This window comes from Salmo salar, chromosome 02 (assembly GCF_965601325.2).
Source record: "Salmo salar chromosome 02, fSalSal1, whole genome shotgun sequence".
Taxonomy (NCBI): Eukaryota; Metazoa; Chordata; class Actinopteri; order Salmoniformes; family Salmonidae; genus Salmo; species Salmo salar.
Genome location: NC_138292.1, coordinates 55,991,192 through 56,063,280, shown reverse-complemented (window position 1 = coordinate 56,063,280; position 72,089 = coordinate 55,991,192). Strand labels below are relative to the sequence as shown.

General features: G+C 42.3%; 3 protein-coding genes, 1 long non-coding RNA gene and 1 pseudogene across 6 annotated transcripts; 3 read left to right on the top strand and 2 right to left on the bottom strand.

Moving 5' to 3' along the window:
• The first annotated feature begins 1,378 nt into the window (after positions 1–1,378).
• On the top strand, positions 1,379–11,642 carry LOC106588557 (E3 ubiquitin-protein ligase TRIM39-like). Its single transcript, XM_014177700.3, has 2 exons — positions 1,379–1,575; positions 7,899–11,642. Exon 2 carries the CDS (start codon positions 7,901–7,903, stop codon positions 9,575–9,577), a length of 1,677 nt encoding a protein of 558 aa, XP_014033175.1. The 5' UTR covers positions 1,379–1,575; positions 7,899–7,900; the 3' UTR covers positions 9,578–11,642.
• A 21,560-nt stretch (positions 11,643–33,202) lies between these two features.
• On the top strand, positions 33,203–34,965 carry LOC106588235 (GTP-binding protein Rhes pseudogene; annotated as a pseudogene). The gene has a single exon (XR_014381386.1). The product of XR_014381386.1 is annotated as a GTP-binding protein Rhes pseudogene (transcript).
• A 1,312-nt stretch (positions 34,966–36,277) lies between these two features.
• On the top strand, positions 36,278–38,861 carry LOC123729843 (uncharacterized). The gene is made up of 2 exons (XR_006761507.1): positions 36,278–36,400; positions 38,409–38,861. It is a non-coding gene; the product is annotated as an uncharacterized LOC123729843 (long non-coding RNA).
• LOC106588225 (phosphoribosyl pyrophosphate synthase-associated protein 1) lies at positions 38,047–66,970 on the bottom strand. 2 transcript variants are annotated; one of them, XM_014177023.3, is made up of 11 exons: positions 66,398–66,970; positions 58,338–58,390; positions 51,557–51,623; positions 47,196–47,368; positions 42,584–42,699; positions 42,376–42,431; positions 42,093–42,247; positions 40,984–41,028; positions 39,273–39,343; positions 38,884–39,030; positions 38,047–38,537 (listed from the first exon to the last, which is right to left on the bottom strand). In XM_014177023.3, exons 1-11 carry the CDS (start codon positions 66,478–66,480, stop codon positions 38,379–38,381), a joined length of 1,125 nt encoding a protein of 374 aa, XP_014032498.1. In that variant the 5' UTR covers positions 66,481–66,970; the 3' UTR covers positions 38,047–38,378. The 2 variants fall into 2 exon arrangements, with proteins under 2 accessions (XP_014032498.1, XP_014032513.1); XM_014177038.3 differs by lacking the exon at positions 40,984–41,028.
• Positions 66,971–67,218: 248 nt separating this feature from the next.
• On the bottom strand, positions 67,219–70,079 carry LOC106588570 (uncharacterized). Its single transcript, XM_014177713.3, has 4 exons — positions 69,953–70,079; positions 68,821–69,085; positions 68,523–68,725; positions 67,219–68,161 (listed from the first exon to the last, which is right to left on the bottom strand). The coding sequence occupies exons 1-4, from the start codon at positions 69,984–69,986 to the stop codon at positions 67,824–67,826; spliced, it is 840 nt and encodes a 279-aa protein (XP_014033188.2). The 5' UTR covers positions 69,987–70,079; the 3' UTR covers positions 67,219–67,823.
• Between the last annotated feature and the right edge of the window lie 2,010 nt (positions 70,080–72,089).

Sequence of the window (72,089 nt, the reverse complement as noted above, 5' to 3'; positions counted from 1 at the left end):
TCCACTCCAGTTTGCATACCGCCCCAACAGATCCACAGATGATGCAATCTCTATTGCACTCCACACTGCCCTTTCCCACCTGGACAGAAGAAAAACCTATATGAGAATGCTATTCATTGACTACAGCTCAGCGTTCAACACCATAGTGCCCTCAAAGCTCATCAATAAGCTAAGGATCCTGGGACTAAACACCTCCCTCTGCAGCTGGATCCTGGACTTCCTGACGGGCCGCCCCAGGTGTTAAGGGTAGGTAACAACACATCCGCCACGCTGATCCTCAACACAGGGGCCCCTCAGGGGTGCGTGCTCAGTCCCCTCCTGTACTCCCTGTTCACTCATGACTGCATAGCCAGGCACGACTCCAACACCATCATTAAATTTGTCGATGACACAACAGTGGTAGGCCTGATCACCAACAGTGACGAGACAGCCTATAGGGGAGGAGGTCAGAGACCTGGCCGTGTGGTGCCAAGACAACAGCCTCTCCCTCAATGTGATCAAGACAAAGGAGATGATTGTGTAGGACTGGAAAAAGAGGACCGATCACGCCCCATTCTCATTGACAGGGTTGCAGAGGAGCAGGTTGAGAGCTTCAAGTTCCTTGGTGTCCACATCACCAACAAACTAACATGGTCCAAGCACACCAAGACAGTCGTGAAGAGGGCACAACAAAACCTATTCCCCCTCGGGAGACTGAAAAGATTTGGCATGGGTCCTCAGATCCTCAGAAGGTTCTACAGCTGCACCATCGAGAGCATCCTGACTGGTTGCATCACTGCCTGGTATGGCAACTTCTCGGCCTCTGACCGCAAGGCACTACAGAGGGTAGTGCGAACCTCTATACCAGGCGGTGTCAAAGGAAGGCCCTAAAATTGTCAGACTCCAGCGAACCCTAGTCATAGACTGTTCTCTCTACCGCACGGCAGCAGTACCGGATCGCCAAGTCTAGGTCCAAGAGACTTCTAAACAGCTTCTACTCCCAAGCCATAAGACTCCTTAACGCCCCCCCCCCCCCCCCCCCCATTTTTACACCGCTGCTAATCTCTGTTGTCATCTATGTATAGTCACTTCAATAACTCTACCTACATGTACATACTACCTCCACTAACCGGTGCCCCCGCACATTGACTCTGTATCGGTACCCCCCTGTGTATACTGTAGTCTCGCTATTGTTGTTTTACTGCTGCTCTTTAAATACTTGTTACGTTTATCTCTTATTCTTGTCCATATTTTTTTAAATGGCATTGTTGGTTGGGGGCTCGTAAGTAAGCATTTCACTGTAAGGTCTACCTGTTGTATTCGGTGCATGTGACTAATAAAGTTTGATTTGATTGAAATTACATAAGGGCGTGATCTATGAATCACGCTAGCAGGAAATACAGACTTACAGTAAAGCATTGCAATGCAGGTATTCTGTCACTCGACTGATGGTAAGGAGCATCAGAGACTTGATAGAAGTGGAATGTAACACATCTTGTCTTATCTTCAGAGGCTTTTTTACACAGCTGCACTACTAGGACCAGAGTTGCGGAGAGAGCAGTGTCCACACAGACACATTCACACACACAAGCGAACGTGAGTAAAGAGATAATCACAGCCCTTTCTGTTTCCAAACCTGTTTTTACTTGTTTGTCTTTAGCAAAAAAAAGAATTTCTATATAAAATCCTAAAACATACCGTACCGTTTCAATATGTTCCATATCAGGTCAATGTGACTAACTACTCTAAATCGGAATAAATGTACAGTTATTACTACTCTATATACAGTGCCTTCAGAAAGTATTCACATCCCTTGACTTTTAAGTTGTGTTACAGACAGTAGTGCATGTTTTTAGAATTTTTACAAATCAATTACATATGAAAAGCTGAAATGTCTTGTATTCAAAAGTTATGGAAAGCCTACATAATTTCTGGAGTAAACATGTGCTTAACAAGTCACATAATAAATTACATGGACTCACTCTGCAATAATAAATGTCTCACACAATTACTGTATCTGTAAGGTCACTCACTCGTGCAGTGAATTTCAAGCATAGATTCAACCACAAAGACCAGCGAGGTTTTCCAATGCCTCGCAAAGAAGGGTACCTATTGGTAGATGGGTAAAAAAAAAAACATTGAATATCCCTTTGAGCATGGTGAAGTTATTAATTACACTTTGGATGGTGTACCAATACACCCAGTCAATAGAAATATACAGGCATTCTTCCTAACAAACTCAGTTGCCGGAGAGGAATGAAACTGCTCAGGGATTTCAACATGAGGCCAATGATGACTTTTAAACACAGAGTTTAACCTGTTAGGGCTAGGGGGCAGTATTGACACGGCCGGATAAAAAACGTACCCAATTTAATCTGGTTACTACTCCTGCCCAGTAACTAGAATATGCATATAATTATTGACTTTGGATAGAAAACACCCTAAAGTTTCTAAAACTGTTTGAATGGTGTCTGTGAGTATAACAGAACTCCTATGGCAGGCCAAAACCTGAGAAGATTCCATGCAGGAAGTGGCCTGTCTGACATATTGTGTTTCATCTTGGCTCTTTTAATTGAAGACTGAGGATCTTTGCTCTAACGTGACACTTCCTGCGGCTCCCATAGGCTCTCAGAGCCCGGGAAAAAGCTGAACGATATCGAGGCAGCCTCTGGCTGAAACACATTATCGCTTTTGGCAAGTGGCCGATCAGAGTACTATGGGCTTAGGCGCGTGCCCGAGTCGACCGAATGCTTTATTTTCTTTCGTCTGTTTACCTAAACGCAGATTCCCGGTCGGAATATTATTGCTTTTTTAATGAGAAAAATGGCATAAAAATTGATTTTAAACAGCGGTTGACATGCTTCGAAGTACGGTAATGGAATATTTAGAAATTTTTTGTCACAAATTGCGCCATGCTCGTCAGCCTTATTTACTCTTTCGGATAGTGTCTTGAACGCACGAACAAAACGCCGCTGTTTGGATATAACTATGGATTATTTTGAACCAAACCAACATTTGTTATTGAAGTAGAAGTCCTGGGAGTGCATTCTGACGAAGCACGCAAAGGTAATAACATTTTTCTTATAGTAAATCTGACTTTGGTGAGTGCTAAACTTGCTGGGTGTCTAAATAGCTAGCCCTGTGATGCCGGGCTATCTACTGAGAATATTGCAAAATGTGCTTTCACAGAAAAGCTATTTTAAAATCGGACATATCGAGTGCATAGAGAAGTTCTGTATCTATAATTCTTAAAATAATTGTTATGCTTTTTGTGAACGTTTATCGTGAGTAATTTAGTAAATTCACTGGCAGTGTTCGGTGGGAATGCTAGTCACATGCTAGTCACATGCTAATGTAAAAAGCTGGTTTTTGATATAAATATGAACTTGATTGAACAAAACATGCATGTATTGTATAACATAATGTCCTAGGGTTGTCATCTGATGAAGGTCATTTGATGAAGATCATCAAAGGTTAGTGCTGCATTTAGCTGTGGTTTGGGTTTATGTGACATTATATGCTAGCTTGAAAAATGGGTGTCTGATTATTTCTGGCTGGGTACTCTGCTGACATAATCTAATGTTTTGCTTTCGTTGTAAAGCCTTTTTGAAATCGGACAGTGTGGTTAGATTAACGAGAGTCTTGTCTTTAAAATGGTGTAAAATAGTCATATGTTTGAAAAATTGAAGTTTTTGCAAGCGTCCCACCTAGCCCATAGAGGTTAAGCCCTTTTGCCACAACTTTGGAAGTATGCTTTGGGTCATTGTCCATTTGGAAGACCCATTTTCGACCAAGCTTTAACTTCCTGACTGATGTCTTGAGATGTTGCTTCAATATATCTACATAATTTTCTTCCCTCATGATGCCATCTATTTTGTGAAGTGCACCAGTCCCTCCTGCAGCAAAGCACCCCCACAACATGATGCTGCAACCCCCGTGCTTCACGGTTGAGATGCTGTTCTTCGGCTTGCAAGCCTCCCCCTTTTTCCTCCAAACGTAACGATGTTCATTATGGCCAAACAGTTCTATTTTTGTTTCATCAGACCAGAAGACATTTCTCCAGAAAGTAAGATCTTTGTCCCAATGTGCAGTTGCAAACCGTAGTGTGGCATTTTTATGGCGGTTTTAGAACAGAGGCTTCTTCCTTGCTGAGCAGCCTTTCAGGTTATATCGATATAAGACTCGTTTTACTGTGGATATAGATACTTTTGTACCCATTTCCTCCAGCATCTTCACAAGGTCCTTTGCTGTTGTTCTGGAATTGATTTGCACTTTTCGCACCAAGTACATTAATCTCTAGGAGACAGAACACGTCTCCTTCCTGAGCGGTATGACGGCTGCGTGGTCCCATGGTGTTAAACAATTTAAAGGCAATGCTACCAAATACTAATTGACTGTATGTAAACTTCTGACCCACTGGGAATGTGATGAAAGAAATAAAAGCTGAAATAAATCATTCTCTCTATTCTGATATTTCACATTCTTAATAAAGTGGTGATCCTAACTGACCTAAGACAGAATTTTTGCAAGGATTAAATGTCAAGGAATTGTGAAACTGCGTTCAAATGTATTTGGCTAAGGTGTATGTAAACTTCCAACTTCAACTGTATGTACAAGTGTGTATTATGCACGTATGAATTGGAAATGTGTTTTGCATATTCAAACTCAACGCTAGACACTCAGTGGGGCCACATGGCGCATGGCGTGACAAAAAATGTCTAAATATTCCATTACCGTACTTCGAAGCATGTCAACCGCTGTTTAAAACCAATTTTTATGCCATTTATCTCGTAGAAAAGCGATAATATTCCGACCGGGAATCTGCAATAAGCTAAACAGCCGAATGAAATTTCTCCACGGGGGCGAATCGTGCACGCACCTCATTCAATGGTCCTCTGATCGGCCACTTGGATAAGGCGATAATCTGTTTCAGCCAGAGGCTGCCTCGTCATCGTTCAGGTTTTTCCCGGGTTCTGAGAGCCTATTGGAGCCCTGGGAATTGTCACGTTACAGCTAAGATCCTTACTCTTCAATAAACAGATGCAAGACGCACGACTCCTTGTCAGACAGGCCACTTCCTGTATGAAACCTTGTCGGGTTTTTGCCTGCCATAGGAGTTCTGTTATTCTCACAGACACCATTCAAACAGTTTTAGAAACTTTAGGGTGTTTTCTATCCAAACCTGAACAATAATATGCATATTCTAGCTTCTGAGTTGGTGTAGGAGGCAGTTAAAAATGGGCACATATTTTTTCCAAAATTCTCAATACTGCCCCCTAGCCCAAACAGGTTAAAATGGTGTAAAATAGTCATATGTTTGAAAAATTGAAGTTTTTACATTTTTGAGGTTTTTGAATAACGCGCCACGGGATTACACTGGCTGTTACGTAGGTGGGACGATTTGGTGCCACCTACCCTAGAGAGGTTAATGGCTGTGATAGGAGAAAACTGAGGATGGATCAACAGCATTGTAGATATTCCACAATACTAACCTAAATGACATATTGAAAAGAAGGAATTCATTTATTTTTAGCTTTATTTAACTTGGAAAGTCTGTTAAGAACAAATTCTTATTTACAATGACGGCCTACCGCGGCTAAACCTGGACGACGTTGGGCCAATTGTGTGCCGCCCTATGGGACTCCAATCGATGTGATGCAGCCTGGATTTAAACCAGGTACTGCAGTGAAGCCACTTGTACTGAGATGCAGTGTCTTAGACCACTGCGCCACCTGTACAGAATACAAATATTCCAAAACATGCATCCTGTTTGCAATAATGCACTAAAGTAAAACCGCAAATAAATTGGCATAGAAATTAACTTTATGTCCTGAATACAAAGTGTTATGTTTGGGGCAAATCCAACACAACACATCACTGAGTACCACTCTTCAAATTTTCAAGCATGGTGATGGCTGCATCATGTTATGTGTATGCTTGTCATCGGCAAGGGACTGGGGAGGTTTTTGGGGATAAAAATAAACATAATAGAGCTAAGCATATGCAAAAGCCTAGACAAAAACCTGGTTCGGTCTGCTTTCCAACAAACACTGGGAGACAAATTCACCTTTCAGCAGGACAATAACCTAAAACACACTGGAGTTCGTTACCAAGATGACATTGAATGTTTCTGAGTGGCCTAGTTACAGTTTTGACTTAAATTGGCTTGAAAATAATATGCCATAACACAGGGCAACTGTGGCATGGCATCCGTGACAGGGAGACGCGTCCATCATGCATGAAGATGTATACAGGTAAGATAGCTAGCTACATTTTCAGATATAACACATTTCTAATTTTTACAGAAAGTGGTTTCAATTCAAGCTAAATTGTACTGTTAGCTAGCTAGCTAAAGTTAGATGGCTGGCTCCCTAGCTGACGTTATTATTCGTATCCCACAGATGTTTGCTTCGCTAGTTAGAGCCTAATGTTAGCTAGTTAACATTGAACCTGGATGGTTAGCTCCCAGCATATTCATGCAGGGTAGTAACGACAGGATGTTCATTGTTGTTTAACTAGCAAACATTATCTGGCTGGCTACATTCACTTGTGTGATCTTACACGTTTTTACCTAGCTTGGTTCATTGTTTACCTAGCTAGCTAGCTACATGTCTTAAGCTAAAGTGTACAACACGCGTTGAATATGGCCGGTGTCGGTAAATGTCTGCAAAAAAGCATAATGAAATTGTTGCCAGCAGAGCTGGTTAGGTTGTTTTCATGTTATCCATAGGTAAACAAATCATCGGCCAGAGTGTCAAGTGTGCGCTCTCAGGGAGAAATGAGAGGGGTGAGGGTAACGATGCTAAATGGGTGTAGACAATGGGCGTAGACAAAGAGGAGCTCTTCACTAGATATTTTCTCAAAAGTGAGTTTCAAGTTTATCAACTTTCAAAGCAGAATTACTTTCCCTTCGTTCCTCAACAATGCAGTCAAGTATGATATACCATTTTGTACCTCTGAGTCTCTACTTTTATCCAATGTAAAAAACGTCATTTCAAATTTTGTTGCATTGTAACGGTTGTCGTCGGGAATGGAGGACCAAAACGCAGCAGGAATGTGGATGCTCATCTTGTATTTATTTTAAATAATGAGAACACCAAAATAACAAACGAAGAATGCACGAACAACAAAACAGTCTTGTCAGGCTCACACATGCAAAACAAGAAACAATCTCCCACAAACACTTAACCAAACACATTCCCATATATAGGACTCTCAATCAGAGGCAACTAGAAAACACCTGCCTCCAATTGAGAGTCCAACCCCAATAAACTAGACATAGAAATACAAAAGACTAGAGACCACATAGAAAATACAAACCTAGAACATAACCCGGAAATAATAAATCAAACACCCTACTACATAAAACACCACCCCGAACCACATAAACAAAATACCCTCTGCCATGTCCTGACCAAACTACAATAACAAATAACCCTTATACTGGTCAGGACGTGACATGCATAAGACCGAATCCAGGTGGTGAGTCACATATATAAGACTTTTTCTAATAATAATGTGCCAATATTGTACAATCCGGGTGTGCAAACCTCTTAGTGACTTACCTAGAAAGACTCACAGCTTTAATCGCTGCTAAAGGTGATTCTAACATGTATTGACTCAGGGATGTGATAATTGTGCATTTCATTTTCAATACATTTTCTAAAATGTCTAAAAACATGTTTTCACTTGGTCATTATGGGGCATTGTGTGTAGATGAGTGAGAAACAAATATATTTCATCATTTTTTAAGTCAGGCTGTAACATAACAAAATGTGGAATACGTCAAGAGTTATGAATACTTTCTGAAGGGCACTGTATGTTTAGTAAGCAAAGATATTGAAGTTGACTCATTCCAATAACTGATTTAGCCTATGTTTTGGGGGTTCTTTATAGTTTATATTCTTTATGTGTTCCAGATATGGCATCCCCCAGCAGTCTCCTGTCTGAAGAGCAGTTCCAGTGCTCTATCTGTCTGGATGTGTTCACTGACCCAGTCTCCATCCCATGTGGACACAACTTCTGCAAGGCCTGTATCAAAGGATACTGGGATAGCACGGGCCTGTTCCAGTGTCCCCTGTGTAAGCAGATATTCCACATAAGACCTGAACCGGATGTCAACAGAACACTCAGAGGAGTTGCAGAACTTTTTAAGGTATTGATAGTGAGAGACAGAGAGGATTTCGCTACAGAGCCTGGAGAAGTGGTCTGTGATGTCTGCACTGGCAGGAAGCGCAAGGCTCTGAAGTCCTGCATGGTTTGTCTGACCTCATACTGTGAGACTCATCTGGAGCCCCATCAGATAGCCCCAGCCCTGAAGAGACACCAACTGATCAACCCTGTAAAGAACCTTGAAGACAGGATGTGTAAGAAGCACAACAAACTCCTTGAGCTGTTCTGTAGGACTGACCAGACATGTGTGTGTCAGTTCTGCTCTGAGACCGACCACAAGGCTCACAACAGCGTACCTCTGGAAGAAGAATATGACCAAAGGAAGTCTCAGCTTGGGAAGACGGAGGCACAAGTGAAGCAGATGATTCAGGAGCGACTGCAGAAGGTTAAGGAGATCAAACACTCAGTTGATCTCAGCAAAAAACACACTGAGAGGGAGATGTCTGACAAAGTACAGATCTTCACCGCTCTAGTTCACTCCATTGATAAATGTAAGGATGAACTAATTTGTGTGATTGAGCAGAAGCAAGAAGCTACAGAGAAGTGGGCTGAAGGTATCATTAAAGAACTGGAGCAAGAAATCACTGAGCTGAAGAGGATAAGCTCTGAGCTGGGGCAGCTCACACACACCAAGGACCATCTCCAACTCCTCCAGAGCTCCCCATCCTGGTGTCTCCCTGTAAAGGCCAAGGACTGGTCGGAGATCAGTGTTCAAAGCCACCTGCACATGGGGTACATGAAGAGAGCTGTATCTCAGCTGGAAGACAAACTGACAAGTGAGGTAAAGAGATTTCATAATGAGATGGAGAATGAGCTGAAGAAGTTGTGTGAAGCTGAGATGACGATTCTGCAGTATGCAGTGAATGTGACTCTGGACCCTGATACAGCATATCCTGAACTAATCCTGTCCGTGGATGGGAAACAAGTGAGATGTGGGGACCAATCACAGGATCTCTCAAATAACCCAAAGAGGTTTACTTATATATACAGTGTCCTGGGGAAGGAGGGCTTCTCCTCAGGGAAATCTTACTATGAGGTACAGGTGAAGGGCAAGACTGAATGGGATTTAGGAGTGGCCACAGAATCCATCAATAGGCAGGGGTGGTTACCACTGAGCCATGAGGATGGAGTGTGGACTTTGGGGCTGAGTACAAATAATTACTATGAGGCTAATGACCCCAAAGTACAGCTGAGCCTGAAAAGGAAGCCCCAGAAGGTGGGGGTGTTTGTGGATTATGAGGAGGGTCGGGTCTCCATTTATGATGTTGATGCCACTGCCAGATCTCACATCTGCTCTTTCACTGGCCACAAATTCACAGAGAAACTCTATCCATACTTCCACTGTGGGTATCCTGATGGTGAAAGAAACATAGCCCCACTGGTCATCTCTCCTGTCAGTCAGATGACTGGCCCAGTGCTACATTAGGGATGTTTGTCATTAAAAACATGTGTTGCTTTGTTTTCTTCCTATTAGGATGAAGATGCATAGATTTAGTAATATTGTTCTTTGTTCCTGTGTATTTTGTGTATTCTAATATACAGTGCATTCAAAAAGTATTCAGACCCCTTGACTTTTTCCGCATTTTGTTACGTTACAGATTTATTCTGAAATTGATAAAAAATAAAATTATCCTCATCAATCTACACACAATACCCCATAATGACAAAGCAAAAAACAGGTTTGAGATTCTAAATTGAGATCAGATGCATCCTGTTTCCATTGATCATCCTTTGTGATGTTTCTACAACTTGTTTGGAGTCCACCTGTGGTAAATTCAATTGATTGGACATGATTTGAAAAGGCACACACCTGTCTATATAAGGTCTCACAGTTGACAGTGCATGTCAGAGCAAAAACCAAGCCATGAGGTTAAAATAATTGTCCGAAGAGCTCCGAGACAGAATTGTGTCGAGGCACAGATCTGGGGAAGGGTACCAAAACATTTCTACAGCATTGAAGGTCCCCAAGAAGACAGTGGCCTCCATCATTCTTAAATGGAAGAAGTTTGGAACCACCAAGACTCTTCCTAGAGCTGGCCGCCCAGCCAAACTGAGCAATTGGGGGAAAAGGGCCTTGGTCAGGGAGGTGACCAAGAACCCGATGGTCACTCTGACAGAGCTCCAGAGTTCCAGAGTTCCAGAGATTTTCTGGTCTGATGAAACCAAAATTGAACTCTTTGGCCTGAATGTCAAGAGTCACGTCTGGAGGAAACCTGGCACCATCCCTACGGTGAAGCATGGTGGTGGTTGCATCATGCTGTGGGGATGTTTTTCAGTGGCAGGAACTGGGAGACTAGTCAGGATCGAGGAAAAGATGTACGGAGCAAAGTACAAAGAGATTATGGATGAAAACCTGCTCTTGAGTGCTCAGGACCTCAGACTGGGGTGAAGGTTCACCTTCCAACAGGACACCGACTCTAAGCACACAGCCAAGACAACACAGGAGTGGCTTCAGGACACGTCTCTGAATGTCCTTGAGTGGCCCAGCCAGAGCCCGGACCTGAACCAGATCGAACATCTCTAGAAACCTGAAAATAGCTGTGCAGCAACACCCCCCATCCAACCTGACAGAGCTTGAGAGGATCTGCAGAGGAGAATGGGAGAAACTCCCCAAATACAGGTGCCAAGCTTGTAGCATCATACCCAAGAAGACTCGAGGCTGTAATCGCTGACAAAGGTGCTTCAACAAAGAACTGAGTAAAGGGTCTGAATATGTAAATTAGATATTTAAATTTTAGTTTTGTTTTTACATTTGCAAAACATTTAAAAAATAGTAATATTTTTGCTTTGTCATTATGGGTTATTGTGTGTAAATTGATGAGGGAAAAATCTATTTAATACATTTTAGAATAAGGCTGTAACGTAACAAAATGTGGAAAAAGTGAAGGGGTCTGAATACTTTCCGAATGCACTGTATACTCAGCGGTGGAAAAAGTGCCCAATTGTCGTACTTGAGTAAAAGTAAAGATACCTTAATAGAAAATGACTAAAGTAAAAGTGAAAGTCACCCAGTAAAATACTAATTGAGTAAAAGTCTAAAAGTATTTGGTTTGAAATATACTTAAGTATCAAAAGTAAAAGTATAAATCATTTCAAATATTTCAAATTTAGTGAGTCTGCCAGATCAGATGCAGTAGGGATGACCAGGGTGACGTTCTCTTGATAAATGTATAAATTGGACCATTTTCCTGTCCTGCTAAGCATTCAAAATGTAACAAGGAATTTTGGGTGTGAGAACACATCACTTTCCTCCTTTATTTATGCATGGAGTAAAAAGTTAATTATTTTCTTTAGGAATGTAGTGAAGTAAAAGTTGTCAAAAACAGAAATAGTAAAGTTAAGTACAGATACCCCCAAAAACTATTTAAGTAGTACTTTAAAGTATTTTTACTTAAGTACTGTATACCACTGTATAGTAGCTAATCGCCTGGTATAAATGTATGATTACAACTTACTCTCATTTATTATGTGAAAATAAAGAACAAGTACTTCCCTAAACTGTGTGTGTTGATCCGTCTCTGTATGTTGGATCACTGGCTGTAATAGAAAACGCCAAAGGAGTGTGGGGAACAGCAATCCTGGCATTGTTAATTGAACTAATCTGATCTGGTCTGACAGGAACAACAGGCAGGTGTGTGTTCCAGCAAACACCTTTTCACATCCAGTAATTCAGGCAGACTATTTGAACACATTTTGTGATGAAATGCATAGGCCTAAGTGATTTACTTAATGTAGATTCCGAGCTCTTTTTCGTAAACATGATAATATCAGGTCATATGCAGGTAGTACAAACCTGGGTCAAATGTACATTTGCTATTTCAAATACTTGAGGTGCATTTTAGCCTTCCCGGCACAATGGAACCAATAGGAATAGTTCCAAAAGTGCAAAACTGCCCACCTGACACACTGAATGTTAGCTAAATCAATCATGCCTCAAGTATGTGAAAGAAAATAAACATGCAGGTTATTGACTCAGGCCTAATGTGGCTTTGTGCCAGGCTCAAGTTACAGTATATATGACTGCTCTGACCACACCTCATCTAACTGACCCATAATTTGACATAACACCTCCTACTGAATCTGATGTATCAATGCACAATGTGCCCACACTATACAGTAGAATGTCCTAGATGCGGTTGTTTGCAGTAATGACAAAGCTAAATAGCAGTGCACCAATTACTAATAATTCCACACACATTATATTGATAATGGTTCAGTTCCAACATTAAGTGAACTGCGGTGAAGGTGACCCATCTGCCAAGCCCACGTAATAGGGGAAATGTAATTATAATTCTGCACCTGTTAAGGGTTGGGTGACAAAGACATTAGATGTGTGTTTCTGGGTCAGAGCCTACATGTTCTTGTTGTTAACCTGTCTGGGCTAGGGGGCAGTATTTGCACGGCCGGATAAAACATTTACCCGATTTAACCTGTTGGGGCTAGGGGGCAGTATTTGCACGGCCGGATAAAAAACGTACCCGATTTAAACTGGTTACTACTCTTGCCCAGAAACGAGAATATGCATATAATTAGTAGATTTGAATAGAAAACACTCTAAAGTTTCTAAAACTGTTTGAATGGTGTCTGTGAGTATAACAGAACTCATATGGCAGGCCAAAACCTGAAAAGATTCCATACAGGAAGTGCCCTGTCTGACAATTTGTTATCCTTCTGTTGCATCTCTATCAAAAATACAGCATCTCTACTGTAACGTGACATTTTCTAAGGCTTCCATTGGCTCTCAGAAGGCGCCAGAAAGTGGAATGAGATGTCTGCAGTCTCTGGGCGAAGTAGAGCAGCTCTGTTTGTTACTGGTCAGGCTGGGGACAGTGACACTGGAGATGCGCGTTCATGAGAATTCTCCATGTTTTTCTTTCAGCCCTTGAATGAATACAACGTCGCCCGGTTGGAATATTATCGCTATTTTACAAGAAAAATCGAATAAAAATTGATTTTAAACAGCGTTTGACATGCTTCGAAGTACGGTAATGGAATATTTTGAATTTTTTTGTCACGAAATGAGCTCGCGTGTCACCCTTCGGATAGTTACCTGAACGCATGAACAAAACGGCGGTATTTGGATATAACTATGGATTATTTGGAACCAAAACAACATTTGTTGTTGAAGTAGAAGTCCTGGGAGTGCATTCTGACGAAGAACAGCAAAGGTAATCCAATTTTTCTTATAGTAAATCTGAGTTTGGTGAGGGCCAAAGTTGGTGGGTGTCAAATTAGCTAGCCGTGATGGCCGGGCTATGTACTCAGAATATAGCAAAATGTGCTTTCGCCGAAAAGCTATTTTAAAATCTGACACCGCGATTGCATAAAGGAGTTCTGTATCTATAATTCTTAAAATAATTGTTATGTATTTTGTGAACGTTAATCGTGAGTAATTTAGTAAATTCACCGGAAGTTTGCGGTGGGTATGCTAGTTCTGAACATCACATGCTAATGTAAAAAGCTGTTTTTTGATATAAATATGAACTTGATTGAACAAAACATGCATGTATTGTATAACATAATGTCCTAGGAGTGTCATCTGATGAAGATCATCAAAGGTTAGTGCTGCATTTAGCTGTGTTTTGGTTTTTGTGACATATATGCTTGCTTTGAAAATGGCTGTGTGATTATTTTTGGCAGGGTACTCTCCTGACATAATCTAATGTTTTGCTTTCGCTGTAAAGCCTTTTTGAAATCGGACAATGTGGTTAGATTAACAAGAGTCTTGTCTTTAAAATGGTGTAAAATAGTCATATGTTTGAGAAATTGAAGTTATAGCATTTTTGAGGTATTTGTATTTCACGCCATGCGATTCCACTGGCTGTTGACTAGGGTGGGACGCAAACGTCCCACCTAGCCCAGGGAGGTTAATTGGGATCTTATGTAGGTCACTGAAACACTGGAGATTGGACCAAGTTCTGTTACCTGAATCAGGGGGCACTGCAGAAGAAGAGAAGGACTTCTGCTGAGGAATAGATTTTTGGGGTCTTGTGTCTGAGTTTGACTCTGAAAAATTATATTCATATAAGCTAGGTTACTGTAACAGAGGTTGAGATCTGCCCAAGCTCTGCTACCTGAGTCAGAGGGCACGGACTGCAGAAATGGAGCAGCATTTTCAAGGAATTCAGTTGTTGTGGTTGTGTGTCTGGGTTTGAGTATGAACATGTTTTTTAAAGGTAAGGCTGAACAGCAATGGTGTTCTTTTTTCTATTGGACTCAGTGGAATATAATAAAATGTGGGTCAGCAATGTAGGGTGAATTGCACAATATCACCTACACAGAGATGACTTACTACAATCACACCTACAAGAGGGCTCTTACAGCCATGCTGTAAGTGGGCTCTCCTACTGCTTGCATATAGATGATTTCACTGCATAATGGCCCTTACAAGGATGTCCTGTTGAATGTTAAACAAATCCTTTCCTGGTGTACAATAGCACACACCACCACGTACTGTGGTACTTAGCAAGCGTGGGATTGTGTAATTATGGGTCAAACACAGACAAACAAATAATCCCGTTTGTTTCAGCTTCAGGAAACATTTTATCTGTTGACCAATGAATGGTTATTCCTATAACACGTCTGTCCTTCTCTTTCCCATGTCGTCAGTGCACTAGAGGACGTTAGCACTGGCTGAATGTCTGCTGTCATAGCCGGTTAACATTAAAGAGTGTGTCTATGGCAAATGCTTGCCTGGAGAGGAGAGCTCAACAACTTTTTCATTAGACTCTCAAGGATTTCATCAGAAACAACAGATTGAGGTGGCTCATCCTCTCTCGGTGATGAAGCTGCTATGACTAAACGCAGCACCTGTTCATGAGGAGAATTTGGGCGAGGCTGAGCGGTAGTGAGGAGGATAAGCCTCTTCTTTCCGGAATGTTCTGGCTGTTTTCCGAGCCAGTCTCGCATGGCAGCTCGTCATGCGTGCCCGTGGCAGAGATGTGACGGCCCAATAAGACGTGGCATAACGGATCTGTCCCTGTCACACACCATTAGGGCCAACGCAGACTGGCAGCCAGGCCATCTGACTGCTGCTGTAGAGTCACACTCACTCACTCACGCACACACACACACACACACACACACACACACACACACACACACACACACACACACACACACACACACACACACACACACACACACACACACACACACACACACACACACACACACACACAGGAAGAAAACCAGGAGTTGCATGCATAGCACGCATCGCCACCAACAAAGATAATTCAGACACACACACAAACACTTTTGTCCTGTCAGTGTTGTAGTAGTGTGTGTGCCCAATGCCCACGCCCCACAGGCTCACAGTGCCTTGGCCTTTGAGAGTCTTATGTCTGTAAATATCTGAGACTGGCTCCGTTACAGAGCTAAATCGATTGTAAACAGCATACATTAATCGATCAGATCTTCATTTGAATTCCCTCCACACCAACATGAGTCATGAAGGTTATCTGTCAGGGTGTTGAGAGTGTTGTTTTGCTTGCTGCTTATTCCCTGTTAGCACAGCGAGTCATACAATCAAATGTATTTATAAAGCCCTTTTTACATCAGCAGATGTCACAAAGTGCTTACACAGAACCCAGCCTAAAACCCCAAACAGCAAGCAATGCAGATGTAGAAGCACAGTGGATAGGAAAAACTCCCTAGGAAAGCAGGAACCTATGAAGAAACCTAGAGAGGAACAAGGGTGGCCAATCCTCTTTTGGCTGTGCCAGGTGTAGATTATAAGAGTACATGGCCATTAAGGCCAGATCGGTCTTAAAGATGTTCAAACGTTCATAGATGACCAGCAGGATCAAATAATAATCACAGGGGTTGTAGAGGGTGCAACAGGTCAGCACCTCGTGAGTAAATGTCAGTTAGCTTTCCACATGCGAGCATTCAGAGGTCGAGACAGCAGGTGCTGTAGAGAGAGAGAGAGAGAGAAAAGGAGGGAGAGAGAGAGGGAGGGAGAGGGAGAGAGAGGGTCAAAAACAGCAGGTCCAGGACAAGGTACCACATCCGGTGAACAGGTCAGGGTTCCGTAGCCACATGCAAAACAGCAGAAACTGGATCAGCATCAAGACCAGGTGGACTGGGGACAGGGACAGCCAGGAGTCATCAGGCCAAGTAGTCCTGAGGCATGGTCCTTGGACTCAGGTACTCCAGGAGGGGAGCAAGAGAGAGCGAAAGAGAGAGATATGAGAGAATTAGAGGGAGCATACTTAATTTCACACAGGATACCAAATAAGAGGAGAATTTCACCAGACAGGACAGACTGACCCTAGCCCCCACGCACATAGACTATTGCAGCATAGATACTGGAGGCTGAGACGGGGGGAGGTTGAGGGATACTGTGGCCCTGTCCGACAATAACCCCGGACAGGGCCAACCAGGCAGGATATAACCCCACCCACTTTGCCAAAGCACAGCCCCCACACCACTAAAAGGATATCAACAGACCACCAACTTACTGCCCTGAGACTGGCAGAGTATAGCCCACGAAGATCTCCTCCATTGCACGAGCCCGAGGGGGCGTAAGACCGGACAGGAAGATCACGTCAGTGACTCAACCCACTGAAGTCAAGTATAGCGAAAAAAGGCACGACGTGAGTCATCCCTCCTAAGGACAGCATGGAAGAGCACTAGTAAGCACTAGTAAGCCAGTGACTCAGCCCCCATAATAAGGTCAGCCCCCGTAACAGGAGCATGTGTAAATGGTGATGATACCGCTGTAGCCCTATACCAAGAACAGGGACTATAGTCTGATAGTTATGCCACTGCCTTTTGGCATCTCCATCTTGCAATTTCATTTTCTCTTCAAATAAAAGTTGTCTGAACCAATTTGCACATCACTGAGTAGGTTAGTGGAGGGGCATCCAAGATAAACATTCAATATTCAAACTCCATAGCAGCACAGGTGTGGCGGGGGGGGAAACAAATCTGGGGCCCGTAGTTTTTCCTGATCTGGAAACCTAACCAGGTAAAACTCCAGACCTTATACAGTATGACGTGATTCATCTGTTGTAAAAAGGTTTAATTTGGGCGAAGATGGGACCAGAGTTTTTCTAATCAGGTCACATGGTTTTAAAAAACTTCCTGGAAAAACTCCTGGCCTTGGGGAGGATGAAAACCCTGTGAAACTGCAGCAACCTTGTATATCTTCATTTGAATTATATTTTAAAGAAGAAGGACTAGGGGGTTTTCTATACACAGACACAGAAAAAACAACACGATTGGACAATAAAACCTAATCTGAAAACAAGGCTCCCTAAATTTTATCAGCATATCGAATGCGTGACCCGGGCTGGCAAAACCCTGGATCATTGTTATTCTAACTTCCGCGACGCATATAAAGCCCTCCCCTGTCCTCCTTTTGGAAAATCTGACCATGACTCCATTTTGTTGCTCCCAGCCTATAGACAGAAACTAAAACAGGAAGTGCCTGCGCGCAGGTCTGTTCAACGCTGGCCCGAACAATCGGATTCCATGCTTCAAGATTGCTTTGATCACAAGGACTGGGATATAGCGTCGGACAATAACATCGATGAATACGCTGATTTGGTGAGCGAGTTTATTAGCAAGTGCATCAGTGATGTTGTACCCACAGCATCTGTTAAAACATTCCCCAACCAGAAACTGTAGATTGATGGCAGCATTCGCGCAAAACTGAAAGTGTGAACCACTGCTTTTAATCATGGCAAGGTGACCGGAAACATAACCGAATACAAACAGTGTAGCTATTCCCTCCGCAAGGCAATCAAACAAGCAAAGTGTCAATATAGAGACAAAGTAGAGTCACAATTCAACGGCTCAGACACGAGAGGTATGTGGCAGGGTCTACAGTCAATCACGGACTACAAAAGGAAAACCAGCCCCATCGTGGACCACGATGTCTGGCTCCCAGACAAACTAAATAACTTCTTTGCTCGCTTTGAGGACAATACAGTGCCACTGACATGACCCGCTACCAAAACCTGCGGGCAATCCTTCACTGCAGCCAACGTGAGTAAAACATTTAAACGTGTTAACCCTCGCAAGGCTGCCAGCCCAGACGGCATCCACAGCCACGTCCTCAGAGCATGCGCAGACCAGATGGCTGGTGTGTTTACGGACATATTCAATCAATCCTTATCCCAGTCTGCTGTTCCCACATGCTTCAAGAGGGCCACCATTGTTCCTGTTCCCAAGAAAGCAAAGGTAACTGAACTAAATGACTATTGCCCCATAGCACTCACTTCCGTCATCATGAAGTGCTTTGAGTCAAGGACCACATCACCTCCACCCTACCTGACACCCTAGACCCACTCCAATTTGCTTACAGCCCCAATAGGTCCACAGACGATGCAATCGCAATCACACTGCCCAAACCCATCTGGACGAGAGGAATACCTATGTAAGAATGCTGTTCATCGACTACAGCTCAGCATTTAACACCATAGTACCCTCCAAACTCGTCATTAAGCTCGAGACCCTGGGTCTCGACCCCGCCCTGTGCAACTGGGTCCTGGACTTCCTGACGAGCCACCCCCAGGTGGTGAGGGTAGGTAACAACATCTCCACCCCACTGATCCTCAACACTGGGGCCCCACAAGGGTGCGTTCTCAGCCCTCTCCTGTACTCCCTGTTCACCCATGACTGCGTGGCCATGCCCGCCTCAAACTCAATCATCAAGTTTGCAGACGACACTACAGTGGTAGGCTTGATTACCAACAACGACGAGACAGCCTACAGGGAGGAGGTGAGGGCCCTCGGAGTGTGGTGTCAGGAAAATAACCTCACACTCAATGTTAACAAAACAAAGGAGGAAACAGGAAACAGCAGGGGGAGCAGCCCCCTATCCACATCGACGGGACAGTAGTGGAGAAGGTGGAAAGTTTTAAGTTCCTTGGTGTACACATCACGGACAAACTGAAATGGTCCACCCACACAGACAGCGTGGTGAACCTCAGGAGGCTGAAGAAATTCGGGCTTGTCACCAAAAACACTCAAACTTTTACAGATGCACAATCGAGAGCATCCTGTCGGGCTGTATCACCGCCTGGTACGGCAACTGCTCCGCCCACAACCGTAAGGCACTCCAGAGGGTAGTGAGGTCTGCACAACGCATCACCGGGGGCAAACTACCTGCCCTCCAGGACACCTACACCACCCGATGTCACAGGAAGGCCAAAAAGATCATCGAGGACAACAACCACCCGAGCCACTGCCTGTTCACCCCGCTATCATCCAGAAGGCGAGGTCAGTACAGGTGCATCAAAGCGGGGACCGAGAGACTGAAAAACAGCTTCTATCTCAAGGCCATCAGACTGTTAAACATCCATCACTAACATTGAGTTGCTGCTGCCAACATACTGACTCATCTCAAGCCACTTTAATAATGAAAAAATGTATGTAATAAATGTATCACCAGCCACTTTAAACAACGCCACTTCATATAATGTTTACATACCCTACATTACTCATCTCATTCGTATATACTGTACTCTATACCATCTACTGCAAGCCATCGCTCATTCATGTATTTTTATGTACACATTCTAATTTGTTCCTTTACACTTGTGTGTATAAGGTAGTTGTTGTGAAATTGTTAGGTTAGATTACTTGTTAGATATTACTGCATGGTCAGAACTAGAAGCACAAGCATTTCGCTACACTCGTATTAACATCTGCTAACCATGTGTATGTGACAAATAAAATGTGATTTGATTTGATTTGATAAAGGAGGAAAGTGATGTGTTCTCACACATAAATAAAGGAGGAAAGTGATGTGTTCTCACACATAAATAAAGGAGGAAAGTGATGTGTTCTCACACATAAATAAAGGAGGAAAGTGGAGAGCGTGTCTTGAGCTTAATGCACTGTACTTTGTGCCCTGCCTGTGAGACCTGCGATTTCCGTGAATCTCATTGGTCAAGACATGTAAGTGCCTGCAGCAGAAGTCCGATGTGTAGGACAGAGAAATCGTGCACGTGTTGACACATCATGATTCAAATTGTTCTAAAAACAGCACTTTGACCCTTTTCTGAACGCTTTCGTTGATCGATTTTATTAAATGAAATCAAGTGTTTGAAAAATGCTGTGTCATATGCTGCCTCTGTCACAGGATCCAACGAAAGTGGCGCCCCTCCTCGGTCGGGCGGTGCTCGGCGGTCGTCGTCGCTGGCCTATTAGCTGCCACCGATCGTTGTTTCTGTGTCTTTTGGTTTTGTCTGTCTGTTCCGCACCTGTTTTGTGTCTGTCATTAGTGGGGCCTTATTTAGCGTGTGTTTTCAGTTGGGGTGTTGTGCGGGATTGGTTATTGTCCACTCAGGACGGTGGGCCGTGATTGTTACATTTTTACTGACAGGTTTAGTCAGAAGATTTACCGGGCTGCGCCCCTTGCTTTTTGTGCCGTGGGAATATATTTATTTCGCTGTTTGTATTTTGGATGTGCTGGCTGACGTGTTATTTTTCTCTCCGGACCGTTTTGCCCTGTGTTTTGGGTTGGTCATTATTATTACGTGCCCTTCTGTTTTGGCGTGACCGTTTTGTGCCGGAGAAAATAAAGACGATATACTTGACCTCTGCTCTCTGCGCCTGACTCCAACCACCACTCCTAGAATCCTTGACAGCCTCGCCACAAGTTTTCCATCAGCCCTGATACAGACATCTCATGCAGTGGCAACCCGTCATTCAGGGCAGGTGGCGCAGCTAAAAACAAAGTACAAATATATATATAATATTTTTGTTCATGTTTTGCATGTCCTTTTGGCATAAAAACGTTTCACGTAGCAGTTTGCAAACAATGTAAAAAAAAATCATACAAACATGGTCTCTTTTTTGCTTTCTTGAATAAGGCACCTCCAAAATGCAGGTGGTTCAGTCTAGCTCAGTGCTGTCTGTGGTGGTGGGGCAGCCAGTGGAAAATATGGAGCGTTAAAGTTGGTAATGTCAAATCAAATCAAGTTTTAATGGTCATATACACATGGTTAACAGATGTTATCGCGAGTGTAGGGAAATGCTTGTGCTTCTAGTTCCGACAGTGTTCTCTAGTGCCGTGATTGGCTCAGTGTTCTGTCACTCATGGGGACACTACGTCACCGCAAAATATACGGGGAGAGCTCAAAAATTCAAGCCCCTTGGGTGCTACCATAGAGTTACATTAGGAGTGCCCCTCCAAGAAGGCTCAACGTCATTGGTAACAGATAAAATTACATCAAATCACGTTATATCTACCATAGCTTTGATTGGACTGATCATGTCAACATCCTACTTTCAAAATCTTAGCTAGCAGGCTAGCAGTCATCATCAAGAATGGGGCAGCAGGTAGCCTAGTGGTTAGAGCGTTGAACTAGTAACCGAAAGGTTGCAAGATCAAATCCCTGAGCTGACAAGGTAAAGAAAAAAATCTGTTGTTCTACCCCTGAACAAGGCAGTTAAATCCACTGTTCCTTGGCTGTCATTAAAAATAAGAATTTGTCCTTAACTGACTTGCCTAGTTAAATAAAGGTAAAAATAAGAAAATCTACTTGCCAATCTTTTTCAACCCTTGTCATATGAAGAGAAATTATACAGTGCCTTGCAAAAGTATTCATCCCCCTTGGCATTTTTCCTTTTTTGTGTATGTCCATTACATGAAATCCAAATAAAAATCCATTTAAATTACAGGCTGTAATTTAAATGGATTATTATTTGGATTTCATGTAATGGACATACACAAAATAGTCCAAATTGGTGAAGTGAAATTTAAAAAAAACGTGTTTTTTAAACGGAAAAGTGGCATATGTATTCACCCCCTTTGCTATGAAGCCCCTAAATAAGACCTCGTACAACCAATTACCTTCATTAGTTAAATAAAGTCCACCTGTGTGAAGTCTAAGAGTCACATGATCTGTCACATGATCTCAGTAGATATACACACCTGTTCTGAAAGGCCCCAGAGTCTGCAACACCACTAAGCAAGGGGCACCACCAAGCAAGCAGCACCATGAAGACCAAGGAGCTCTCCAAACAGGTCAGGGACAAAGTTGTGGAGAAGTACAGATCAGGGTTGGGTTATAAAACAATATCTGAAATGTTGAACATCTTACAGAGCACCATTAAATCCATTATTAAAAAATGGAAAGAATATGGCACCACAACAAACCTGCCAAGAGAGGGCCGCCCACCAAACCTCACGGACCAGGCAAGGAGGGAATTAATCAGAGAGGCAACAAAGAGACCAAAGATAACCCTGAAGAATCTGCAAAGCTCCACAGCGGAGATTGGAGTATCTGTCCATAAGACCACTTTAAGCCGTACACAGAGCTGGGCTTTATGGAAGAGTGGCCAGAGAAAATCCATTGCTTGAAGAAAAAAGTAAGCAAACTTGTTTGGTGTACGCCAAAAGGCATGTGAGAGACTCCCCAAACATATGAAAGAAGGTTAAAAAATGTAGCTTTTTGGCCATCAAGGAAAACGCTGTCTGGCTCAAACCCAACACCCTTCATCACCCAGAGAACACCATCCCCACAGTGAAGCATGGTGGTGGCAGCATCAACTGGTCAGAATTGAAGGCATGATGGATGGCGCTAAATACAGGGACATTCTTGGGGAAAACCTGTTTCAGTCTTCCAGAGATTTGAGACTGGGACGGAGGTTCACCTTCCAGCAGGACAATTACCCTAAGCATACTGCTAAAGCAACCCTTGAGTGCTTTAAGGGGAAACATTTAAATGTCTTGGAATGGCCTAGTCAAAGCTGAGACCTCAATCCAATTGAGAATCTGTGGTATGACTTAAAGATTGCTGTACACCAGCGGAACCCATCCAACTTGAAGGAGCTGGAGTAGTTTTGCCTTGAAGAATGGGCAAAAATCCCAGTGGCTAGATGTGCCAAGCTTATAGAGACACGCCCCAAGAGACTTGCAGCTGTAATTGCTGCAAAAGGTGGCTCTACAAAGTATTGACTTTGTGGGGGGGTTCTGTTTTGATGACTTATTTCTTGTATGTTTCACAATAAAAAATATTTTGCATCTTCAAAGTGGCAGGCGTGTTGTGTAAATCAAATGATACAAACCCCCAACAAAATAGGAAAAATGCCAAGGGGAGTGAGTACTTTCGCAAGCCACTGTAGATAAAATGTATCGGTGCTCATCGGCCATTGGACATAAACGTTACACAACAAGGTGAAAATCGCAAATTCAACAACGAGTGGTTTGGAAGGAATCAGTGGCTAACTGCAAGCATTGCAAAGCAATCACTAGCCTGCTATTCAGTGATGGCTGTGTGGTCCAAGTCTGGGTTTAGGGTCTCTTTTCCAAGCTTAAAAGGATAAACATTCAACATTGGCCATGCTGTCAATCCAGCATGAATTCTGCCACATTCAAAACAACTGGAAACTCAGAACTGGGAAATATCAGACTTCAGTCAGTTCAAGACAACTGGGAACTCTGAAAAAAAGATAGCTCTGACTGGGAAAATACGTTTCGAACGGTCATCCAACTCAGAATTCGGGCCTCTTTCTAGAGCTTCGACCTGAAGATCACTGACATCATGATTCAAACTAGTTTTTTTTTAAGTTCCCAGTTGTCTTGAAAGCACCATAAATCCAGAGAATGCCAGGATTTGATGACAACATCTGCCAACGAAGGACCGCCACGCCACCTTCCTGTTCAAGTGAAAACAGCACAACAAGGTGAGTCCAAAAATGTCTTGCATGCTGCTGCATAAGTGATGTAATATGCCAGGGAGATATGTAAACTGTTGCTAAGAAAGTAATACTAAGTGTATGTTATGTAGAAAGCTGTTAGTAGCCCATGCCCCACCCTAATAATAGTAGTTAGTAGCCCTTGCCTCACCCTAATAATTTGGACCCTTTTCCCTTATAACTTAACCTACTGTTCTGACTTGGTGGTGCATATGTACAGTGAGGGGAAAAAGTATTTGGTGCCCTGCTGATTTTGTACGTTTGCCCACAGACAAAGAAATGATCAGTCTATAATTTTAATGGTAGGTTTATTTGAACAGTGAGAGACAGAATAACAACAACAAAAATCCAGAAAAATGCATGTCAAAAATGTTATAAATTGATTTGCATTTTAATGAGGGAAATAAGTATTTGACCCCTCTGCAAAACATGACTTAGTACTTGGTGGCAAAACCCTTGTTGGCAATCACAGAGGTCAGACGTTTCTTGTAGTTGGCCACCAGGTTTGCACACATCTCAGGAGGGATTTTGTCCCACTCCTCTTTGCAGATCTTCTCCAAGTCATTAAGGTTTTGAGGCTGACGTTTGGCAACTCGAATCTTCAGCTCCCTCCACAGATTTTCTATGGGATTAAGGTCTGGAGACTGGCTAGGCCACTCCAGGACCTTAATGTGCTTCTTCTTGAGCCACTCCTTTGTTGCCTTGGCCGTTTTGGGTCATTGTCATGCTGGAATACCCATCCACGACCCATTTTCAATGCCCTGGCTGAGGGAAGGAGGTTCTCACCCAAGATTTGACGGTACATGGCCCCGTCCATCGTCCCTTTGATGTGGTGAAGTTGTCCTGTCCCCTCAGCAGAAAAACACCCCCAAAGCATAATGTTTCCACCTCCATGTTTGACGGTGGGGATGGTGTTCTTGGGGTCATAGGCAGCATTCCTCCTCCTCCAAACACGACGAGTTGAGTTGATGCCAAAGAGCTCCATTTTGGTCTCATCTGACCACAACACTTTCACCCAGTTGTCCTCTGAATCATTCAGATGTTCATTGGCAAACTTCAGACGGGCATGTATATGTGCTTTCTAGAGCAGGGGGACCTTGCGGGCGCTGCAGGATTTCAGTCCTTCTCGGCGTAATGTGTTACCAATTGTTTCCCAGCTGCCTTGAGATCATTGACAAGATCCTCCCGTGTAGTTCTGGGCTGATTCCTCACCGTTCTCATGATCATTGCAACTCCACGAGGTGAGATCTTGCATGGAGCCCCAGGCCGAGGGAGATTGACAGTTCTTTTGTGTTTCTTCCATTTGCGAATAATCGCACCAACTGTTGTCACCTTCTCACCAAGCTGCTTGGCGATGGTCTTGTAGCCCTTGGGTAGGTCTACAATCTTGTCCCTGACATCCTTGGAGAGCTCTTTGGTCTTGGCCATGGTGGAGAGTTTGGAATCTGATTGATTGATTGCTTCTGTGGACAGGTGTCTTTTATACAAGTAACAAACTGAGATTAGGAGCACTCCCTTTAAGAGTGTGCTCCTAATCTCAGCTCGTTACCTGTATAAAAGACACCTGGGAGCCAGAAATCTTTCTGATTGAGAGGGGGTCAAATACTTATTTCCCTCATTAAAATGCAAATCAGTTTATAACATTTTTGACATGCGTCTTTCTGGATTTTTTGTTGTTATTCTGTCTCTCACTGTTCAAATAAACCTACCATTAAAATTATAGACTGATCAATTCTTTGTCAGTGGGCAAACGTACAAAATCAGCAGGGGATCAAATACTTTTTTCCCTCACTGTAGCCTATAGCCTGTTTTAGAGAAATATCATCATTGAATATTGTAACAGCTTAAATTGTCTGTTTATATGCTCCCTTTATTTTGCCTATGGTTCTGACTTGGTGCAGAGGGAGAATACTGTAAGAACAACCCATGATCTGAAATATGTCGCTGTACATTTCAAAAGTACTGAACAAATAGTTATATTGACTACGTCCGTCCTAGCTCGCTCATTAATGACTTAATCAAAATTACAGATTGCCACTTATCCGCTCGTCGTCCCCTTATGCCATAGTTTGTACATCTCAATTGTCAGTAGAAACAACATTTGTTTAAGCAAGTCAGCCATATCAGCATTTTTTTAAAAGGCAGTAAATGAGGCTGAAAGAACTGTTTCGCTGCCAAACAAGGCTCTACCATGTGTAGCGGTGGTAAGGTGTTGGGACTGCTGTTGGGAAGCCAGCTTGGATTTGGTGTCACTCCTATAAAATCCCATTGAGAGCATACGTCATTGACAGAAAAACACACAGAATCATTGACAGCCACATCATATTTAGCTTACGTTGATTGGACTAAATTGTTTTTGGTATCTTTTAGTTTTCACTGTATTAGACTAAGCACAGGTGATTTGATGATGTTGAAGTTGAAATGGTGCCGGAATAGTGGAGGCAGCTCCTGTTATCTTTGTGACTTGCGGTAACTCTCCGTGGTTCTAAATCAATGGTTGTTTAGTGGTCCGAAAAAGTGGGAAACATTAACTTGCTTGGCCATGCTGTAGGTCATGTAACTGTCTGTTACTGTTGGCTTCCCCAGTGATTTTACTCACGCACCGCTACTGGTTGCTTGTTGAGTATGCACAACAGTGTCTCCCTCGCTGCTTTCTATTACAACTGCCTTGGCCTGCACTGCTCTCCATGTGTTTCTCTCTGTCACCTCGCAGGGGGTATTGTCCAATTAAGCCTGTGCATTGAACAGCACTTCAGCACAGCTTCTCACCTGCCCTGGTTGTGTTAGGAGAGAGAAAATGTTGTGCTGACATAACCTTCGGTTAACTAGTCTATTTACAACATGGGCCCATGACAGAACCAGGAGTCTGTCATTGTTTTACACCAATAAGACCTATTTGCCACATGCTGATAAAGGCTCTTCAGCCGATACATTGGTCAAATAAATCCAGGGCAAGGAGAGGAGCGTGGGACTTTGTTTTACCCTAAGACATCATCCATTGCACAGAGCGCATACGAAAGGATAGAGGCTCAGGAGCAACTATTTTAGCACAATGCTATTTTGACAGGCCTAAATATGGAACCCTCGAAAGTAGAGGGGACCTAGGTCCGGCAGTCTTCTGGACAAAACCTAATCCGTTTTACAGAGCATCTTGGAAGAGGACAGGGACAGTCAACCCATATCACAAATCAAACACGAGTGACACACGTGTTGAAGCCCAAAGAAAGGAGAAGTGGATCAACCCAAACCAACCCAGCAGGACATGGATAAGATTTAGAAAATGGCCTTGTTTCTCTGTCTTGAGTCAGCCAAGGTCAAAAAGCAGCGGAGGATAACAAAGGGAAAAAATGACATCAATACTGGCGTGTTGGTGTGGAACGAGCCAAAAGATATATACAGTGTTTATGGCGGAAGGCAACATTAGGTACAGTAGGATAGGTAGGGGATACCCAATGACTTACTGTACTACCCATCCTTGCAAACATCCGATGAGCCATGATAAGAATGCCATAATGTTGAGAAGATATGGGCCTGGCTAGAGTTGGATTACCGGATCAAATGATAGTGTTTGTTTTCTCAGGTAATTGTGCATATGATGCTGCTTTCTGGAATTCTAACATACGAGGAAGGGGAAAAAGTAAGAGATGATTGGACTGTACTTAGGGAAGTCATATGGTGTAAATGACAGGACTTTGGTCAACAACACACGTGACACAAATTACCAAAACATTGGTTTAATGACATTTCCATATCAACAGTTACTACTATACTACGATGAGGGAAGAGTGGAAACCATGGTAAGCACAAGTAAATACAGTACAATAACCATTTGGAATCAGTCCAAGCACTAAACCTACAGTAAGCCCATAGAGAATGGATTTTCCACCCATCTAGGTAGATTTGTCAAACCCATCATAGCAGATGTGTGACCAATGAGATGAAAAACTGGAAACATTTTCAATGGGAGATGATACTGTCTAGCTGATCATGTTCCACTCCATGCATGCCGGGATCTTTGATTATAAAATAATTTTTTCATAGAGGGAATTAGAGTTATTTCCTGATCAGAAACATGGGAAAGATTGCGCAGTCAAGAGTATTTACTCTTTGTGGTGGAACCACCACATCCGTTTGATATATTACAATGACAAATAAGAACACTTTCTCCCCCTACGAACATCATTATACGTGTGAAAGAACAGCAGAAGATGTAAACCTTTTTTTTTCTTACAAAGCTCATCCTACTCCTCTCCTCCATGTTCCTCCATTTCATCAACAAAAAACAATAACAAAGGCGCTGCCGTGAACATGGCGCTGTTTCCCTAAATGCGGATTCAATCTTTAACTGGTGCAGGCTAATTCAGTGCCTCACATACACAATATAATATAGGTCTATATATTTCTGGCCAAATATCACTGTTGTCATCTCCACCGTCTTTTCACAGGGTTATGTTGTGTTCAGTGGAGGCTGCTGAGGAGAGGACGGCTCATAATAATGGCTGGAATGGAGCGAATGGAATGTTCTTGTAATGATTGGAAAATTAAGGGTTTTTGTAATACATGTTCCTGTAATGATTGAAGTGATTTAAAATGTTATTTTTTGCGATGTTTCTAATTAAGCAATAAGGCCCGAAGAGGTGTGGTATATGGCCAATATACCACGGCTTAGGGCAAGGCGGAGTGCCTGGATACAGCACTTGGCCATATACCACAAACCCCCGAGGTGCTTTAGTGCTATTATAAACTGTTTACCAATGAAATTAGAACAGTAAACAAGTAATTTTGCATCATACCTGTGGTATATTGTGTGATTTACCACAGCTTTCAGCCAATCAGCATCCAGGAGTCAAACTACCCAGTTTATAATGATTGTTAATTAATGTCCAAGTAATGACTCTGGTGATTAAAAATGATTAGAAAGTCTGTTGAAGGTTTTAGGTGATTGCAAATGAATGTTCCTGTGATCTTGATAATGATTGTAAATTAATGCTTGTGTAATTACCGTAGTAAATGGATGTCCGTCCGGCACTTGCACACATAATGTTCGAGCTGAAGGAGCGATAGAGCTTGGCACACCTGGGTGCGCGTGCAGCCTAATTGGTCTCTCCTACGCGGGGGGAGACCCACAATGTTGGAGGAGCTTTGTCTTGGGAACATTAAACAGTCAAGGAGAAGAAGGACACGGGCAATTAGAGAAGAAGTGGACTGCATGAGTGCACATGATCGCCCCCCTTCGCCCAAACATCTCCATCACTGCCGCCATGACAACACAAAGACACCTGTTGTCACGCCTGCTCCCGCTTGTCACGCCTGCTCCCGCTCTTCCCCCCTGGCGCTCCCCAGTCACGTGCATCAGCGATTATTGGACTCACCTGGACTCAATCACCTCTGTCATTACCTCCCCTATATCTGTCTGTTCCCCCGCTCTGTTCCCCGCTTCAGCATTGATTGTCTTATGTCCTTGTATATCCGTGTGCTGACGCTGTTCCTGTCTCGTTTCATGTCTGCTCCTGATTAAATGTTTGACTCCCCGTACCTACTTCTCTACTCCAGCGTCGGTCCTTACACCTTACACCTGTGGGTCCGGTCACAAAAGTCAAGAAGGGTATGGGGTGGATGAGGGCTGAGGCACAGAGGACTAATTTGTGATGTAGAGGAGCACAGGGATAGAACATTTTCCTGAGATCAACAGCAGGACAGGGAGAACCAGTGTCTTGCCTGGTGATGGGACATTGGCAGCTTTTGGACAGACTGTACTATAATGTACAATCTACAGCACTACGAGGATTCCCCCCCCCCCCATTATGCCCACGTCACAAGGGAAGAAGGAGGTACACTAATAAACGCAATGGAAAATAGGCCTATTTACTGGAAATTGGTTGTTCTGGACACTTGACATGCTCCCAAATGAGCCCACTAATGTCTCAGGTCATGTCAGAGTGGACAGAACATCGTGAATGAATAAGAACGGTAGACCACTGATTAAAATTCCAGAGTTGTGAGTGCATACAGCCTTGCAGTATACCAGTGCATGGCAGTCTTAGAACATAGATTGTATAGATTATAGCTGCCTATCACACGGCCAGTGGTCCAGAGAAGATAACTGAGATAGGGTACACACCATGGTGGGGAGGGAGTCCCTCCCTAGAGCTCAAGATGGTTCCACGCTGTCACTAGCCTGACGAGGCAGGGACAGGGAAAGTCACAGTCCGTCAAACGCTGCAGATCCCAGGGGAAATTTAAGAAGGAAATGGGCTCCCTTCTGTAAAGCATCTGGCTCTCACACAGGAGCGCGTGATTCAGTACCTATCACTCAAAGGCTATGAAATGCTTTAGCCTACACCTAATTGGATGCTGAGGAAAGAGAATGTATTAAAGATTTAGGCAATAAGGACAAATGTGCCTCAAGACATAAAAAAAAATTAAAAAAATATTCAATTTGTGGAAGCATTACTGGAGTCAAAAACCAGATGTTCAGCAAACAACACCTTTCTTTTTCACAGTGAAATAAGATTGTGAGGACTATTATTGGATTTTGCAGGATTTCCAAAAGATGTGCCACTAATACATCATTTCATTGAGTCAGCGTGTTACAGCTGAATAACAATAACCACCTACTCCAATATCTACCTGGCTGAACTACTCGCGGAATACAAAACACCACCTTTGTTGCCAACCGTGGACCCTCTCATCAGGTACAGTTTCCTCCTGGTAATAACGCAGTAGTGGCATCTCCCTCAGAATGCATTGAGGGCTTTTGAAATGTTGTCAAATGTCATCAGAGCGGACTTTATGGCCGTAAAGTTGTTTCACTCATCAGCAACACAGACCCCTGGTGTGGAAAGGTCAACTGGAATTACTTCCTGTGAACACATATCTGTACATGTCATTTACACTGACTGTCCATAAAAAATACATGAATAGGTTTTGTGATTAAGTTAATCTGATAAAATATTCAGTGTGTGATTAAGTTAATCTGATATAATATTCAGAGTGTTGTGATTAATTTAATCTGATATAATATTCAGTGTGTTGTGATTAAATTAATCTGATAAAATATTCAGTGTGTGATTAATTTCATCTGATATAATATTCAGAGTGTTGTGATTAATTTCATCTGATATAATATTCAGTGTGTTGTGATTAAATTCATCTGATATAATATTCAGAGTGTTGTTATTAAGTTCATCTGATATAATATTCAGAGTGTTGTTATTAAGTTCATCTGATATAATATTCAGTGTTGTGATTAAGTTCATCTGATATAATATTCAGTGTTGCGATTAAATTCATCTGATAAAATATTCAGTGTGTGATTAAATTCATCTGATATAATATTCAGTGTTGTGATTAAATTAATCTGATATAATATTCAGTGTGTGATTAAGTTCATCTGATATAATATTCAGTGTTGTGATTAAATTCACCTGATAAAATATTCAGTGTGTGATTAAATTCATCTGATATAATATTCAGCGTATTGTGATTAAGTTAATCTGATATAACATTCAGAGTGTTGTGATTAAGTTCATCTGATATAATATTCAGAGTGTTGTGATTAAATTCATCTGATAAAATATTCAGTGTGTTGTGATTAAGTTCATCTGATATAATATTCAGATTGTTGTGATTAAATTCATCTGATATAATATTCAGTGTGTTGTGATTAAATTCATCTGATAAAATATTCAGTGTGTTGTGATTAAGTTCATCTGATATAACATTCAGAGTGTTGTGATTAAATTAATCTGATATAATATTCAGCGTGTTGTGATTAAGTTCATCTGCTATAACATTCAGAGTGTTGTGATTAAATTCATCTGATATAATATTCAGCGTGTTGTGATTAAATTCATCTGATAAAATATTCAGTGTGTGATTAAATTCATCTGATATAATATTCAGTGTGTTGTGATTAAATTCATCTGATATAATATTCAGTGTGTTGTGATTAAATTCATCTGATATAATATTCAGAGTGTTGTGATTAAGTTCATCTGATATAATATTCAGTGTTGTGATTAAGTTAATCTGATATAATATTCAGCGTGTTGTGATTAAGTTCATCTGATATAACATTCAGAGTGTTGTGATTAAATTAATCTGATATAATATTCAGTATTGTGATTAAATTAATCTGATATAATAGTCAGCGTGCTGTGATTAAATTCATCTGATATAATATTCAGCGTATTGTGAATAAATTCATCTGATATAATATTCAGTGTTGTGATTAAGTTCATCTGATATAATATTCAGCGTATTGTGATTAAATTCATCTGATATAATATTCAGAGTGTTGTGATTAAATTCATCTGATATAATATTCAGCGTATTGTGATTAAATTCATCTGATATAATATTCAGTGTTGTGATTAAATTCATCTGATATAATATTCAGGGTGTTGTGATTAAATTCATCTGATATAATATTCAGAGTGTTGTGATTAACTTCATCTGATATAATATTCAGTGTGTTGTGATTAAATTCATCTGATATAATATTCAGTGTTGTGATTAAATTCATCTGATATAATATTCAGAGTGTTGTGATTAAGTTCATCTGATATAATATTCAGCTCACTAATTGGCTTCTTAAATAATCAGGCCAACACTGCCAAAGGGTTTATTTATGTCACGCTAATCATCTATGTCATACATTATTTGCGTGACCTATAGACATTACCATGATGGTCATGTGAGGTGAACGGTTTACTTAACCAGGAGGACCATAGCAAACCAGACAAGCTGTCCTTGCACTGGCAAAGAGTTGTTTATGTAGAAGAAAATGACAAGCATGAGTCATAAAGTGGGATGTCATCATTTGATTCAAAATGTATTATCAACACATTTAGATGTGGACTGAGAGACTTCAACCATGAGGAAATACATAGCAAGCAGCAATCTATAGTCTCCTTGATGGAATCTTTTGCTGTTGTAATCACTGTCAAACACATTCTATTGAATTGAAGTCCATACTATAAATGTACAACTAAAGACACGTTGTAATCACTACTCAAGGCGGATTTACTATATTTCTAAAATATATGTATTTTTCATTGTGCACATAAACACAAAATAGAACATCAAGAGATCAGGCAGCTCTTTCATCTGTGAGCTAACGTTACGTGAGTCTGCTTTGAATGATAATCAGACTGCTGCTCCTACCAAATTTTCTCTGCTCCACTTTTCCAGCAGCTCTTGTTTATACACTTTCAGATATCACCTCGTTTTCCCCTCCCAAATCTGTCTAGTACTCACATCTGCATGCAGACCAGTGATTGGCCGCTCGTATCTTACGCCGCAAAAGACAGCCATGTGCTGATTGGCTCCTGCCGGGAAGAGGGCATGGAATCCCTGCGACCAAAAACACACATAAAAGGGACCGTGGAAAACGACAGAGGCAGACAAGCACCTACCTATTACAAGAGAACTTTGAGCACTATCAGAGACCTTCTGCTAGAATCTGTACAGAAATCTCAGACAATCTACACTCGGTGTGCAATTGCGCAGCTGTTTCTACCGACAGCAACTTCACCAGAAGACAGAAGAGTTTGACTGGACTTGTGTTCTGCTATTCTACCTGTCTACTGACAGAGACTGTCAGTGACTGAACGGTCCGTTTAAAGACACTTTTAGAAGCACATCGTCATCCAGACAAAAAGCAGTATCATGTCTCTAGAGGTGAAGGAGAAGACCCAGGTGAGGTTGGTGTTTCTGGGGGCGGCCGGCGTGGGCAAGACGGCCCTGATCCGCCGCTTCCTCCAGGACACCTTCGAGCCCAAGCACCGGCGCACCGTGGAGGAGATGCACAGCAAGGAGTACGACATCGGCGGCTCTAAGGTCACCGTGGAGATCCTGGACACCAGCGGCAGCTACTCCTTCCCTGCCATGCGCAAGCTCTCCATCCAGAACAGCGACGCCTTTGCCCTGGTCTACGCGGTCGATGACGCAGAGTCGCTGGAGGCCGTCAAGAGTCTCCGAAACGAGATCCTGGAGGTCAAGGAGGACAAGTACACCCCGATCGTGGTGGTGGGCAACAAGTCAGATCGAGCAGGAAGCGACCGGCAGGTGGCAGCTGACGACGTACTGTCAACAGTGGAGCTGGACTGGAACAACAGCTACGTGGAGACGTCGGCTAAGGAGAACAACAACGTGATGGAGGTGTTCAGGGAGCTGCTGCAGCAGACCAACCTGCCCAGCCGGCTGAGCCCTGCTCTGAGGCGCCGCAGGGAGACCTTCCCCAAAGGAGACCCCAAGGGCATCCGGCCGCCCATGAACAAGACCAACTCCTGCATCATCTCCTAATAGGGCAGGTTGAAGGAGAAAGAGAGGGAAAGGGTGTGGGCTAGTACACCTGTTAAAGTGCTGCTGGACAAGAGGGAGAGGGACACTTGACTATGGATGGACTGAAAAGGTTGAGTTGAGGGACTGCCAGTGTGCTGAAACGTGACTCCCAAACACTCTTGATTCCAGGTCTGCTTCCCTTGTCCAAGCGATGTGGTTGATATGGGAAGAGAATGGGTGACAACGAATGGTTATGAAAGAGGACTTGGTCCAACTAATGTAAACATTGTACGGTGGGGAGATAAGGGTTTAAAGGTGACAAAGATGTTCAACTGCTCAGTTGTTACTCAGTAATTACTTAATGTAATGTGTTGCTGCTTATTTGGTTAACAGGCTTCTGCTGTTTCAGTTTAGATCAATGTATAGCTTTAGTATTCAAATGATGCTACTTTTGCAATGTGTGTTTGACATTCACTTGCAATGAGACATTTGACTGTTGCAAACATACAATAACATTATTTATTGACTCAAAAGAAAGATTTATATGCTGGGGTTTGTGCAAAGTCAATGGTTTGATGTAAAACACCATCTATTCAGTTGGAAATTCACATGTAGCACAGCATTATTGTTTACGAAAGACTTGCTTGTATTCAACTTTTTTTTTATTGATTTGCTATTAAGCATGACTTGATTAATGCGTGTAAAAAGTGGTGACATGCAAATGTCTATTACATGCAATTTTTAATTTTAAACATGTTTTTACATTCTTACCTTTTTTTTATTCACGATTTATACATTAAACTGCTTTACCAGTGTTCATTTTAAGATGGAATGTTTACCCCATAAAGCTAAATAAATAGTACACAAATAAAAAAAGCTATGGTCTCCTGTAATAACTAACTGCCTTATGAATATGAGACACATATTTGCACTCTCAATAGAGAATGAACAACGCAGACACAAACTGGAGGAGTGAAATGGATATCACACACATCAGACATCGCACACGTCAATCAAATAGCAACGGTCTGTCTGTCATCAGGACCCCAATAGATGTGCAGGTGCACCATGATGTGGATCAAATTTCCACAAACAAACTACAAAAACATACTACCAAAGCCCACTTACTAGTGAACGTTTCCACTGTAGGATACGGCCTCGGCCAGAGATGGACAACTTTGATGGGGGTGGGGACTCATCATGAGGGGCCGCTGTGGCGCACGGGTCTGCATACCCACATCCATACCCACACATGCAGTCAGAGCAGGCCCTAGCCTTTTGGGGACCCTAAGCTACATTTTCTGGGAGGGTGGGGGGAAATTGATCCGCGGGCCTACAAAAGAGCTGCCAGTTGCCCATCCCTGACCTAGGGTATAGCCTACAATTACACAAGGCTCAAGGGATTTTCTGCCAAAATGTTTAAAGACAACTATGCTGGGGTTATCAGGCTACCTGGAATACAATTGAATAACATTAAGCCTGAACCTTAATTTGTAAAAAATAAGATAGGCTTATAAAAATTGCAGATATAGCTTACTGTGATTCAGTTCACACAGCCCCACTTCTTGGTCCAGAAAAGGCAACAAACTGAATTGTGCAGGCTGTATTAAAGTCCAACGTCGCCCTCTAACGACAATTGTCTTTCACTGCGCCCCCCTTCATAAAATATTTATCAACTTTATAAACATAAATCATTGTATTTCTTTAAATTACTGTATTTAATCAGTCTTCCTTTGAGACATTGACCGTTGCTTTTACAAACAACATTTTGGCTTAATTAGTTACACCTGCTGTGAGCAGTCTAGGTATGCGCCACAAGCCTCAGTACTATATGCAAAGTAGCATCATCACGAGACAATAGGCTACCTTTCTCAAATGATATTTAGCACAATATACTGCACTTGAGTGAGCCCATCTTGGGACATTTTTACTTTACAAAGCATATCCCTTACAAAGTATTGTATTTCTGTCTTGTTTCGATAGCCTTGCGCAATACATCAGATATTAGGAATGTTGCGGATTTTCCCTGTATGTCATGAACACAGACAACAGTCACAGCTTCCAACATACAAGTAAAGCACAGTACAACACACTGTCTCCACCAATAGCTGTGGTTGGTCCATGTGCTTCCCCCTGTCCCCCCATCAGATGCATTGTTTCCTGTCTAATATGAGGAAGTGGCCTGATGAACGTTAGTCCTCTAGTTCCTCTTTCTGGCCAGTTAAAACATTCTTCCGTACTCTCCCCCTATTCATTCATAGAATGGACGACTGGAGAAGAGAGGTCTAGATACACAGTCAAACAGGTACGTAGGCCTTTGAGTCACAATAGTGTTATTCAATGACACAACTGAGGTGTTTTAATTGCAATACCTAAAATTGGTTCTCATATGCAATAATTCTGTCTGTGATGAGTGATCACTGAATGCAGTACTATAACCTAATGTTTTGAAATGACTTGGTTTATTTTGTAGAGAATAAAAATAAGTTAAAAGTACATATCGTGTCCTCGGTTCAGATGGATGTCCAGTGTCTATAGTTGTCTCTGCCCCTAGACTTGGTCAAAGCTCCTCAGCAGATGTTTCAGAGAATCCTGAGGCGTTTAGAACAAGTTCAGGGTCCTGGACTCTTTTAGACGACTACAATACATCTTAAGTTAAAACTTGCTATGAAATGTGATGTGTTCCGTGAAGACAAACAAGCTGGTTGAGACAACACACCAATTCTCTTAATATACTGCTTGCACGGGATAGTTAGCAGGTGCCGTTTGACTCCACATTCTAGCCCATATTGAACTGTTCTTCTTTCAGCAATATACACCGTAGTTGCTATTAATACTGTATCCTCAGACAAGCATAAGTGAAATTAGGTGATACCACTAGCATAAGTGGCAAAAAAAAATAAAACTACACAAAATATACATGTCCTCACTTCTTTAACAGACTAGTTGTTTAATAGATCCATGCACTTGCCTCATTGCCATACATTTGAGCTAGTACCGCTTGCTTTCATGACATGGTTCAGATGGAAAATACAGACAAGCTTCATTTGAATTTAGAGGAACCCAGAACCAAGATGTTAACCACACGCAACCAAAACCACCATCAACATTGAGACAATGTTTCCATTGAGTCATTGAGTGTGTGGCAGATCATAAAAGATGAGAAGCAGGCCTATTGAATAAGCTGGCAGAAAGAGGCAACTGACAGACCTATTCAGCTTGACCCTTCAACATCAGCTCGACAGGTTTATGAACGTTGTATTTCATTCCACTGATGGTAAACGAGAGGGAGACAAAAGAGGCGCACAAGATCTAGACACAGAGCAGGTCAATTCAATGCACCTCTGCAGAACAGAGCCAGTACTTCACCACTCAGACAGTTGTTTGCTCATGACAGACTTCAACAGAACACAAAGCTTCAAGGGAACAAGAGAGAGGAAGAGATTATCGCTACACATGAAAATATGTAAGAGCAGATTAAAGCATTTGTTCTCTTCAAAGGCTTAGCCTCGTCTACTTCTGTGTGGTTAATGGGTTCAGTAAAAGTCATCGATATGCATATTCCCTGTTTTAATCTATGAGCAAATAGAGATCAAATCCCCATGAAAACAGAGCAGTCTTCTTTGATAGCTGATAGACTGAGGTCCTCTGATTTGACTATCATAATTTGCAAAGTGCCAGATGAAAACCTATTGTCATGTTTTTTTAGGTGTGCAGAAAACAGACTGTGTGCAAGTGTTAATTCTTGTCCGATTTCAGTTAGAGCGGTGTCGGTATCTGTGACTAAAATAGGCCTTGCCACTTGTTACAATACTGTGCTATAGTTCAACGGCTGCGAAGGGCTTTAGGCTATAGGCATCTAACTACAACCTAATTCAGTAACCTTTCAAACAGACTAACCATGTACCAATCTTGCTTCAATGTTGGAGTTCACTTGATCACAAATACATGTTCATCAAAAAGGATTTATTAACCAAATGTTGTGCTGTAAGTAAACACTGAAAAGTTACATACAATACACACACTGTAGGATTAAATGAAACTAATCCAAGATATATCAGTGCAGTTTGTTCTTTATAAGAGTCTGTATGGGTGGTGTATTTACCATGCATATAGTATAACACAGTACAATATTGGACTGAACAGTAGACATTTATTGAGAATGCAAGATATATTTTTTTTACATAGGAAGTCAACTAGAATGAAAAGAAACACGTGCCTATGTAACAGAGTTGAAAATCCTTGGTCTCACGGTGTAAACACAACATATTTGTGCGAGCAGCTCAGTCATCTACTGTGATGTTACGGAACAGGTAAGCCATGGACTCTCCATTGTGGATGCGTCGGATGGCCTCGGCCAGGATCATACTGACGTCCACTGTCTTGATCTTGGGACACTGGAGCTTCTGGACCTCATGAGGGACTGTATTGGTCACCACCACCTGGGGGGCACAAGGACACAAAATGGAGAGCCAGGTTTCAGCAGGACCTATGTTTAAGAATGCCCTTTGAATAATTCAGCCCATATTGGAAAACAGTGTATTTGCAGAGTTTGAGTATGCATTGCATATTACTGTATTTGGGTATCGCTGTGTGTACTTGTCTTTTTAAGAAAGCATAGATTTGTTTGATTTATCCAGCAAATAGACACTTCTGACCTTGAGCAGCTTCAAGTATGAGAGCAGCACAGACTACTTACAATAATTGTCAGTTGTGTTGATGTTAGAAAAGAGCCATTTCAGGCTTAATAAAAGCCTGTACGAGTACGGCCCGTGTCCTTTGTCTTACCTCGTCGATGGCGGATTCCTCTATGAGCCGCGGGGCCTCTGCTGAGAGCAGGCCGTGTGTCGCCATGATGTAGATCTTATAGGCCCCTCTCTCTTTCAGAATCTCAGCCGCCGCCACAAAGTCCTCCACGTCGTCTATGATGTCATCCTGAGAGAGGGAAACGACAAGGACGGAAGGACTTAGAACAAAATGACAGTTATTAGCGTCTAGATAAATAAAAACACTAGCTCTCTATCATACAGTATGTCCTTCCTCAGAACAGTGAGTGTGAGACTTCAGTAGATGATAACACTTTCACTCTTGCTTATTAGCAATAACTTGGACAAAGCAGTTTTTTTGTCCCATAGGTGTTAAAGTTTAACAGAAATAAGAGACGATCAAATTCTTACAACAATGATAGCGATGCGACCTCCCACATCTCCCACTACAGTGATAGGCGGTTTCTCCTTGGCCATCATTACTGAAAGAGAAAAGGAGAGAGGTTTATTATCACTTTCAAAACAGTGGTGCAGAGGAAAATGAGGGGGGAAAAAATGACATTGAGTAAGGGATCAAGTTCAACACCTGCAAAGACCATGCAAGACAGCTCTACCTCAATGTCCACAGACTGCTACAACAGCTACAGAATAATCCTGAAACTCTCATTTTGACAAAGGGACAACTAGGTGAAATGATTTGGGGTAAATATAGGGCAGCTTCAGGCATATTGCAATTATAGCAACACATGGCTTATGAGTATAGAGCTGTCTTCCTTCCCACAAATAAAACATCCGGTTTGGGATTTAGGGATCCACACAGAAACCCCATGCCATGCCAAATCACAACCAACTTCAAACCAGTTTCCTCGTCAGCCCAGAGGCATCCAACCAGATGTCTGCATATTTAAAAACTCAGGTTTGAATCATGATGCTCTACTTGGAACTCCAAGATGTTGACATTAGCAACAAAATTATTTTGTTAAAATATATTTTTTTAAGGCTTCGGGGGGGGGGGGGTTGAGTTTTTAAATAAACAACAATCATACCGTTGCTGAATCAGCAAGTTAGCTCGAAAAATTCTAAACTAGAATTTGATCAAGAAAAAGGATGCAGGGGAACACAACCAAGCTTGCCATCATGCCCTACTCAACCTCTGAGGTGCTTGCAATGTTTCCTTCATCTCCATTGGAGTTATAGAGACATAGTTAAATTGCCCAAACGACATAACATTTATGGGGCAATGATTGGCCCCATAAAACATATGCCAATCACCAACCTGGCAGTGTAATACAGTAGGTGCCCTCTGGTAAGGCATTTGCAGTGGCAGCCATTTTGTTGGTTGCTTTGAAGGGGTCAAAAGTCAAATAAATGCTACATTTGAGGCATGTTGAAGGGGATGTTGACAGGCCACATTGTTTCAAACTGGTATTAATTGTAGTGCAACTCCAAAGTATACATGGGAAGAGCCATGTATTTTTCCATGATGCTTGCATGAATGCATCCAGCAGATTCGTATTGCTATCGGTAGGGTTTGAACGTGATGATTTTATTAGAATTTTGGAAGTTCACAGTTAATTGTGTATTAGACAAAAGGCATGTAATGTCAAAAATGTAGAACGTAAGCTTGGGATTATCTGAAAGACCTTGACACCAATTTGAGGTGAAGAAATGTGCTGTTTTACAGATATCTTGTTTCCATAATCATACCAAATTTGGTGACAGCCAAGAGTCGGAGGGCAGCACTTAAAATTGATTATATTCCCTTGCCTTCAATTTATTTTTTAAATAGTCCCCTATCCATCGCTTTAGGAATTTCCGTTGCTCCCACGACTGTCTGGCTTTCGTTACCATGACAGCTAGCAGGCTACATGAAAAGAGACTATAATTGTAGGATAATTATAATTTCTACACAGTTTAAAAAAAAAACAGGTATGTTTGACGGCCCCGCCCTGGGTCTAAACACAAGTGAGATCTTCACAAATGGGAATTTAGAAGGTCAGTACTGCTAGAAATGGAAACTCCCTCAGTAAACATCAACATTACATGCAGGCAGGTATAAGCGATCAAATAGTATTGCAGGATGGGAGTTAGCAGAAGAGAGAGTGGAGCATTACGGTCGTACTTGGGAGCTCTATGCCTGGGAATGAAGGCTGGTGCCTCCCTGTGTCTTCAAAAGATAAATATGTTAACACTGTCATATACAGAGAATATATAATAGACATACAGACAGACATAGACAGCATACAGACAAACAACTCCAGAACTGAAGACAGGCCTTCTGGTCCTATTTATCCAAGGAATGTAAGAATTTTGCTGCTGTTTTGATAAAGGGAGATCAACCCTGTTCCTGTATAAAGGAGGGGAGAAATGGAGAGAAGCACAAGAGAAAATAAATACAGTCGCTGTATAAAAGTAGAAAAAATTAATTTAAAAAAAGAGGGTGAGAAGAGAAATCCAGAGGCTGTATGGAGGAGAGGGGGACGAGGGGAATAGATGCCTGTTATTGCCTGCAGTATTTCACAGGCATCCGCAGTAGTGTCAGGCTGCTGAGAAGGATTGCTTTGTTGCTGAACCAACACATACTACAGCCCTGACTGGCTGAACCACTGCAGTTGTACACCGTCAGCATGAGGACAATGTGTGGAGGTCCTCTTTGCTACCAGTGCCTTTGGGCATTCAGGGCTGGATATTTTTTTTTTGTTTTGACAGCATTTCTGTGACAAATGGATTTGTAAAACTAACTTTCTCTGAGCTATGGGTTGTTATTCAGACAGATTACCACTTTTCCGGTCCATAAATGTAAAATCCAGTTTGTTCTCTTTCTGTAAATACTGTTCCATTAGATCTCTGTAAAGCCTCCCTTTAACCCAATGCCATGTTTCAGTGTCTCTACAATAGATAGGATCAGAGTCTGGGTGTACATGCGTTCACAAGTGTATGCATGCTACATGGTAGGCCAATCCCAGTGCCGTCTACTCCCCAAAAGCAGTGGGGGTTTAACCCTGCTGTTCAGACTCATTACCTTTCTATGGATTCCTCTGATAGAGAGCAGTCAGGGCTCAACTCATCCTGTCCTGACACTAGTGGTTACATAAACCAGCACTGTCTGCTGATTAGGCAGATTATATACATGAGAGCAACGCAACAGTGATTTTTGTGTGTTATGGTCAAAGGCAGGGATATTTTCTAGTGTGTGTGTGCACACGCCTGTGCGTGTCAGGCGTATCTTACATGGCAGCTCCAGACCAGGGTGGCCAGAGGTGGTGCGTCCTGAAGACATTGGAGGGGGAGAGTGTCTTCCGTCAGCCATGTCAGACTCTGAACACTGGGCCTCCCCGTGCATCACCGCCAGGCCCAGCCGCAGCCTCTCAGCATAGGATTGAGCTCTGGAAAGAACGCGTAGACAAAAATACATACAGAGCAAACAATCACAATTACCCACAAATCTGCAGCCACAAACACTTCACATCATTCACGATCCATCTTGCTGGAAAACTCCCAACATTTATGTTACCTTTTGGCCGCCGAAGGAGACTTCGCAACGATAATGGCATTTCTGTAGTCTGGAATCTAGAAACGAATAAATGGTGACAAAGAAACATTATCCAACATGATTTCACAGTTCAACACCACATTAAAAACTAAACTTTAGTCAACAAATACATTATATAACGATTGAAATGATACAAGTGACTGGAGGATTCTGGGTAATGTAGTCTTACTTCCTCCTGGATGTACTGTAGCAGGAAGGGCGAGGCACGCAGGTTATCAACAGGGAAACTGAAGAAGCCCTGGATCTCCTTCTGGTGTAGGTCCATTGTGATGATGTGAGTCAGCCCTGGGATAACACCAGTGGGTCAAGCCAGTGGTGTAAAATACTTTAAAGTACTACTTACATAGTTTTTTTGGTGGCATCTGTACTTAACCATTTGTATTTTTGACAACTTTTACTTCAATACATTCCTAAATAGAATTATATACTTTTTTCCTCCATACATTTTCCCTGACACCCAAAAGTAGTCCATACATTTTGAATGCTTAGCAGGACAGGAAAATGGTCCAATTCACACAAATATCACGAGAACATCCCTGGTCATCCCTACTGCCTCTGATCTGGCAGACTCACTAAACATAAATGCTTCGCTTGTAAATTATGCCTGCTTGTTGTAGTGTGAGCCTGGTTATCCTGACAGAAAAAAAAAAAAAAAAAAAGACAAATTGTGCCATCTGGTTTGCTTAATATAAGCAATTTGAAATGATTTACACTTTTACTTTTGAAACATAAGTACATTTTTACAATTACATTTACTTTTGATAGTTAAGTATATTTAAAACCAAATACTTTTGAGTTTTACTCAAATAGTATTTTACTGGGTGACTTGCAGTTTTACTTGAGTAAAAGTAAAGATACCTTAATAGAAAATGACTCAAGTATGGCAATTTGGTACTTTTTCCACCACTGGGTCAAGCAACAAAAAACATCCATGGACATTTATCTAGCTAGCTAGTTTGCCTTGGAGATGAACATTGGATTTAACTTGACATGCATATGGTCCTCTTTTTAACTGGTTATTTGTAGAAGTTTGACCCGGTGTTATACAAAATAGTATTTCTCTACTCTGACGATTAATCCACAGATAAAAAGGAAAACATAGTTCGTTATCTTTGATTATTCTCTCCTCGTTCGTCTATCAAGCACCCTCGTGGGTTTGTATCCTCGTGAAAACCAAACAGAGTTCTATTTTAGCGTTCGGCAACACAGACGCTCGTTGACACACGCTAGCAATGTGGATAAAATGATTAAATAACATGCATGTGTAAAGAAAAATGTGCAATGCTAGCGCATGCAATGTGCCCACTCTAGTAAGAGTGTTAGCTTTTACAGAGTGATGCAATAAGTGTTTCCCTACTAAAATACCATAAAATATGGGATTCTCTGCCTCTACCCCTATTACGGGGGCTGAGTCACTGGCTTGCTGGTGTTCTTCCATGCCGTCCCTGGGAGGGGTGCGTCACTTGAGTGGGTTGAGTCACTGACGTGGTCTTCCTGTCTGGGTTGCCCCCCCCCCCTTGGGCTGTGCCGTGGCGGAGATCTTTGTGGGCTATACTCGGCCTTGTCCCGGGATGGTATGTTGGTGGTTGGAGATATCCCTCCAGTGGTGTGGAGGCTGTGCTTTGGCAAAGTGGGTGGGGTTATATCCTACCTGTTTGGCCCTGTCCGGGGGTTTCATCGGATGGGGCCACAGTGTCTCCTGACCCCTCCTGTCTCAGCCTCCAGTATTTATGCTGCAGTAGTTTGTGTCGGGGGGCTAGGGTCAGTGTGTCACATCTGGAGTATTTCTCGTCTTTTCCGGTGTCCTGTGTGAATTTCAATATGCTTTCTCTAATTCTCTCTCTCTCTCTGTCCCTCTCTCTCTCGGAGGACTTGAGCCCTAGGACCATGCCTCAGGACTACCTGGCTTGATGACTCCTTGCTGTCCCCAGTTCACCTGGCCGTGCTGCTGCTCCAGTTCCAACTGTTCTGCCCGCAGCTATGGAACCCTGACCTGTTCACCGGACGTGCTACCTGTCCCAGACCTGCTGTTTTCAACTCTCTAGAGACAGCAGGAGCGGTAGAGATACTCTCAAAGATCGGCTATGAAAAAGCCAACTGACACTTACTCGTGTTACTGACTTGTTGCACCCTCGACAACTACTATGATTATTATCATTTGACCATGCTGGTCATTTATGAACATTTTAACATCTAGGCCATGTGCTGTTATAATCTCCACCCGGCACAGCCTGGCCACCCCTCAGCCTGGTTCCTCTAGGTTTCTTCCTAGGTTTTGGCCTTTCTAGGGAGTTTTTCCTAGCCACCGTGCTTCTACACCTGCATTGCTTGCCGTTTGGGGTTTTAGGCTGGGTTTCTGTACAGCACTTTGAGATATCAGCTGATGTAAGAAGGGCTATATAAATAGATTTGATTTGATTTAATATGACCGTTGGCTTTTCTGCTAGCTGTATGTGGTGACAGAGTTGATGGACTTGCTATGGTGTAACGTTACCCAACCCGGTCTCAGAGCATTTCGTATTATTCTGTAAGTAAATCGGAAACACAATGATATGTTACGTTTCATATGGTATTTATTAATTTGTGTATGTCCATCACCCATTTCGTATATGTTATGAATTACAATTTGTATTATATGTCAACAACATAGCTCAAGCAGTAGGAAGCACTCTCATCCATTTGTATACAGATAGTCTTATACTCAGCTGGCCCCTCCACGGATTTTGTGTTAAACACTCAACAAAGCCTTCTTAGTGTCCAACAAGCTTTCTCTATCCTTTACCTTGTTCTGAACACCTCCAAAACAAAGGTCATGTGGTTTGGTAAGAAGAATGCCCCTCTCCCCACAGGTGTGATTACTACCTCTGAGGGTTTAGAGCTTGAGGTAGTCTCCTCATACAAGTACTAAGGAGTATGGCTAGACAGTACACTGTTCTTCTCTCAGCACATATCAAAGCTGCAGGCTAAAGTTAAATCTAGACTTGGTTTCCTCCATCGTAATTACACCTCTTGCACCCCAACTGCCAAACTAACCCTGATTGAGATGACCATCCTACCCATGCTAGACTAAGGAGACATAATTTATAGATCGGCAGGTAAGGGTGCTCTCGAGCGGCTAGATGTTCTCTACCATTCTGCCATCAGATTTGCCACCAACGCTCCTTATAGGACACATCACTGCAATCTATACTCCTCTGTAAACTGGCCATCTCTGTAAACCCGTCGCAAGACGCACTGGTCGATGCTTATTTATAAAAACCCTCTCAGGCCTCACTCCACCCTATCTGAGATGCCTAGTGCACCCCTCAACCTCCACATACAAAACCTGTTCTGCTGGTCGCTCCTCTTTTCAGTTCGCTGCAGCTAGCAACTGGAACGAGGTGCAAAAAAACACTCAAACTGCACCGTTTTATCTCCATCTTCATTCAAAGATGGAATCGTAGACACTCTTACTGACAGTTGTGACTGCTTCACGTGTATTGTTGCCTCTGCCCTTTGTGCTGTTGCCTGTGCCCAACGTTTGTACCATGCTTCGTGTTGCTACAATGTTGTGTTACTGCCATGCTATGTTGTCATCTTAGGTCTCTCTTTATGTAGTGTTCTCTCTTGTCGTGATATTTTCTCCTATATTTATTTATTTTTATTATTTTTTTAATCCCAGCCCCCTTTTGGTAGGCCGTCATAGTAAATAAGAATTTGTTGATAACTGACTTGCCTAGTTAAATAAAAGGTTGAATAAAAATAAATTACAAATTTGCAAAACGTACAATATGTTCTGAATTTCCAAAACATGCTATATGTTACAAATTTGCAAAACGTATGATACGGTTAAGGTTAGCTAAAAGGGTTAAGGTTAGGGGAAGGGTTAGCTAACATGCTAAGTAGCTGAAAAGTAGTAAGTGGTTGAAAAGTAGCTAAAACGAAGTTGTCCGTGATGACATTTGAACTCACAACCTTTGGGTTGCTAGACGTTCGCCTTATAAGCCCACCCACCAGACTTCAATTTTTGCCTTAGACCATTGTGTCTTATGTAACCATACGTTACATATCATACAATTTGAGTGTCCGGGATTTACATTTCCTGTTACGTCTAGTAGATCATCAAGGACAACAACCACCTGAGCCACTGCCTGTTCACCCCGCTATCATCCAGAAAGCAAGGTCAGCACAGGTGCATCAAAGCTGGGGCCGAGAGACTGAAAAACAGCTTCCATCTCAAGGCCATCAGACTGCTAAATAGCCATCACTAGCACATTAGAGGCTGCTGCCCTATATAGACTTGAAATCATCACTGGCCACTAATAATGGAACACTAGTCACTTTATAATGTTTACATATTTTGCATTACTCATCTCATATGTATATACACTGTATCTTAGTCTGTCGCTCTGACATTGCGCGTCCATATATTTACAGATGTGTGTGTTTTGTTGTGAAATTGTTAGATATACTTGAGATATTACTGCACTGTTGGCGCTAGAAACAAGCCTTTTTCTACACCCGCAATAACATCTGCTAAACACAGATGTTTAGCAGATGTATGTATGTGACCAATACAATTTGATACCAGGCTGCGTTACCTACCAGTATGTGGTAAAAACATTTTTTTTTTGTTTTTTTTTTTAATAACTTACGTGTACAACTTATCTTAGCAGTGTTGTAACCATCTTCCTACAACATTGTAACCTACTATGCAAAAAAAAAAAAAAAAAAAGATCATTCTTGGTATCACAACAACAAGAAAGCCACATGAGGCATACAGTAGCCATATAGTATCATACCGGCTTTAGCGAGCATGGAGGCCAGCAGCTTGCAGACAATGGAGCCCCTCTTCCTCATCTTGCACTGCTTGCTGTAAGGGAAGTAGGGGATGACCCCAATGATGTTCTTGGCACAGTTAGTCTTGAGAGCGTAGGCCATGACCAGCAGCTCCATGATGGCCGTGTTCACATCTCTGGGTAGGACAAAAAAAAACATTCAAGGGACAATGGAGACAGATGGACAGAAATAAGATAATGTAATAAGCAAGAGTGAGATACAGAGTAGTTATTTCAGTAAACTGTTGAATAAAAAAAAATGGCTGTTGTGTTGTCATGGTTTTAATTTGCATGTCGTAGTAACTGACGGGGTATAAAATTCAAGATGTCGGCACGTCTCAAGACCACATTAGCCCACTGAGAGCGTTCGCTCTCTGAGTTAACACTCGTCTTTGAACAAACACATTCACTACACATTTGAGTGAGTCTATGACGCTAGTCAGTATCCTACAATGTTAACTTACTTGACTACGTACCCATTGTCCTGGCACTAATCGCCACATTGTAAGACAAGACGTTGCGCGCCACACTAATAGTCGTTCCCTAAAACCTGAAGTATAACCTTGAAAGCTATGGGGCATTTCTAAATGATTAAGCCTCAAGATCGTATCGAAGAATGACTCCCTTGTTGTATGGGATTCAGCCAGTTCATGAGAGAAGCAAAGGCAAACTTTCTTGGGGACTTGATGCACTTTTATTAACACTATAATTAGTAATCAAAGATAACGTCTTATTACTTAACTAATACAAAGAGTGCAATAAGGTAGTGCCAGAGTAGATTTGGCCTAGGCAGCCTCCTGAAACAGCAGAGCCAACCACAATCATTAAAGGGCAACTCAACCCCAATTTCACCCTTTGCATGTTCTAAAAATGCATTCAGGCTAGAAGTTGTAGGTGGAAGGAATTGGTAAACATAGTTGTACCTGATCCCAACACTTTCTCACTAAAGCATAATCTGACAATTCTGTGCATTGTGAGCAAATACATCTCTAGACAGTTAGCGCACAGTGGTTAGTCACCAAGTTCCTAGCATCTATTGCCACTTGCGGTTTAAGATCAAATCCCCCTTAGGGTGCAAAAAACATTTTAAATGTGGACTCACATTTATTGCGGTATTGTGTTGAGGGGAAAAAATGCAATCGTCACCTTGAAAATTAAGATTAGGGGCTCAATTCAATCCAACCTGTATTGCATTATTTACGCAGTAGCTCTTTTTCCAACAGTCAAATTAACTCAGATTGGTCTTGGGTACCAGGGCCGGCTCGCTCATTACATTTTAGGCATTTAGCAGACGCTCTTATCCAGAGCGACTTACAGTAGTGAATGCATACATTGCATACCTTATTTTTTTCTTCTCCGTACTGGTCCCCATGGGAATCGAACCCACAACCCTGGCGTCGCAAACACCATGCTCTACCAACTGAGCCACACGGGACCAAAGGTAGGATTAGGCATCCACCTATGGTGGCAGATTGACTAGGGCGCCATTTTCTGAGCTAAACTGACCAAGACTCACCTCCAACCTCACATAATTAATTCTGCCCAAAAACAATTTCTCTCAACCTGTGGCATATGGGCTTTTAATGTTTTTTTGATTTATTTCACCTTTATTTAACCAGGTAGCCTAGTTGAGAACAAGTTCTCATTTACAACTGCGACCTGGCCAAGATAAAGCAAAGCAGTTCGACACATACAACAGAGTTACACATGGAATAAAAAAAACATACAGTAGAAAAAGTCTATATACAGTGTGTGCAAATGAGGTAAGATAAGGGAGGTAAGGCAATAAAATAGGCCAAAGTGGCGAGGTAATTACGATATAGCAATTAAACACGAGTGATTGATGTGCTGAAAATGAATGTGCAAGTAGAGATACTTGGGTGCAAAGGAGCAAAATAAATACAGTACGGGGATGAGGTAGTTGGATGGGCTATTTACAGATGGGCTATGTACAGGTGCAATGATCTGTGAGCTGCTCTGACAGCTGGTGCTTGACGTTAGTGAGGGAGATATGAGTCTCCAGCTTAAGGTGAGTGCTGATGCTGCCCTATGATAAGCATTGCAAACTTCGTCAAAGGCAGGGCCGCAAAATATTTAACTTGTCCATTCCAAGCGCGCCTCTCCAGAGTGCAGTTGGAGAGACGCGTCGCTACGGCGTTCCAACATACCATAATTTTTTTTTACATAAATCGTGTAGCATATGGTAGAAAGAGTATGTCGCCTTTTCTGTAGCCAAAAGGCTGGAGATAAAATGTATAACAACGTAATGAGACGAACAACTTTTACATCATGTAGGTTTCTCCAATCCAATTGCCTAACCTAAATGGCCTCCAATCAAATAAAGAATGCGCTGACATATTAACAAACATCCTAAAAACAGGATAAGTCAAAGTAAAATAGACAATATGGAATGGACAATCATGCTACTCACTGTCCAGGACTTTCACCCCGTGTGCTAAATTTCATGTGTATTCCTACATGTTTTTTTACTGATATTAGCAAACAATTTAATTCTGCCCTTCCCACTGTGTAAACACATTGCAAATAGGCTCAGGATAACGCCTACTGATACAATTGGATTGCTGATAGTCAGAGCTTAAAAAGCAGGAATCAGGACTAATGAAGCCAATGCAACGGCCTGTTTTACAAAATATGGGCCTACACCCCAAGGATGGGCAGTCATAAAATTCCATTGTGGGCAGACATGGTTGACTACACTCCATTAAGCACCGACACCTTTTTTTCCCCAGTCATCTTTGTGTTTTACATAGGGTAGTCCTACCACATAGATGGCATTCCTAAAATTCTATTTTAGACAACACTGTAGGCCAGGGATGGGCTACTCCAGTCCTCTAGGGCCTGACTCGTGTCACACTTTTGCCCCAGATAACAAATCTGACACCAATAATCAACAAATGATCATCTACAGTTTAGAATGGAATTAGTGTCAGCATCTGTGTTGACCAGAGATGTGGAACAAGTTTGACACCTCTCCCGACCCCAAGGACTGGAGTTGACCATCCCTGCTGTAGGCTATACCTCAGTAAGAACGGACCGATACTGACGCATTTTGGACATATTTTTTTGTCCGGGCTGGACCAGCCTTTATTTGCAACAAACAGACTATGAATAACATCTTGTCAACTTTCATTCAGAACTAAAAATGAATCTAACTTCAATGTCTGGAAAAAAGTACTTTAGACGTCGTTCCAACATCATTTTGCTTACTGGGACTATTGTTGAAGGGGCGTCAATTTTTGTTGTCTCGCCTAGGGGTGCAGAAGGGCCAGGACCAGCCCTGTAGGTACTCTATTAAACCCTACAACTACTACCAGGAATAAATATTGTAAATTAAGGACTTGAAATAAAAAGGTGTCTGCCCCATGTGGGATTAGAAATCACAACCATTGAACTATGAGCCACCAATTAGTCATAGCAGTTGGGAAACCATTGTCACCCATTTCTCGTTATGATGGATATAGCTACGAATATAAACGTAAAATTCACATAGCCTACATGTTTTTATTCTTCATAAAAGCACATAAGTGTATGAAACGGTAAGCAAAAACATTTATCATATGCGGAAATGTGCCTTACTGCCTTTTGAATTTTGTGTAACGTCAGTAGTCTAGTCAAGGAAGTCTCATGCAAAATATACTGGCACACTCCACTTACCAAGACCATTACCAAATAAGGCGTGCGGTCACCTGCTTTTATATAGTGAGCCTCGAGGTTGTACCACCTAGCACATCTAGAAGGGAGTGTATTTCATACCAAACCCCTCCCTTGAGATGAAGAGGCACCTTCAAGGTGCCTTCTTTACATTATGATTTCAATGGTTGAGTTTAACTGTTCGGGACAAAAAGAGCTAGATTTACTACTAAAATACCTAAATATATCACCTTTGCAACAAACTGTCAAAATTAAGACCAGAATTGATGTGTTTCACTATAAATAAGCCTAAAACATCTGGTTTTCGATTAAAAATAAATTAAATAAAAGTTAAGGAAAGTTACTCATTACAGGTCAGTGGCCCCTAGTTGGCTGTTAATATTGCAATCCCAATTTAACAGGCAGCTCCTGCCAACCAATGAATGACATAACCACTGGATGAAAATATGTTTGTGGAGGACAGACAACCATGGGGGTCATTCTGACTGGTCAGCGATGAATCAACAGTGTCTGCCTAATTTCACAAGGGAATACATTTACTTTTAGTTTCTAATGATCAATTTGGTTCTGTGGTGATACTGCATATCCAACCAACTAGAAAATACACACTCAATTCAGACGGTGTAGAAGACATGACACCCGGATCCTCTCACCTTGGAATGGTCTGAATGATAAAGATGTCTTGACCACGAACAGACTCTTTCACATCCACCCTGGTTTCTGTAAATAAATGTAAAAAAGAGCAGCAAATAAGTTCCAAGAGCAAGTAACCCCAGATACAGTATGCGGACCATCATCTACAGTGCATTCGGAAGGTATTCAGACCCCTTACATTTTTTCACGTTACAGCCTTGTTCGAAAACGTGTTAAATAAAAATGTTTCTTCAATCTACACACAATACCCCATAATGATAAAGCAAAAACTGTTTGAAAAAATTGCACAATTACATAAAAGTAAAAACTGAAATACCTTATTTACATAAGTATCAAGACCCTTTGCTATGAGACTAAATTGAACTCAGGTGCATCCTGTTCCCATTGATCATCCTTGAGAGGTTTCTCCAACATGATTGAAGTCCACCTGTGTTAAATTCAAAATGTTTGGGCATGATTTGGAAACACACACACACACACACACACACACACACACACACACCTACCTGTCTATATATAATGTCCCACAGTTGACAGTGCATGTCAGAGCAAAAACCAAGCCATGCGGTCGAAGGAATTGTCCGTAGAGCTCAGAGACAGGATTGTGTCGAGGCACAGATCAGGGGAAGGGTACCAACAAAAATTCTGCAGCATTGAAGGTCTCCAAGAACACAGTAGCCTCCATTCTTAAATGGAAGAAGTTTGGAACCACCAAGACTCTTCCTAGAGCTGGCCGCCTGGCCAAACTGAGCAATCAGGGGAGAAAGGCCTTGGTCAGGGAGGTGACCAGGAACCTGATGGTCACTGACAGAGCTCCAGAGTTCCTCTGTGGAGATTGTCCTCCTTCTGGAAGGTTCTCCCATCTCCGCAGCACTCCAACAATCACGCCTTTATGGTAGTGGCCAGACAGACGATACTCCTCAGTAAAAAGGCACGTTGACAGCCTGCTTGGAGTTTGCCAAAAGGCACCAAAAGACTCTCAGACTAAACAAGACTCTGAAACAAGATTCTCTGATGTGATGAAACCAAAATTGATCTCTTTGGCCAGAATGCCAAGCGTCTCGTCTGGAGGAAACCTGGCACCATCCCTACGTGAAGCATGGTGGTGGCAGCATCATACTGTGGGGATGTTTTTCAGCGGCAGGGACTAAGAGACTAGTCAGGATTGAGGGAAATGTGAACAGACCAAAGTAGAGAAAGATCCTCGTTGAAAACCTGCTCCAGAGCGCTCAGGACCTAAGGCCATCAACCCTAAGCACACAGCCAAGACAACGCAGGAGTGGCTTTGGGACAAGTCTCTAAATGTCCTAGAGGGGCCCAGCCAGAGTCCGGACTTAAGCGCGATCGACGCTCCCCATCCAACCTGACAGAGCTTGAGAGGCTCTGCAGAGAAAAATGGAAGAAACTCCCCATATACAGGTGTGCCAAGCCAAGAAGACTTGAGGCTGTAGTTGCTGCCAAAGGTGCTTCAACAAAGTACTGAGTAAAGGGTCTGAATACTTATGTAAATGTGATCAGTTTATTTTTAATACATTAACAAAATTGTCTAAACCTATTTTTGCTTTGTCATTATGTGGTATTGTGTGTAAATTTAAAGAAAACAATTTAATCCGTTTTAGAATAGGGCTGTAACATAACAAAATGTGGAAAAAGTCAAGGGGTCTGAATACTTTCCGAATGCACTGTATACCAGGGATATTTAGCTCTTACACTACGAGGTCCAGAGCCTGCTGGTTTTCTGTTCTACCTGATAATTGCACACCTGGTATCCCAGGTCTAAATCTGTCCCTGATTAAATGGGAACAATGAAAAGATGCAGTGGAACTGGCTTCGAGATCCAGATATGAGTTTGAGGGATCTATACTATAGTAGGTCTGTAGATTTTATATACACTTAGTGTACAAAACATCAAAGGACATCTGCTCTTTCCATGACAGACTGACCAGATGAAAGCTACAATCCCTTATGATGTCACTTGTTAAATCCTCTTCAATCAGTGTAGATGAAGGGAAGGAGACAAGGCTTAAAAATAATTTTTTACCCAAGACAATTGAGACATGGATTGTGTATGTGCGCCATTCAGAGGGAGCCTTTGAACAGGGTATGGTAGCAGGTGCACCGGTTTGTGACAAGAACTACAACGTTGCTGGGTTTTTCACACTCAACAGTTTGCCCATGTGTGTCAAGACTGGTCACCACCCAAAGGACATCCAGCCAACTTGACATGTTTGGGAAGCATTGGAATCAACATGGGCCAGCATCCCTGTGGAATGCTTTCGACCCCTTGTAGAGTCCATGCCCGACGAATTGAGGCTGTTCTGAGGGCAGAAGTGTGGGGGGGTGCAACTCAATGTGACTCGTTTCAGGAAAACTCCTGTCGCGTGTCAATACTTAACGAAGTATTTGAACGTAAACATTTTTTAAATAAAAAATGCTTTTGGAATGTGTACTCAAGTGCCTTAATAAAATTGTATGCCATCTGTATATATGAATAAAATAGTTAAATTACGAGCCTAGTTGATTTAGCCACAGAAAAAAAAACAGGAACCTTTCCGCTAGCCATGATTGGCTGAGATAATGGATGGGCTGGATATGCCGATTGGATTGGTCTGCCATGTAGCACGCGTCTTTCTATAGCGTGAACTGCTCAGTATTTGTAGGTAATCCTTTCGAACGCTGCTTTTTTGAACGATATCACAATGAACTGCAAAAGTGTTGCTAATGCTCTCCACTTTCGTGAGGACAGAGTTTTGAAATTGGTGAAATGCCCTGTGGAAGCAGAGTATGACAGCTAAGGAGATTCTGCCATTTGATTGCAAATATGCGGAAGGAGTCAAAAAGAACACGGAAGGCTGTTGTATAAAACACCTGTCTCCGGATTACATCTTCAAACTAAGGGCAACCATGGCATCGGTGAGGGAGAAGCGTTAACTCTTTAGGGATAGGGGGCAGCATTGGGAAGTTTGGATAAAAAGCGTGCCCAGAGTAAACTGCCTGTTACTCAGGCCCAGAAGCTAGAATATGCATATAATTAGTAGATTTCGATAGAAAACACGCAAGTTTCCAAAACTGTTAAAATAATGTCTGTGTATAACAGAACTCATATGGCAGGCGAAAACCTGAGAAAAATCCAACCAGGAAGTGGGAATTGAGGTTTGTAGTTTAAGTGAATGCCTATCGAATATCCAGTGTCAGTGGGGTCAGATTGCACTTCCTAAGGCTTCCACTAGATGTCAAGTCTTTAGAAGTTGTTTCAGGCTTCTATTGTGAAAGGGGAGCGAATAAGACCACTTAAAGCAGATGGCCCAGGTGAAAGCGTTTAGTTTAGTCACGCGCGTAAGTGCGAGCTCCGTTCCCTTTCTAATGAAAACAGTATTGTCCGGTTGAAACATTATTGAATATTTATGATAAAAACACCCTAAGGATTGATTAGAAACATCGTTTGACATGTTTCTACGAACTCAAATGGAACTTTGACTTTGTCTAGACTTTGTGCCAGCACTTTATGCATTTGGATTACTGGACTAAACGAGCTAACAAAAAGGAGGTATTTGGACATAAAGATGAACTTCAACGAACAAAACAAACATTTATTGTCTAAACATGGAGACCTGGGAGTGCCATCAGATGAAGATCATTAAAGGTAAGTGATTAATTTTAATGCTATTTCTGACTATTGAGACACCTCTCCTTGGTTGGAAAATGGCTGTATGGTTTTTGTGGCTAGGCGCTGACCTAACATAATCCCATGGTGTGCTTTCACCGTAAAGCCTTTTTGAAATCGGACACTGTGGTTGGATTAACGAGAAGTTTATCTTTAACCCGTTAGGGCTAGGGGGCAGTATTGACACGGCCGGATAAAAAACGTACCCGATTTAATCTGGTTACTACTCCTGCCCAGTAACTAGAATATGCATATAATTATTGGCTTTGGATAGAAAACACCCTAAAGTTTCTAAAACTGTTTGAATGGTGTCTGTGAGTATAACAGAACTCCTATGGCAGGCCAAAACCTGAGAAGATTTCAAGCAGGAAGTGGCCTGTCTGAGAAGTAGTGTTTCATCTTGGCTCTTTTTATTGAAGACTCAGGATCTGTGCAATAACGTGACACTTCCTACGTCTTCCATAGGGTCTCAGAGCCCGGGAAAACATTGAACGATATCGAGGCAGGCTCTGGCTGAAACACTTTATCGCTTTTGGCAAGTGGCCACTCAGAGTACTATGGGCTTAGGCGTGTGCCCGCTTCGACCGAATGGTTTCTTTTCCTTTGTCTGTTTATCTAAACGCAGATTCCCGGTCGGAATATTATCGCTTTTTTATGAGAAAAATTGCATAAAAATTTATTTTAAACAGCGGTTGACATGCTTCGAAGTACGGTAATGGAATATTTAGAATTCTTTTGTCACGAATTGCGCCATGCTCGTCACCCTTATTTAGCCTTTAGGATAGTGTCTAGAACGCACGAACAAAACGCCGCTGTTTGGATATAACGATGGATTATTTTGGACCAAACCAACATTTGTTATTGATGTAGAAGTCCTGGGAGTGCATTCTGATGAAGACAACAAAGGTAATAACATTTTTCTTATAGTAAATCTGACTTTGATGAGTGCTAAACCTGCTGGGTGTCTAAACAGCTAGCCCTGTGATGCTGGGCTATCTACTGAGAATATTGCAAAATGTGCGTTCACCGAAAAGCTATTTTAAAATCGGACATATCGAGTGCATAGAGGAGTTCTGTATCTATAATTCTTAAAATAAATGTTATGCTTTTTGTGAACGTTTATCGTGAGTAATTTAGTAAATTCACCGGCAGTGTTCGGTGGAAATGCTAGTCACATGCTAGTCACATGCTAATGTAAAAAGCTGGTTTTTGATATAAATATGAACTTGATTGAACAAAACATGCATGTATTGTATAACATAATGTCCTAGGGTTGTCATCTGATGAAGATCAAAGGTTAGTGCTACATTTAGCTGTGGTTTGGGTTTATGTGACATTATATGCTAGCTTGAAAAATGGGTGTCTGATTATTTCTGGCTCGGTACTCTGCTGACATAATCTAATGTTTTGCTTTCGTTGTAAAGCCTTTTTGAAATCGGACAGTGTGGTTAGATTAACGAGAGTCTTCTCTTTAAAATGGTGTAAAATAGTCATATTTTTGAAAAATTGAAGTAATATCATATCTAAGGTATTTGAATAACGCGCCACAGGATTCAACTGGCTGTTGAGTAGGTGGGACGCAAGCGTCCCACCTAGCCCATAGAGGTTAAAATGGTGTATAATACTTGTATGTTTGAGGAATTTGAATTATGAGATTTCGTTTGAATTTGGCACCCTGCAATTTCACTGGCTTTAGGCCAGGTGTTCCGCTAGCGGAACCCCCTTCCCAGAAAGGTTAATCTATGAATACGTGTAAGAGAGTCTAGCTAGCTACATTTTCCGATATTATACGTTTCTAAATTTTGGCAGAAAATAACTTAGCTGGCTGTCTCGCTAGATAACATTACGTGTATGATATGTGTAGTAATATTATTCATATCTCAGAGCCATTTGCATTGCTAGCTATAGCCTAATGTTAGCTAGCTAAGAAACATTGAACCTAGTTGGTTAGCTTTAGCTACCTGTAGATTCATAAAGGACAGTAACGTTATGGGTTGGGATTACGGTTCATTGTTTAGCTAGCTAGATGTCTAAACAAAAAAAAGACTGACTATGCAAGTAAACTTTCACTGTACCATTTACACCTTCTGTATCCTATGCATGTGACAAATATCAAATAAAATCAGTTGTATAGTGCGTGTTTACCAGAGACGGTAATGTGAAGAACAACATGACCTGCACCGAAGTCAAATTAGGATATGACCAGCGAGACAGTGTCCATGTTCAATAAATAAAATAATTTGTCACAATCACAACCGTAAGCTATTTTCTGTAGTTAGCTTGCCATTAACTTGTAAATAATGATCTTGTTGTGAGTTTATTTTCCTATAATAATGAATACAAATTAGCTAAATGAATACGTTGTCAGCTATATGATATGGCCATTACTTGAACTGGCAAGCCAGCTAACAAGCTAGAAACGAACCAAAACATTGTTTAGCAAGTTGCTTTTATTTGCCTGGTTAGCAAGATTGACATGTACTAAATACATTTTTAAAACAGATGAGTTTATTGGTGTTAGAATACACCAGTTATGCTATTTTGGACCACCAGGGTGCTGATGTCATACAGCCTGTTTGTTTTTGTGTTTATACTTTTTCATAACGACAATGATACGTTTGATGACAATAGAATATTCATGTCACTGCGACAACTGTATACAGACATGTCAATAGACATAGTATAAACCATTAGTCTTGAAATCTTTGGTTGTTTAGTTCACTACCGTACTCACTCGGTTTAGCACATGGCCTCACATGTAAATCTTTAAAGAGATGGGGCTAAGCCTTAAGAGGGTGTGAACAATACTGAATGGTTGTAGATAAAAATCTCTAATAGGTTTAACAAAACATTCAAGGGCCATTTTGTCAAAAGTGGGGTTACAAGTTTTTCAACTATCAAAGCAGAAGTACTTTCCCAATTGTTCCTCAACTGTAGTGTATGATATCACATTTTCCAACTCTAAGTCTCTACTTTTATCCAATGTAAAAAAAAAAACACAATTTTGTCACAAGACTGAATCGAGCTGGTCGTTCACATATTAGGAAGGTGTCCTTAATGTTTTGTACACTCAGTGTATACTGTATGAAGCTGAAAGGTATAACCTGGCATCTCACCTCTGTTTGACTCTTGGTAAACAACTGACTTTCCCAAGTCTACGCCAAGGCGTCTGCAAGAGAGAAGGAAGGCGTTAGACAGTAAATAACCAAAAACACATAACTAAAATCGTCCACACACAGGAGGAATGCCCGCCTTTTGAGTAACTTGCCCAACTGTCATCAATCATTATTCTTCTTGTGGGAGCTTATATTTGTCCTATTTCATATACAGTTGAAGTCAGAAGTTTACACACACTTCGGTTGGAGTATTAAAACTGATTTTTCAACCACTCCACAAATTTCTTATTAACAAACTATAGTTTTGGCAAGTCGGTTAGGACTTTTGAGCTCTAAAGCGGTGGTGCAAAGACATTTGTTTATTATAAATGATATGTTTATGAATACCTGTCATTAAAATTACTTTGTAATTTGTGGAATATTAGGTTTCTACATTGTGTAGAATGTAAATGTAATGCATCTCAATAGAAACACAATGTTCTACTGAGATGCATTACATTTAAAAAATGGTCCACTCTTTAAAAATGTCAGGTGCAAGAGATGTCATTCCTTCTTTGCTATGATCATTGATATCCTGAAGAAGCTATCCCTTTTCTTTCTTTGCCTGAAAATGTTTGGATATACTGGTGAAGTTACATTGTTAGCTAGCTAGTCAATGAAGTAACATGACTGAAAAATGTGTAAAATGGTGAGTAGTTTTAGTAGGCCCACAACCTGATTTATGAATTTAAAATGGGGTCCGGGTAATCCGCAATAGGAAGATAATGTTGCACCAGTGTGGTGAGAGAACTCGAGCCGTTGGAACACAACTACACGAGTGCTTATTTCAAAGAGCGCTCCATAAGCCAAGCCCAGGTGGGCAGAGCTATGCATGTTGCACTTGGATATGTTTTAATATGGGAAGAATAGCCTCTCATTTTACAATGGGTCAGTTTGGTTCTGTGTAGACTAGTTATGCTAATATAAATATATATACACACACACACACACACACACACATATATACACACACACACACACACACGCGTATATATACACATATACATACATATACACATACATATACACATACACGTGCGTACACCCCTTCAAATTACTGGATTTGGCTATTTCCGACATACCCGACGCTGACCGGTGTGTAAAATCAAGCATACATCCATGCAATCTCCATAGACAAACGTTGGCAGTAGAACGGCCTTACTGAAGAGCTCAGTGACTTTCAACAAGGCACTGTCATAGGATGCCACCTTTCCAAGAAGTCAGTTCGTCAAATTTCTGCCCTGCTAGAGCTGCCCCGGTTAACTGTAAGTGGTGTTATTGTGAAGTGGAAACATCTAGGAGCAACAACTGCTCAGCCACGAAGTGGTAGGCCACACAAGCTCACAGAACAGGACCGCCGAGTGATGAAGCGTGAAGCGAGTAAAAATCGTCTGTCCTTGGTTGCAACACTCGCTACCGAGTTCTAAACTGCCTCCGGAACAGTTCTTGTACCAATGGGAGCTTCATGAAATGGGTTTCTATGGCCGAGCAGCCGCACACAAGGGAAAGGGGGATACCTAGTCAGTTGTACAACTGAATGCCTTCAACTGAAATGTCTTCCGCATTTAACCCAACCCCTCACCATGCGCAATGCCAAGCGTCCACTGGGATTGTGTGAAGCTCACCACAATTGGACTCTGGAGAAGTGGAATCGCGGTCTTTTGAGTGATGGAATCACATTTCACCATCTGGCAGTCCGACAGACGAATCTGTGTTTGGCCGATGCCAGGAGAACACTACCTGCCCGACTGCATAGTGCCAACTTTAATGTTTCGTGGAGGAATAATGGTCCGGGGCTGTTTGTCATGGTTCAGGCTAGGCCCCTTAGTTCCAGTGAAGGAAAATCTTAACGCTACAGCATACAATGACATTGTAGACGATTCTGTGCTTCCAGCTTTGTGGCAACAGTTTGGGGAAGGTCCTTTCCTGTTTCAGCATGACAATGCCCCCATGCACCAATCTAGGTCCATACAGAAATGGTTTGTCGATCGGTGTGGAAGAACTTGACTGGCCTGCACAGAACCCTTTACCTCAACCCAATCGAACACCTTTGGGATGAATTGGAACGCCGACTGCGAGCCAGGCCTAAATCGCCCAACATCGGTGCTTTCACTTCAGCGGATGGGGAGTAGCCATGTCATAAACCACTCCCTTTGCCATTCTCACTCAATGTTTTTGTACGGTCAGGGCATTTTGAGAAACGAGAGTGGACTCGTTAAGTAGCCTAGCGGTTAGTGTTGGGCCAGTAACAAAATGTCGCTAGTTAGAATCCCCAAGCCGACAAGGTGAAAAATCTGCCGACGTGCCCATGAGCAAGATACCGTTGATAAAGGCAGACCCTAGGTGTGGCCCCACTGAGTGTCTAGCGTTGAGTTTGAATATGCAAAACACATTTCCAATTCATACGTGCATAATACACACTTGTACATACAGTTGAAGTTGGAAGTTTACATACACCTTAGCCAAATACATTTGAACGCAGTTTCACAATTCCTTGACATTTAATCCTTGCAAAAATTCTGTCTTAGGTCAGTTAGGATCACCACTTTATTAAGAATGTGAAATATCAGAATAGAGAGAATGATTTATTTCAGCTTTTATTTCTTTCATCACATTCCCAGTGGGTCAGAAGTTTACATACAGTCAATTAGTATTTGGTAGCATTGCCTTTAAATTGTTTAACACCATGGGACCACGCAGCCGTCATACCGCTCAGGAAGGAGACGTGTTCTGTCTCCTAGAGATTAATGTACTTGGTGCGAAAAGTGCAAATCAATTCCAGAACAACAGCAAAGGACCTTGTGAAGATGCTGGAGGAAATGGGTACAAAAGTATCTATATCCACAGTAAAACGAGTCTTATATCGATATAACCTGAAAGGCTGCTCAGCAAGGAAGAAGCCTCTGTTCTAAAACCGCCATAAAAATGCCACACTACGGTTTGCAACTGCACATTGGTACAAAGATCTTACTTTCTGGAGAAATGTCTTCTGGTCTGATGAAACAAAAATAGAACGGTTTGGCCATAATGAACATCGTTACGTTTGGAGGAAAAAGGGGGAGGCTTGCAAGCCGAAGAACAGCATCTCAACCGTGAAGCACGGGGGTTGCAGCATCATGTTGTGGGGGTGCTTTGCTGCAGGAGGGACTGGTGCACTTCACAAAATAGATGGCATCATGAGGGAAGAAAATTATGTAGATATATTGAAGCAACATCTCAAGACATCAGTCAGGAAGTTAAAGCTTGGTCGAAAATGGGTCTTCCAAATGGACAATGACCCAAAGCATACTTCCAAAGTTGTGGCAAAAGGGCTTAACCTCTATGGGCTAGGTGGGACGCTTGCAAAAACTTCAATTTTTCAAACATATGACTATTTTACACCATTTTAAAGACAAGACTCTCGTTAATCTAACCACACTGTCCGATTTCAAAAAGGCTTTACAACGAAAGCAAAACATTAGATTATGTCAGCAGAGTACCCAGCCAGAAATAATCAGACACCCATTTTTCAAGCTAGCATATAATGTCACATAAACCCAAACCGCAGCTAAATGCAGCACTAACCTTTGATGATCTTCATCAGATGACAACCCTAGGACATTATGTTATACAATACATGCATGTTTTGTTCAATCAAGTTCATATTTATATCAAAAACCAGCTTTTTACATTAGCATGTGACTAGCATGTGACTAGCATTCCCACCGAACACTGCCGGTGAATTTACTAAATGACTCACGATAAACGTTCACAAAAAGCATAACAATTATTTTAAGAATTATAGATACAGAACTCCTCTATGCACTCGATATGTCCGATTTTAAAATAGCTTTTCGGTGAAAGCACATTTTGCAATATTCTCAGTAGATAGCCCGGCATCACAGGGCTAGCTATTTAGACACCCAGCAAGTTTAGCACTCACCAAAGTCAGATTTACTATAAGAAAAATGTTATTACCTTTGCTGTTCTTCGTCAGAATGCACTCCCAGGACTTCTACTTCAATAACAAATGTTGGTTTGGTCCCAAATAATCCATTGTTATAGCCAAATAGCGGCGTTTTGTTCGTGCGTTCAAGACACTATCCGAAAGGGTAAATGAGGGTGACGAGCATGGCGCATTTCGTGACAAATTTCTAAATATTCCATTAGCGTACTTCGAAGCATGTCAACCGCTGTTTAAAATCGATTTTTATGCAATTTTTCTCGTAAACAAGCGATAATATACCGACCGGGAATCTGCGTTTAGGTAAAAAAGAGGAAAGAAAATAAAGCACGGGGTCGACTCGTGCACACGCCTGAGTCTCAGAGTACTCTGATCAGCCACTTTCCAAATGCGATAATGTGTTTCAGCCAGAGGCTTCCTCGATATCATTCAGCTTTTTCCCGGGCTCTGAGAGCCTATGGGAGCCGTAGGAAGTGTCACGTTACAGCAAATATCCTCAGTCTTCAATAAAAAGAGCCAAGATGAACAACAACTTGTCAGACAGGCCACTTCCTGTAAGGAATCTTCTCAGGTTTTTCCCTGCCATATGAGTTCTGTTATACTCACAGACACCATTCAAACAGTTTTAGAAACTTTAGGGTCATTTCTATCCAAAGCCAATAATTATATGCATATTCTAGTTACTGGGCAGGAGTAGTAACCAGATTAAATCGGGTACGTGTTTTTTTTATCCGGCCGTGTCAATACTGCCCCTAGCCCTAACAGGTTAGACTTGCGTACTATTGTTTGTACAGATGGCAAAATTGTGAGTGAGCCCACTCCCTTGGCTGAGAAGCAACCCCACACATGAATGGTCTCAGGATGCTTTACTGTTGGCATGACACAGGGAGGCAGTCATTGTAAATAAGAATTTGTTAACGGACTTGCCTAGTTAGAGAAAACTATTTTATTTGTCTCCAGTACCTTACTTTTATTCCGGTAAAAACATTTAACAGCGCATTAATGGGGCTCCCGAGTGGCGCAGTGGTCTAAGGCACTGCATCTCAGTGCTAGAGGCGTCACTACAGACACCCTGGTTCGAATCCACAACCGGCCGTCATTGGGAGTCCCATAGGGCGGCGCACAATTGGCCCAGCGTCGTCCGGGTTTGGCTGTAGGCAGTGATTGTGAATAAGAATTTGTTCTTAACCTCTCTAGGGGAGGTGGGACAAAATCGTCCCACACTACTCAACAGCCAGTGAAAAATCAGAGCGCCAAATTTAAAACCACAAAATGTCATAATTCAAAGTTCTCAAACATAGGACTATTTTACACCATTTTACAGATACACTTCTCCTGAATCGAACCACGTTGTCCGATTTCCAAAAGGCTTTACAGCGAAAGCAAGACATTAGAACATGTTAGGAGAGTACATAGACACAAAAAAACCACAGCCATTTCCAAGCAACTAGCATGCATCACAAATACCTAAAACAAAGCTAAATGCAGCACTAACCTTTGATGATCTTCATCAGATGTTTCTCCTAGGACATTATGTTATACAATACATGCATATTTTGTTCAATCAAGTTCATATTTATATCAAAAAACAGCTTTTTACATTAGCATGTGATGTTCAGAACTAGCATACCCACCGAAAACTTCCAGTGAATTTACTAAATTACTCATGATAAACGTTGACAAAATACAGAACAATTATTTTAAGAATTATAGATACAGAACTCCTTTATGCAATCGCTATGTCCGATTTTAAAATAGCTTTTCGGCGAAAGCACATTTTGCAATATTCTGAGTACATAGCTCGGCCATCACGGCTAGCTATTTTGACATCCGCCAACTTCGGGGTCACCTAAACTCAGAATTACTATTAGAAAAATTGGATTACCTTTGCTGTTCTTTGTCAGAATGCAGTCCCAGGACTTCTACAACAAATGTTATTTTGGTTCCAAATAATCCATAGTTATATCCAAATATCTCCGTTTTGTTCGTGCGTTCAGGTCACTATCCGAAGGGTAACGCGCGAGCGCATTTCGTGACAGGGTAATTTATTGCCTGAGATTTCTCGGCATGCAAAATGACTTGTAGCTCAATGACTGTCAACACAGTTACATGCAGTTCGACACTGAAGAAGAGGACTCATCAGTTGCAGAGTATGTAAGCGGGGCTGGAGCGAGATTCCCAAAGGCTGGAGCGTTGGCCTTCTCGCCCGCTCCAATTTCGCTCCAGCAGTGCTCACTTCACAAGCTCAGGGCATGCCCGGCCCAGCATGCATTTGTAGCCTACTGGTGTGCTGCTACAGCCCCTTGCTTTCGCTACTGTCATGAGTTTGCTAAATATTTTCATAAAGAAACAGATAAAACACAGGGACAAAAATCAAGATGACTTACAAAGATGAGGACCAAGAGTAAGAGAGTGATGTAGTGTCCACAACTAAAGAATCATTGTGGAATCTGAAAAGATAAGTATTCCGAAAGCATGATGTGTACTTACTACGTGCACATGCTAAATGAAAGGAATGAGGTGGATAGATAACTAAGTGTCATTGTTACAAAGTATTTCTAAACTAAAAATCTGATCTTAAACTTTGTTCAGTTGTTCTATTATCTATACAATAGGCCAGAATTGATTTTGGCCCAATAGGCCTGGCATATTCCCACTTTCAAGGAGCTTTCCATTTTGATTGGGTTATTAAAAATCTTTAGGCCAACCTATAGAAAAATAAAACAACTATGCATCTCTGCCCAGCCTGGCAAGAGTGGCCAAAAGGGTGTTTAGCATCCACAGTGGCTCCACTGCTAGCCTGCTTTCCAGGCACCTTCGCATGAGCCTGAAGCCAAAGAATGGCCAAACGACTGTTTCTAAAAACTATGTAGCCTATTTAAAGTGATGAGCGCTTCTTACATTCACCCCCCCCCCCCCTGGTATCCAATTGGTAGTTAGTCTTGTCTCATCGCTGCAACGCCCTGTATGGACTTGGGAGAGGCGAAGGTCGAGAGCAGTACGTCCTCCGAAACACAACCCAACCAAGCTGCAATGCTTCTTGACACAATGCCCGCTTAACCAGGAAGCCAGCCACACCAACGTGTCGGAGGAAACACCGTACACCTGGCGACCTTGTCAGCGTGCATGCGCACCCGACCTGCCACAGGAGTTGCTAGAGCGCGATGGGACAAGGACATCCCTACAGGCCAAACCCTCCCCTAACCCAGAAGACGCTGGGCCAATTGTGCGCTGCCCAATGGGTAACCCGGTCGCGACCGGCTGCAACAGAGCCTGGACTCGAATCAGGATCTCAAGTGACACAGATAGTACTGTGATGCAGTGCCTTAGACCACTGCGCCACTCGGGAGGCCAGAAAGAATGCATGTTACATTTAGATCGGTTTGAACCGGAAAAATGGGTCAGTGTCTCGGGCTGGGGCACCAACTGTACCTGCCCCTATGTTTGAAATACTGTTTGCCTGGAATGGGCCCTATTTGTTAGCCCAGTTTGCTTGAAGTCTCTTAGCAAAGTTATGTGCAAGGTCATTCTCTCTCATCCTTGCAATTTTCAGTGACAGATCCTCTGGAGTCTAGCGATGTAAAAGTAGGCTTAATAGGCTGCTTTTATGCAGACAGATCAATTCTGATATTTTTCCACTACTTTTTTTTTAAGGAGTGGGGCAGTCCTGTCGTTTACTTATTTTATTGTATAGGAGAGAGGAAAGTTAAGAGTTTTTGCTGAAAGAGCACTGGGCCGGATTCATGTTCTCTAGAAGCAGCGCCCTATACCGCTAGACCAGTGGTTCCCAGGGGTACTAGGAACCCTAGGGGTACTTGGCCTATCCACAGGGGGTACTTGAGAAGACTCATGAGACCATAGGCCCACTGGTAAAATGCACACGAGGGGATACTTCAGGCGTACTCCAGCAGAGCAAAATTCAATTAGTGGAACAGTAACCGAAAAAGTTTGGGAACTACTGCGCTAGGCCACCACTAATTTGTCTTTTGAGTACTTTCAAATCCAGCTGAAGAGCGGAAAAAAATGTAATTTCAGGACCGTTGCAAGGGTCTAATTTGAATGCGCAGCATATACTTACTCCGTGATCTTCTTGGCGAGCTCCGTGCATGCGGTGGTCGAGTTGGCAGAGAAGACACGGTACCCACTTTTTGAGATATTCATTGTATAGTGACTATAGGAAAGCTTTGAAGTTCGAGAATGACAGACGAGACTTATGAGGCCTTATAAAAGTCAATGGCAACGTATTTTGCCTACTCACATTGACAATATCGACTCCTTTTATAAATTCAGGATTTAAGAACACGGAAATACGTCGAATGAGTGCGGAATGTTACAAAATCTCAAAGCATAAACACCGACCTGCATGTAGCTAACCTACATAACTGGCGTAAGTAAACAAGTCTACTTATCGATCGCAGTATGACTGGTCTAACAAACTAGAAAACTGAGTTTTTCCACATCCGCACATAGATCTGTAGGCTACTCTACGAAAAACGCCCTCCACCTAATTCTTCAATTGGAAAAATATTTTGCAATAAAAGTACACTGCAGCAGACTCGAGTAATCTCAAAAAGTGCATACAATGTTGCTTCTAGCGTAGCTAATGTAAACTTTGTAGCAATGAGGTCGCGTCAAAGAAAATAATACGAGTAATTTCATTGGGTAGCCAACGATTAACATATTGGCAGTATAATAATCCAATGTGATTGCTGCTTTGGAACAGAGGGCGGTTTGTGCGAATTTTCAACCACTCAGAGCACTTCAATCATGCGCGAGGTCAAAGAGTAACCTTACGTAGCAGGCGTAAAGAGACGTTCAAGTAATGAGTTATTATGAAGAAGAAACATGTAGGTAACATATTCTGTTTTAAATTATGAAAAAGTGGTATTTCAGGGGGAACGGTAGGTCATGTATAATTTAATATAATACAAATAAAATTAAAATAAATGTTACACAACTTTGTCATATTTCCTAGAAATCTAACTAGCCTAATTAAACTTTTCTTCACTCTTTCCTCAATTGACAAATACAGTTTCAAAATTGATTGCAGCCATCCCATATCATTAGTAGTACTTTCTTGAATTTTCAGCAGGAACAGCTTCATAATAATGACCACAACGTCAGAATTGACTAAAGAGTTAATTGACATTGGGAGGCAATTTTGTCTTTTCACAATAAAAATTACCTTTGATGAACAGCTTGTTATTCTATACCCACACTATTAATAAGATAACGTGTGGGTATGTACAGTGTGAGGATGTGCTACCTATTTTTTGTCAGTGTCCTTGTGGAACGCGGTCATCCAGCTTAGCTTAATGCTAAGCATGGTTCTCCACACTTGGATATGGGTGTCACAGCAGATTCCTTCACTAAGGCCATTGGCGTAGAACAAGGGGCAGAGGGTGGGATCCAGAGGTAGTACCACCCTCCCAACGTCTTAATGTTATATCCACACCATACACCTAGGGTTCCTTCAGCCCCTCACCTGCCCCCCACCAATCCTCTCATCCTTTGAGCACCTTTTCCTTTAGCAGGTCCAATATGACCTGTCTTTCCTGGCTCTCCAGCTCAAACCTCCTCTCCCTCTCCTTCCTCTCCGCCCCCAGCCTCTCTCTCTCCAGAGTGATCTTACTCCTCTGAATCTCTAGCTCCTCCCTCCTCAGCAATAGCTCCTCCTCCCGCAGTCGCTGTTCCGCCTCCGAGCGCTTCTCCAGGAAGCTGAGGATCTCTGAGTAGGTCTGGCAGCAGCATTGGCACGGCTGCTTGGCCATGGGCGCCGCCGAGACTAGCGAGAGCTCCGCCAGGTCCTCCTGCTGCTCCTCGGGCTCTGGGGTCGTGGGGACTGAAGGGGGCAGGGAGGGAAGATAGTCGGTGATGGGGAGGATAAAGTCTCAAAAGGTCAATGTTTTTTGGTTATCATTTCTTTGATCTGTAGTCACTCAAACATTTCTGCTGAGGAGCAAACATGTCACTGTGTGTCTCTTGAGTAACAGCACACACAGAGACAACTGTTTTAGGCGGGGCAAGGGCAGGGCATTCTAAGCAATTGCTGTGGAACCACTGGTTTGGTCACAGTTGTGCTATAATAACAGTAATCTCTTCAGGTGTGTGTCCTATTTCCTTCCTCTCTTTGGATATGATCACAGATCTAAAAGTTATTCTCTCACCTCACAGATCTAAACAGACTTGGATGGGGTTCTTACCTTTGGGTTGTCCTGTTTGTGTGGAGATAATGATGGGTTTGTCCTGCTCTGGTAGACTAGCCAGCTCTTCCAATGCTCGTTTCCTGAGTTCCTCATCCTGGTACTTACTCTCCCCGCTGGCCAGAAGACCCTTCTCTGCCTCCAGCTCCAAAACCTCGTGGAGTAGGTCTTCTTTTTGGGCATACAGCCTCTCTGTCCCAAACCTGAACACATACAAGGTTGGGTATCAGCTTCTAATACATTTCTCCTATTAAGCGTATGTATGTCTAATGTCAACTTCTGGCCAGTCTTGACCAACCTGCGTAGGCTGGGGAAGTCCTGCTTCTTGTAGTAGTCCAGCAGTAGCATGGTCCTCTCCCTGCAACGCCGGGAGTCCACCTCGAAGCTCTCGTCCTGCAGGGCAGCAGTGATGATCTCCCCGACACGGGCCCAGATACGACCCGACTCCTTGGAACAGAACGGGTTCTGAGCAATGACCTCACGGAGCAGCAGGATGTCGTGGCGGGCGGAGAATCGCACCTGTCGCTTGCGGGGAGTGGTGGAGGGGCCGGCGAGGGAGAAACCTAGGGAGAGGAAGGGGGACGGAAAAAGTGAGAGGCAATATCTAAGTCGTAGACTATTGGTATAGAATCCTCAGATATGACCTTTGCCAAGAGGTCTGGGCCTTAGTGCACTTATACTGTAACACTGGTTCAAGCCTCACTGACTGTTCCTCCTCAATTGCTACTTCAGAAAGTAGATAGACAATCCAGATGGTAAGGAAATAACTCGAAGTTCAACATGATGTTTCATAGGGAGCTGCAAGATAAACTACTGGGCTGAATATAAGGGGGTTCACATTGGTGAATGTTAGGGAAACATACCTTGGTTGTAGTCATTTTGGAAACCGTTTCCGTTTAAGAAGGAAACGTAAAGATAACGGGTGAGACCCTATTTGAATTTGTCCAAGAGAAACTCTCGTTTGCGTTTTCCGTTTGGAGTAAACGGTTTTGCATCAGGGCGAAACGATTTGTAACAGATTAAGCTAATGATTACAAACCTGGCAAAGTATTTAATCATAAACGTAATTTAACTGTGAACGGCCTGTAGGCTATTTGTTTGCGATTGGGGATCAGCTGTCATACAAAGCAAAGCCGATATTATCACTTTCACTGTCAAAGCAACAGCCGAAGCCCCCTATTTGCCTGGTGATGTAGGCTAGTTGCTAAAACGCTTTGCCATCCCAGGCACAAGTGCAAGCAACACGGCACGTCTACCCATGCAGAGGCAACGCAGTTAGAAAATTAAAAGTATAAATGTTGCATTGTTTATTATGGGCCAGCGCGCGCACAGGAAAATCACACGAGCCGCATAAAATGACAAATGCTGGTTATGGATTTATGAACAATAAAATATGTAATGTCAGACGTAGCAGTTTATGTCGGGCTCACCACCGTTATTTGCCATCTCCACCACACGTTCCATATCTGCATGTATCCGGGATCAGCTGATACACACAAAATGTTGAGGTCACAGTACACGTCCACTCACCAGTACAGGTTCCATTCTGACGTGTAACTCAACTTCTCTGGAAATCTGGCAAAACTGGCGAGACGGAAATTGTGCAGGACCGCGGAGTGTCCACACGATGGGGTCAAAATACCGCGCGTAAAGTTTCTGGTGTATTCTGACAAGTAAAGTCAATTCCATCATCACAGAGAAAAGGGTCTGGATGCTCTGTGCAATCCATAATACAGAACATATTCACTTGTGGCTTTGACTTGGCATGGTAACAGGCAATCTGGAATATATAGTTGACCTACATAAGATTGCTCGATTCTGCATCTGATTTCTTTTTATTGACCATAAACAGTCAAACAATGTACTCACTTCAGAGTGAATGACACCTCAAATGTCATAATTCACTCTCCAGGTCAAGAGCTATTTACTGGAATGATGTGTTGAATAATGACCATTGAATATCATCAGTATTCAGGTGGTCTCTTACCTCCCACCTTTTGACCCTATCCATCTCGCTCGCTTACACACACACACACACGTCACTCTGCCCCCCTGCAACTCTCTCACATTTTAGTCATTTAACAGATGCTCTTAACCAGAGCGACTTACAGGAGCAATTAGGGTGAAGTGCCTTGCTCAAGGGCACATTGACCAATTTTTCACCTAGCCTGCCTGGAGATTTGAACAAGCGACCTTTCGGTTACTGGCCCAACGCAAGGCACTTATCTTGTCACGGTGACTTGGCGCTAATGAAATCTACTGAGGTATTGGACAGGCTTAATGTGCTGTGTATAACACATCACCATAATAGTTATGCAATAATCATTATAATGGTCTCTACCCCATCAGACCAGAGTAGGCGCACTCCTAAAACACACATCTAGGCTGTATCCTAAATGGCACCCTATTCCCTATATATAGTGCACTACTTTTTACGAGTGCCCATAGGGCTCTGGTCAAAAGAAGTGTGCCCTGGTCAAAAGTAGTGCAAAAGTAGGGAATAGGGTGCCATTTGGGACACTCTTAGAGATGGGATCCAACTGGCAACTGACCTACTTGACCAGTGTCTCATTGAAGAAGTTAAATGTACATCTACACTGATTGTTCAAAACATTAGGAACACCTAATATTGAGTTGCACCCCTTTTGCCGTCAGAACAGCCTCAATTCGTCAGGGCATGGACTACAAGGTGTCGAAAGCGTTCCACAGGGATGTTGGCCCATTTTGACTCCAATGCTTCCCACAGTTGTGTCAAGTTGGCTGGATGTCCTTTGGGTGGTGGAGCATTCTTAATACACACGTAAAACTGTTGAGCGTGAAAAACCCAGCAGCTCTGCAGTTCTTGACACACTCAAACTGGTACGCCTGGTACCTACCACCATACCCCGTTCAAAGGCAGTTAAATGTTTTACCCATTTACCCTCGGAATGGAACACGTACACAATCCATGTCTCAATTGTCTCAAGGCTTAAAAATCCTTCTTTAACCCGTCTCCTCCCCTTCATTTACACCAGGGGTTTCCAACAGGTTGATTGCGAGCTGCCAGTAGCTCATAGCCCATAAGCTACCAGTAGCTCATAGCCCGTAAGCTACCAGTAGCTTGAAGCCTGTAAGCTACCAGTAGCTCGTAGCCGGTAAGATCCCGGTAGCTCGTAAGCTACCAGTAGTTTGTAGCCCGTAAGCTACCAGTAGCTCATAGTCCACCTATGAGTAGCTCGCCAAACAATTCTGTAAGTACATGCACATGTGCCTTTGTGGGTTGACAGAAATACTTTCCCCAGGGGGCGATCCTTAGAGGTTAAATGTTAACTGCAAAGTAGTCTTACCTGGCAGAAGTATATACTTTATATCTACTATTCGTTATTTTCTAACTTTGCCATGAAATGAGCTGCAGCAGAACAGAACCGTTGCCAGACCAGCACATTAGATGGCACATTCCTCACTAAATGTGTTAGTGTTCTTCCAGACCAATTTGTTTTCCTTCTGATGTGATTTAAGCATTGACATGGACTCAGAACATCCAATTTTGTTGTTTCTCTATAAACAATTGTAATTTAAGGGGGAAAA

Bases quoted from the DNA above. Each gene is read 5' to 3' on its own strand.
- LOC106588557 (XM_014177700.3), top strand. From the start codon at position 7,901: ATGGCATCCCCCAGCAGTCTCCTGTCTGAAGAGCAGTTCCAGTGCTCT.
- LOC106588225 (XM_014177023.3), bottom strand. From the start codon at position 66,480: ATGAATATCTCAAAAAGTGGGTACCGTGTCTTCTCTGCCAACTCGACC. The intron at 51,624-58,337 runs GTGAGATGCCAG...ATTTATTTACAG, and splicing joins TTACCAAGAGTCAAACAGAG to AAACCAGGGTGGATGTGAAA. The intron at 47,369-51,556 runs GTGAGAGGATCC...TGTCCTACCCAG, and splicing joins ATCATTCAGACCATTCCAAG to AGATGTGAACACGGCCATCA.
- LOC106588570 (XM_014177713.3), bottom strand. From the start codon at position 69,986: ATGGAACGTGTGGTGGAGATGGCAAATAACGGTG. The intron at 69,086-69,952 runs GTGAGCCCGACA...TCCTCTCCCTAG, and splicing joins GGAGATGGCAAATAACGGTG to GTTTCTCCCTCGCCGGCCCC. The intron at 68,726-68,820 runs GTTGGTCAAGAC...GTATGTGTTCAG, and splicing joins GACTTCCCCAGCCTACGCAG to GTTTGGGACAGAGAGGCTGT.